We start from the raw sequence: 64,485 nt of genomic DNA, 5'->3' as shown, positions 1-64,485 counted from the left end.
ATGCTGAAGCACCTGTCCAAAGAACCGGAGGGGATTCTGGGCTCGCAGTCGCCTCCCGCCAAACGGCCGTGCCCCGATCTGCAGGTAAACCACACACCTGAAGGTTTTGTCTTCCTCACCTGAGTCACTGCGAGCGCCGCCACCATCAGGTCTGCCTGTAACTTCTGACCTGATGGAGGCAGTGTTTCCTGTTGCAGATGGAGGTAGCCACTGAGCCGTCTGATTGGACCTCCGTGGTAGTCGTTCAGAGTTTGAGTTTTGTGGAAATTCCTGGTTATAAATTGGCTCTGAAAATTTTATAAAGGGGAAACCAAACCAGGAAGTGAGTGGGAGTGACTCACTGCCTCTGCTGGACACTAGAGGAACTGCAGGATGCTGACTTTTCTTTCTTTTTCTGTTTTGTTCTGTTAAATCTGAAATTTCAAACTTCATCACTGTCACGATTTGATTTTGGGGATCCTGATTTTTATCTTTGTGTTCTTCCTTTTCAATAATCCTTCTCCCTCATTACTTCTCCTTCCTCTTCCTCCTCCTCCTCCATCTTCCCCCCATCCAGCAGGAAAAACAGGCGGGCAGAGTAAAGAAAACGCGTCCCGTACCAAAGGTATTTTCACAGCTGACCCTCGATAACATCTTTGCTTCGACTCTTTGTTTTAGAGGGAGTTTCACTCTGAGAAGAATTTGCAGAATCTGCTGCGGAGCGGAAACAATAAACGTGATAAGAGCGAAAGCTTCAAGTCTCACTGAGCGTTTGGAAGCTTTCAGTCATTTTTGGCATCGTCCTTTCAAAAGCTCTGATAAGATTTAAAAGCTCTCGTTGCTGATTTATTGTTTTACCTGCAGCAGCAGTTTGTTCCTCTGATTTTTGACAGTTCAGATTAAACCAATAAAAACAGATTTTCTTTAGATCTGAAATGAGTTTTAAATATTTGGAGAACATTAAATAATGACATCATTCAGCGCTGCGTTTAGAGGAAACCTTCAAAGATGGAAGTGCTGCTGCTTTCTGTCGCATCTTTGTCTGAACTGTTGAAACTCGCTGGAATAAAAAGTGAATTCTGAGTGTGGATTAACACTAACACTTTCTCTTTGTTGTGCAAACACTCCTCGTGTTGTGCACTTTCACCTGTGAGTCCTGACGGAGGCGAGCGCTCGCCTGTGGGCGTTGTCCACGCCCTGAGACGACTCGGTGTCTGATAAACCTGCTGTAACGCTTCTCTCCTCTAAACGCTGCCAGTCGGGAAGAATCAGAGCTCCGTTTGTCCGGAAAATAAAATCCGGAGACACGGATGAAGACTAATCGATGACTCAGCCATCCCTCAGTGAGAGTGCACGCTGAACGAGGCGCTCGCTACGATGAAGTGACAGACGGAGGACTTTGGTTTTTACTCGGTTCAGGTGAGCCCACCAAGCTGTTCGCACCGCTCGATTGATGACTCGAGTCAGCAGTGCCTGACGGTGGTAAGCTATGGGTGGTGTCGCCGACACATACATGAACCACAGGTAGATGTCAGAGGACTCCGCCCCTTGTTGTTTCCCAGGGTAATCAGGTGGGCTGGGTTATAAACCGCATCGCTGCTCTGATGTCATCACACATCTGGTGCAGATGTTTCGCACTTTGACACACGTGACGTTGAAACGGTGACGGTCGGGTTGATTTGTATAGCACATCACCAACAGCTCATGCTGCACTAAGTGCTTAACAGTGTAAAGTCAATAAGATGCACAACAATGATGCAGTAAAATATAGGAAAACAAGTCAATAAAAACAACAACAAATAAGGCTGTTAAAACCAAAATGTGTCTCTAGTGATGATTTAAAGTGTTAGTGTTTGTGCAGGTCTAATATTAAGAGGAAGACTGTTGCAGAGTCTGGGTCCTGCCACAGAGAAGCCTCTGTCACCGCCACACTTCAGTCCAGGAGTAGTTAAGCTTAGTTCTGACCTGGACCTCGCGGTTCTTCCTGGAGCATAAACCAACAGGAGCTCAGACGGGTGAGAAGGGGCTCGCCCGGTTTGTGATTTAAAAACAAAAAGTAAGATTTGGACCCTGTGAGGAACCGGGAGCCAGTGAGAGGCCGACACTGGGTTCAGTTTAGTGCCAGTCAGCAGACGAGCAGCTGCATTGTGGAGCAGCTGGAGACGATGAAGAGAGGCCTGGTCCAGTTACCAATAATGACAACTTCTGTTTTGTTTCATTTAAAAACTGAAGCCATCCACTGTTTGACATCAGCTGCATAACAGCTGCAGTGAGTCTGTCCCTGCTTTCAAAGGCAGATCGATGCAAGTCCTCTGCAACCTGAAATGAGAGGTTGTAGCGTGAGAACATGGAGCCAGTGGCAACATGTAGACTGCAACCAAGGCAGGACCCAAACTAGAGCCTTGAGGTGCACCAGGTCCAGTTCTGGATACAAACAGAGCTCTGATTCTTCCTCGCTAACCAAGATGCGGGCGGGGCCTCGTGTTTTCACGCTACGTACCTGCCCACCAGAGCTTACCTGTGCGACAGCCAGGTAAGATTCAGGTCCCAGGGTGGTAATTGCTCTTCTTTCCTCTGCATGTAAACCTGAGCAGATTTATTTTAGCTGGAACCCACCCGAGGCCCCGCCCACTCGACGTTCACCCGTCAGCTCTGTATCTTCCTGTTCGACCGCGAGCATCGTGGGAGCCGCAACTCTGTGACATCAGACCCGGGTCGATTTCCTGTGTGAACGCGGCTCGTCAGCGGATTGTTTTTGGCTCAAAAAGGCAAACGAGATGGAGCCAAGCGGCCACGCAGCCAACGCACTGGGAGTAATGGGAGATTGTTGCCGACTCGTCCTTCACGTCCGCTTTAAAGCATTTACATAGTCCAGATGTTTTTGCAGTCACATCTGGACCTTTAACACAGGTCAGTGTTTGGTGCTGGAATAGAAGACGTCACCTGAAGGTGGTGTTGGCTCCGTCAGGTGTGCTGTCAGTGAGCTGGGTTTTTACTGAGTTTACGGAACGTACACAATAAAATTTATATTTATTTATTTTGTAAATGTAACTTTGAGAATCAAACATTGGTACGTATGTAAAATCCACCCGCTCGGTGTTCACGGCTTTCTTCTTCGGCATTCCCAGATGGAGACCCTGTAGTTTGAACCGCCGCGTGTGCCCGGGTGGAGCGCGCCCCTGCCCCAGACAGCTGCAGCCTTTGCTCCTCCGTGGGAGGAGCGTTTTATTCCGGATCCTCGTTAGTTATCGGATAATCTCCCAGCTGATTCGTCTGAAACGTGCCGCTGACATTAAATTCATCGTTGGACATATTTTAATATCTCGGCTTCAGGTTCCTTTGTGTGGTTTTTAAAAACGCTGGCGTCGCCCGGGGACGCAGGAAACCAGTGGGCGTGGCCTCTCTAACTCTCTGTGGCTCTGTTCTCTCAGATTCACAGCTGCTGCTTCTTCTTCACTGTCTTCAGTAGTTTGAAGGTGTGAGTGTCAGACTAACTGTTTGGTGTCTTAGATTTTACAGGTCTGAATGTTTACAGGCCGATCGACCGGGTTTCAGGCACGACTTTGGCAGTTTCACGTGTGTGTGTGTGTGTGTGTGTGTGTGTGTGTGTGTGTGTGCGCGTGCATGCGCGTGTTCAGGTGCCGTGGAACCCCGAGGTGGACCTGTGTTGGCACGCTCTGCTGCGTGGCGTCTCAGACGAGTGTGAACCAGAGTGGTGCGACTCTGAAGACCCACTCTTCATCCTCTACACCAGCGGCTCGACCGGCAAGCCGAAGGTGAGGAAACACACCTGTGGGTCACCTGCGTCTCACTTAATGAGGCGTCCTGCTCAGATACTCTGTGTCTGAGGAAAGCCCACCTTCATCATCACCTGCTCACCGCAGCAGGCGGAGCTTCAGTAACTCGTTCAGGGTGTCTGTGAGCCGGAGAGTGAGACATGAATGTTATAACTGTCACGGCCTTTATTTTCCAAACGTGGGTGGTGACAGGTTTGTTTTAGAACTTCTGACTTCATCGTTTAAAACTAAATGATGTTTATTTCGTGGAAAATTATGAACAGAAATCAACCAAATAACTTCTTACAGCTTAAAATGAAACGAAAGTTAATCTGCTTTAACAAGTTCAAAAAGTGGTCAAAAAATCATTGTTTGCCAAATCATCTGACAAACAAACATCTTTACCACACGCCTCCAGGGTGCTCGCAAGCCCTTGATTAATGGGAGGGTCCATAAGCTAATAAACCAATCACTTTCCAAAAATAAAATAAATTACAAATTTACATAACAAACCAGGTCAGCATATTGTTACAACTTTAAAGAAAAAACAGAAATGAATACAAAATGTATAAACAAAATCAAAAATGGCCACAACAATAAACAGTGGAGATGTTTGGGTTTGTGCTAGAAGGGATCGACAGCAGGGGAAGTCCCAGCTCATCGACTCATCCAGATCAGGGGCGCCGGAGACGCTCCCGGCTGTCACAGCGAGGGGCGGGGCACACCTGGTCCATTTGCAGCATCCTGCCATGCGATTGCATTTGTCCCTAACTTTCATCGAGCGTCACCTCCACCCACCTCCACCAGCTGCTTCTTCCACACATTTAACTACTAAGATCTGCTGGAAACGGGTGGTACCCACACTGCAGCTCATGTTTGGAGTAACAGGAAGTGGAATAACTGTGGGGTCATTTGATGACTTCCTGTTTTGATCACGTTGAGCCTGCTCACATTTCTGCATATGAACGCTCTTCTTAAGCTCCTCCTCGCTCCTCTCGTCTCGCCTGCAGGGAGTTCTCCACACCGTCAGCGGCTACATGCTCTACACCGCCACCACCTTCAAAGTGGTGTTCGACCACCAGCCCGACGACGTGTACTGGTGCACGGCGGACATCGGGTGGATCACCGGGCACTCTTACATCACTTACGGCCCGCTGGCCAACGGGGCCACCAGCGTCCTGGTGAGTGTGCGAGCGCGCTCAGACTTCCTGTTTACAGGTGTGGGCTGACGTGTGATGTAACACTGATGTGTCTGCGACGGTTTAACCCGGATAGATGAGTCCAAAGCTGTCTGATGATCAGAGGCTGGAACTTCCTCCAAACTTCCTGCAGTTATTTTTGTACATGAATCTTTTGTGTGCGTCAGTTCGAGGGTCTGCCCACCTACCCCGACGTGAGCCGTATGTGGGAGATCGTGGACAAATATAAGGTCACCAAGTTCTACACGGCTCCCACCGCCATCAGGCTGCTGATGAAGTTTGGAAACGAGCCGGTGCAGAGGTGAGCCGAGGCCCCTCCTCCCTCCACGAGGAGCCTGCGGGGTAACTCACCTGTGCCTTTGTGTGCAGGTACAAGCGAAGCTCTCTGAAGGTTCTGGGGACGGTCGGAGAGCCCATCAACCCCGAGGCCTGGCAGTGGTACTACAACGTGGTCGGCGAGAAGAGGTGCCCGATAGTCGACACCTTCTGGCAGACGGAAACGGTGAGTGATGGTTTCCTGCAGCTTCAGCACCGCCGCTTCCAAACGTCTTTATGTAGAACAGATCGGTCTCCATTTCCAACCTGCCTTTCTGCTTCTTTGTGCACCTGCTGTTTCTCTGCTGAGCTTTTACCTCAGACTGTGGGCTGTGCTGCCCCCTGCTGGGCGGCTGCCTGAGATTAAAGTTGCTTTCTGTTTTCAGGGAGGACATGTCCTGACTCCTCTGCCCGCGGCCACGCCCATGAAGCCTGGATCTGCTGTGAGTAAGGCTGAACATGACGTTTAGGTTCAAACGTGTGTTTGGGAGAAACGTTAAAAGGTTAAATGAAGACAATAAGATAAAACAGTGATCGAGGCTTTTAACCCTTTTAAGCCCTTTGCAGCTGTGCACAACTGTTTTTAAATTCCAGTAGAATTACACCCACGTAGGCTAGCACAATCATTTTCTTTGCATGTGAAACTGGACGAGTCGTACTTGCTTATATCTAGTCTCCGCTCACAGTTTCCTTCCACAAACGGCTTCTTGCAAAAATGCTGTAAAAGCACTGACAACAACAAAATCATCATAATCCAGACACGAGCGTTGCTGATCTGTGACGTCATTTTTGGTGGAAACGTAGTTTTTTCCCTGCAGGGCCTTTCAGAGGTTTCCTGCTGTGTTTGAACGTCACGTTTGACTCCTGTGTGGTTCCTGAGAGGCTCGAAAGAAAACAGGTTTATGCTGTTTTCTTTGAAAACTGTGCACAATGATATTTATTTTGTTTTTCCTGCAGTTTATAAAAATTATTGCATCTCAAAAATGAAACTATGAAGATGCTCAAAAATTTCCCGTGCTTGGATATTTGCAATTTTTTTTTTTTGCATTTACAGTTTTGAGGGATAAACCTCTGAAATGTGTTTGAAAACAAACAAAAACAGAATCACAAATGATTTTCTATTGTTTGTAGTTTATTCCACAGCTTGTGTAGTTACTATGGGCATGAAGAGGAGCTCTGGCAGACTTTGGGTTTAAAAGGTTCAAAACTTTACATCTAAGAAAGTGCTGACGATGCGTTTGGGTCCAGGTGAGACCCGCCTTTATGCTTCTGTCACCACAAACAAGACAAAGGAAACCTGTAAATCTGAAAACAAAAACATTTAAAGATAAATTCATGAAGGAAAAAGGGAAGCGAGGAAAGCTGGTGATAGAAGTGAAGTAAAAAGACATTAAACGCAGAAACAAGTCAATCAGGTTTTCTCACCATTTATCGTCTTTTTAAAAATGTTTTCTTTTTCATTTCGTTGCTTTCGGTTCCCCCCTCCCCCGCGTGTCCCCACAGACGCTCCCGTTCTTCGGCGTGGTGCCGGCCATCCTGAACGAGTCTGGGGAGGAGCTGGAGGGGCCCAGCGAAGGATACCTGGTCAGCCTTGAGTAAATGAGCCTTTATTTGTCTTCGTGCTTCATGCGCGTCTGCGAGCGCGTCACACCTGCCGTTTGTCTCCGCCCTCTCACACAGGTGTTCAAGCAGCCGTGGCCCGGCGTGATGCGCACCGTTTACGGAAGCCACGAGAGGTTTGAAAGCACCTACTTCAAGAAGTTTCCAGGATACTACGTCACAGGAGACGGTGAGCAGCGCGTCATGTTTGACTCGACTCTGCAAGCGTCAAAGAGACGAACTCGGCGACTTTTACACAAACTTTTCACGTGTTCGCTCGTATTTGCGTCAGACTGAGGCCTCTGCAGCGACCGTTTGAAACCTTAGCACATCAGAAGTTTCTCATTTATGAAGTAACCTGTAATATTTATTATTAACCAGGCGTTTCTAAAGGGGCGTGGCCACAGGTCTGTGTGGCTTTCACAGCTGCTGTGGATCTAAAACACGACTCGGCGTCTCGGCTGCACTAAACTTTTTAATCCCGCCCCTTCATTTTCTCGCAGGTTGCCGTAGAGACAAGGACGGGTACTTCTGGGTCACAGGAAGGATAGACGACATGTTGAACGTCTCAGGTAAGACGCGACCACCCAGTGACTGCCTGTGAAACCCAGCTGTTAAACACCTGTCTGACCAGCAGAGGGAGCTGTTGCTCTGTAAACTTGTTTCATACGCAGCCGCAGGGATTCTGATCTGTAAGTGTATAAAATCCAAAACGAATTCTTATTTGATTTTATTAAGTTTCTTTTATTAAATGATCATTTTTAAAAACTTTTAATAGATTTTATTTTGCACCTTCTCGTCTGTTCTGAGCTTTTTTACGTCTCAGCGCGTTCCTGCTTGTTTTATGCGCTCGTCTTCGTGTCTGACACCCGAGGGTGATTTCTGGTGTAACGGTGACCCGTCTGCCCTCCAGGTCACTTGTTGAGCACAGCTGAGGTGGAGTCGTCTCTGGTGGAGCACGAGGCCGTCGCCGAGGCCGCCGTGGTGGGCAGACCTCATCCAGTCAAAGGAGAGAGCCTCTACTGCTTCGTAACGCTCAATGATGGCGTGATGTACAACAGCGAGCTGGAGGCGGAGCTAAAAAAGCAAGGTGGGTGAAGGGACTGTAAGTCTCCTCCGAAGCTTCGTTCCTGTCAGGCTTGTTGATCTGTGAGCTCTCATCATCTGACGCGAGTTATACTTCGTGTTCACAGTGAGGGAGAAGATCGGCGCCATCGCCACACCCGACTACATCCAGAACGCGCCCGGACTGCCCAAAACCAGATCTGGTAACGAAGCTAGCTGCTCTGTTTCACGTTAGAGACGTGTGAGGGTTCCTCCTCGACGCTCAGGTGTGTCGTTTTTACCTGCGGCTGACGCGGTCGCACCTGTAGTCGCTCTGCTGAAGCCGAGCTCTGCCTTCTCTCCGTCTGCAGGGAAGATCATGAGGCGGCTGCTCCGTAAGATCGCCTGTGACGAGCGGGAGCTGGGCGACGTCTCCACGCTGGCGGACTCCACGGTGGTCGAGCAGCTCTTCCAGAACAGATGCTGCACGGCGGTGTGACGCCTCCGGGATCCTCGGAGGGAGACGCCGACTGCAGCCACACGCAGGAACAGCTGCTGCGAACCAGCCGAGGAGGAGGAGGAGGAGGAGGAAGGAGCCCATAAACTTGTACAGCAAACAACCTTTAGCTCCTGATGGTGATGATGTGAGAAGGCTTGGCTGCAGGTAGATCGTAGGCGTGTCCACATGTGCAGTAACTCCTCAAACCGTCACATCTGTCTGCACGTCCACCTGCAGATGTTTCCAGATGTTGACGCCGCTGCTCTAACCGCCCTGCAGTCGAGCTGAGCGGTTGAGGATCAGGGTAACACTTCATGTTGGTCTTCTCCCAGTTTTTTAGCCAAAGATGAGCTAAGAGGCACCTGACCGATGTCGGGTGTCGGTCTCCTGGTTTAAGGCCGATGTGAAGCGCTACCCCTCTCCCACGCTGACTCCTCCCCTCCCGTCGTGCCACAGTACCGTTTTGTATGCTGACGATTAGCTAACCATGAAAACGCTCGGCTTTACTTTTAACGTAGTCCCTTTTTTATGTAGGAATCTTTTAGGTTTGTGTGTCTGCATGCTTCTGATTTATGATCAAAGCTTCCAGGAATCTGCATCCACCAATGATCCGGGATTGAGCGTTCGATCTCCCCTTCAGTCCATCTCCTCGGGTACCTCCGGACCTCTCAGCGCTGCTGCAGAAAGTCAACACGACGGAGAGCGGGACTTCCTGAGGAGCGGTCTATAAACCAGAGCGATGCTGGAAGAGGCGCACGGGGACGAGCCGCCTCTGAACATGATTTCTTCTCAGACTTTTGCGATCGCACCTCGGGTCTTCTGTCCTGCTGTTTTTGTTTTGTTTGTAACAGCTGAGCAGCGATCGGCTCGTGTGTCAGTCTGGAGGAACCAGAGAAAACCTTCAGTGACTCATAACTCATCGACCTGCTGACTTTACTCTATAAAAAGACCGAACCAGCAGAGTTTGTGCTCTGTTTGGGGTTCAGACTAAAAACCTGAATTGTGAACGATGTGGTTTAATTTGAGGTGGGAGTGAAAACATGAACACTAGGTCTGTGGATTAAAGTGAGAACACTTTGAAGCAGGTTGTTGGAGCCCTGAAAGCTTTCTCTGTGTGCTCGACAGACGTCTGATTGTGATTTAAAGGCCGGTTCGATTTCAGCTTTTATTGTCCTTTATTTTTTAATTCTGTTGTTTGTATCAGTGTGCCAACCACATGTGCAGCAGTGAGCTGGGTTACAAACTCGAGAAGCTCTTCCTGTCTGTCTGACTCGGGTGGAGGAAAGAACGCAGCTGATTTGCAGTTTGGCGTTTTGTTTGTTTCCCTGTTTGTGTCAAAGTGTTTGCAATGACAGTAAATGAACATGACTACTGCCTCTGCTCCTCTCACCTCTTTGTTCCTGCACAAATGTTTCATACTGCAAAATCAAGGATAACTCTGATGACACCAGTTAAAGTTCAGACTCAACAACAACAAATCGTTGATGCACCATTTTAGCCCATAAGGACCAATCAAAGCTGCTGTTTATCAGCTGATTCTGTGCAGTTTCCACGTGATGCCGTTTATCTTCAGCCACATCACTCCTTCATTCGATAAATTATTTGTCTTTATAATTTTTAAGTTGGTAGTAAAGTCAGCTTCAAGTATTATTGCTTCTGTTATTCCAGGTGTCGCGTGTTTAAACATCCATGATATTTTCATCAGACGACACATGAGCCAAGAGGACAAAACATTGTGCGCTGACCTCATCGTACAGAAGGGAATGTATTTGGCACAAAATGCACACAAATGAAAAGTTCTTCTTCTTCGCCTTCGCCACTGTTGCAGGCAGAGTTATTGTCCAGTGGATTTATTTTTCCAAGTGGATCATTATTGGTCCACTTGATTGATCTTTACTATTATTAATTAAGATCAAATAAATTATTAAGATTTATTTTTATTTTATTCATTTATTTTTTAACTTTCAAGTTATTACAAACAGAACAGACATGACTGGGGGATAGGAGAGGAAAAGATGTTCAAGAAAAAGACATTAAAGTCTTCTGGAAGGAAAACAAGCAAGAACAGACCACAGCAGGTAAGTAACAGTAAACGATATCGAGTGTTGCTGAGCAGCATGCAAGCCCGACAACGCACAGTATGCTTTGAGGTAGCAGCTAAGGAAGACACAGGTGCGCACACACTGTACCTGTGTGTGTGTGTGTGTGTGTGTGTGCGCGTACACACACCTGTGTGGATCAGCACGGTTTCTCCATGTAGCTTTCTGAGAGGGTGTGGGGAGCCATAGCCCCGCCCCCAGAGCATGAAGCAGCCATGGAGGAGATTCAGGCCCCAGAGCTCCAGAGGCTGAGTGCGAGAGCCCGAGGAGGACCACCGGAGGGGCAACCACACCACCCTGCTGAGGAGAGCCCCAGACAGGGGGTCACCCAGCAGCCAGAGGGGGCTGTGGCGACAGCCAACCGCGTCAGAGCGGACCGAGCCACGGGCGCCAGGCCCTGCCAAGCCAGTACACACCTGAGCGCCCAGCCTGGGATGCCTGAGAGCATCAGCCACTGGCAGGCGGGGGCACCCGCCCTCTCACATCATCTATAATTGACTGAGACAGGACTCTTCCAGACACTAAACCAAGGCACAATGTACATTTCAATTCCTTTAATTTTCATATATATATATATATATGTGTGTGTGTATATGTATGTTCTTCCTCTACACCCCCCCCCCCCCCCCCCCCGCCTCCCCCCCATTTTTGCACATGTCGAGGAGCGTGTCAGGCTACATTTCACTGTGTGTTATACTTGTATAACTATGCATGTGACAAATAATAAAGAACCTTGAAGATGTTACCTTTTCCCCCAGGGTGGAGACAAGCAGACCGCCCTCAGTCCTGCAGCACAAGGGAGGCCCAGGGTTTGTATTTTTCTAAAATATGACATTTAAAAACACTCACGTTTTTGGGGAGAAGGTGGGCGGAGCTTCAAGGCCTGAAAACAGACTGCTTTCTTAGCCCTCTGCCTTTGTTCAAAAACACTATCCACTCACCCAACAGCTTGCGCCTGTGACTTCTTTGTGCTATTACTGCATGTTGTTTTTAATAACACCAGTTACTGGTTATTTTAAGTGTTTAACCCTTAAAGCAGCAGTTTGTTTGTACAGTGCACTCTGCTCTACTCACAGTGCTGCTGGGTCTTCTTGTGGTGTTAAAAGTACAGACTGTGATCAGTTAACAACAACAACATTGTTATTATTATTTTTGTGCAGGGAAAGCAAAGTAGGTAAAACTCCCACTCGGTGTGTTCGTGGACAAAAGTGGCCTCTGCCTGTTTGAGTTTGCAAAATGCTATAAAATTAATACCGTACTTTTCCACACATGATTGTTGAGTTTTTCTGTATTATTACAATATAAAGCACTTTGAGGTAATTCTGTTGCCCCATTTAAATATAACTGAGTTGATCGGTTGGTGAACGATACAGCTGTATGTGTGCGAGCGCCACTCATGTTTGTTGGACTACTGCACAAACCAGTTAGTGACAAACAGAATATTTTTTAGGTTTTTGAAACCATCACTAACTGAATCCTGATAATCGTGTCTCACTTACAGGCTGGATTATGGCTCTGTGCATACAGACTCGGGGATTATGATGCCCCCTACCTCTGTGCTGTTGGGGAATCTCTCATGGTGATATTTTTACTGGAGTAGCAGCTGGAAGTTTGAGCTGGATATGAGATTTCCTCACTGATCAGGCTTCAGCTTATGATAATGGTATTTTGTTGGTCCTCCTTTGCTTGCCAAAACAGTGATGTGCTGTGGTACCAGCACGTTACCAACAGTGGGATGTGCTGGACACACCGTCCGTTTGAAAAATACTGACCCCTGCAGACCAGGAAGGAGAGCTGCAGCTTTGGAGATGACCTGGTCCTCTTGCCCGTTTTTTTTTCTGCTTCTAACATCAACTTTGAGGACAAAAGATTCACTCGCTCCGACTACCATCTGCCACGATGAAGAGGTGATCGATGTCATTCACTTCATCATCAGAGCTCAGGACTTGGGGCCTGAACGTGGCGCCAGTGTCCGGCAGCCTCGCCTCTGTCAGTGCGCCCCAGGGTGGCTGTGGCTACAATGTAGCTGCCATCACCAGTGTGTGAATGGGTGGATGACTGGATATGTAAAGCGCTTTGGGGTCCTTAGGGACTAGTAAGGCGCTGTATAAATACAGGCCATTTACCATTTGAACAAGGTAGTTTTGAACAGGTTCAGAGAAAATTGTTAGGATCATGTTTCCTTTCACCCACTAAGCCAGATGCACACCTATGTGCGGATATAACCTCATAGGTGTGAGCACACATGAGGCAGTTTAGAAACGTCACTAAATACTGAGGAGAGGTTTCTGCTGGATTATCTTCTCAGCCATTTATGGTACTGTCTCCTCACTGCATGCTTCATTTAACGTTTCACAACACACAATGTTGTGTCAGTGCAGGTAAGTAAAAACAAATAGATTCGAATGCTTTCACCCTACTATTAAACCCGATTCTTTGATCCCCACGATAGAAAACCCGACTCCGAGTGCTCAGAACATTTATTTATTTTTATTTATTTATTTTATTTTATTTTATTTATTTATTTTTTGGTCAGGACATTTATATATTTGTTCAATCCTCTTGCGGAAGAGAGAGAGCCCTGCACGGCCCAAAGCCAGTTGCAGAATCGCTAACATTCGAAGCTCAACATGAGTCTCATATATGTGTTATTTTAGTACTTCAGACGTCACACAGTTTCAATACAACCAACTCCTACTACTCGGTTCCTCTTTTCTTTGTGTCTCACTTCCTGTGCAGCTTGCAAAAGCTTCCCCTTTCTGAGGTCTGTTGCCAGGGCAACCTGTCGCCCTTCGTCTGAACTTAGTTTCACTCTCTGCTCCTCATATGCTGCAAAAACATGCAGTTTCCTGTCAGCCTGTGACTTAGTCTGGGCCTCTCATAAAACAATCTAATCAGCAAATAAGCATTAAGATTATATATTTATTTCTTAACAGTTTCCCCCTTTTTAACTAATTCTATTAGTTAACTTAATTAACCCCCTCAATAACTCCTGTTAACTAAGAACAGATTTAATTGGCTTTTCCTGGTAAAAGGTTCTACATTACTTTTGTCACTCTTTGGAAACAGCCTCTATAGAGTTAACCTTTAAAGATTTACTCCTGATTTTTCACCCCCTCCAGGGGTAACATATATCTGGTCTTAACACTATTTTTGGGCAATTTACATCACATAGAAATCCTGCAAACTATTACTAAAGTCGCTCTCATTGCTCTTCATTACTTTTATGCTCTCATTTAACCTTAACAAGCTTTTAGCCTCCTAAACAACACATTTTCTGGAGCTGTGGTGCTCTGTGCTTCTGATCTAATTATTCAAACTTGGTTCAACCTATCGTGTTCGGGACGCTCTAATCAAAAGGATCAGCCTGATTATGTGTGTAAGCATGTTGGCATTTACCCATCGGCACTCAAGGTCATCCCTACAATATATCAGTTCAGTCAGTCACGCTGAACGACGTTTTTGACCTTCACTTGACCGAGTGACAATTCCTATGAGCACAATTGCAATGTGTGTGCAAAAATCACTTATACATACATAATCTTCAATGTTATTTGGGGCGACCGTGGCTCAGGGGGTTGGGAAGCGTATCTGTAACCGGAAGGTCGCCGGTTCGATCCCCGGGCTCTCTGTCCTGGTCGTTGTGTCCTTGGGCAAGACACTTCACCTACTGGTGTTGGCCAGAGGGGCCGATGGCGCGATATGGCAGCCTCGCTTCTGCCAGTCTGCCCCAGGGCAGCTGTGGCTACAGCTGTAGCTGCCTCCACCAGTGTGTGAATGTGAGAGTGAATGAATAGTGGAATTGTAAAGCGCTTTGGGTGCCTTGAAAAGCGCTATATAAATGCAATCTATTATTATTCATTTGGGTAAGCGACACTTTTCAGAAGCTCTCTTCTTCTCTCATCTGATCATGAGCATCCTGTACAAAAAAATTTCTCACCGCCTCAGCGACCCGATCAATGCACGTAGACGGTCTCCAGTCATTTGTTCAATCATTTTGTGGAGGTTTTCATAAAAAGTGTGGTCGAGGACAGATTCCCACCAATGGAAATGCAGAAATGCTTAAAAACAGTCAAGAAAACCGATGATCGTTCATTTATTTCTACGATGTGCAAACATATAAACCAGAGCATGGTGCCCGGACCTGGGGAGACTCCGCCTCTCTCAGAACATCTCAGGGCCCCCCAGGTGTGGTCCTCGGAGGCGCGGCTGTGGAGCCCTACGCCTCACATTCATGAGGCGTATGTTGAAATCCCGTCTCTTTGCCTGGGCTGTTGACATCTGGCTGATTTAAATCCTTTCATCATGTTTTGTTGTATGGCTGTTGACCTTCTAGTTTCAGGCTGTTTTAATTTCTGTGTGTATTTTATGCCTGTTTTTATTTTTATTTTTTACTTATTTATTCTTCTGTGCCTGTTTTACTGTCCTTTACAAATGCTGTGGCTACAGTGTAGCTGCCATCACCAGTGTGTGAATGTGTGGATGCCTGAAAGCGCTTTGAGGTCCTTAGGGACCAAGTAAGAGTTTTCTTTGTTCTCGAGTAAATCGGTTTGGCTGAGATTAAAGTTCAGCTTCATAACATATTAATCACAGTTAAATTAGGAGGGGACCTGTGACATCATCAAGTACGCGGTGTTCCAATTGTACAAATTGCGAGTCCGTGCTCGGACCTGCCGAGAACGCGAGCACGGACTCGCGTACTTGAGAATTGAGAAAGGGCTTTGAGACAAGGGAAGCAAAGCTGAACACAATGCAAACAGGACGAGACTCAAAATAAGACAGGACACACAGAGACTCATACTCAAGAGACATGAGCTTGACACAAAGACTGAGGAGAACACATAGATGAGACCAAGATGACCAGGACAAGAACACTAAACACAGAGACATGAGTTGGTTGACAACGAGACCGACACACATGGAACGTGCAACCCCGGGGAGGCCGAACCTAAAGACCAGAACCTACAAATATATCATAAAACAGAGTATTACTTAAACCAGAATCCAACGAAACAAATATATTAGGACTGGATCACAGACCCAGAACCATGACAGAACCCCCTGCCCCCTTAAGGGTTGACCTCCAGTTGTCCCAAACTAAACAAATACAGGAAAACCTGACCAGGGTGGGTGGAGCAATCTGGATGGAGGGCTGGGAATATTAGGATAAATATTCCAAAACAAAGAAGCAACAGTTCAGCAGGCTGGTCATGAGGCCAGTGGCAGAGACCAATCAGTTTAGGAGACTGTGTGGAGACCTCTGGTGAACTCTGGTGGAGATGGATTTAGCAGGAACCGTCTAGTTCGTGTTGGTGTGACCCAGGTTAAGGCAGCGGTGTGGCATATGCTGCTTGCTGGGTCGGTTCAGCTGAGCTCCCAGCAGACGCAGGGAGACATTTCCAGGGGTCCAGACTTGGCTGAGGCCTTGAACTCAGGCTCTGGGTGGGCCCCAGGGACAGTTTCAGTCTCTGGGAGAATCAGTCTTGCAGCATCACAAACATCTTGAAACACACAGTCTCTGAATTAAAAAGTCCAGGTACAAATCAGAGAGAGCTGCCTGAGCAACATCACAAATTGTCTTTAAAACATCAGGTTGGGGAAAGAAAACACAGTTTCTGAGAGCTGGGAAACACACAGTTCAGGTTTTTCCAACTCCGGCAAAAAAGAAATTGTCCTCTTGTCTGAGGGCCCAGAAACCTCAGACATGTTCTTGTCAGGTCACGGAAACAAAATGTACGACTCTATAACTGTGCTGCTCAGAAGCAGAGTTATCAGGAGCACAACTGATGGATTTTAAGCTTTCAAAACAAGAGCCTGCAATCTGTGACCTTATATAAGAAACACAGTTGTCATTAATTTACAATTTACACATTTAGTTTTTAATACAGGCTTTATCAGAGCTGAACTTTCTCTCCTCCCACAGGGTCCCGCATATCCACAGGGAGAGTGGTCACCTCTAATGGCCTCAGTGTCCAACACCTGAGCTGCGGTAAGCTGGACAACCGTGTCCAACAATTCACTGCAGTGAGTTCTCTTTCAAACATTCGCTTTGGTGTCTCTGCGTTGTCCACAGAAGCCTTTGTGTCATTTATGTGGAAATAAAAATCCTGTCTTTGACCACATTGCTCCTGGCTCTCGCATCGTCAGTGATTCTTGAGATAAGGGACAAAACACGTCCGCCGATAAAACCCGATTTTGGGGTTAAAAATATGCACACAAGTGTTAACCCAGCTGACTAAGAGACAAACCAAGGCAATGTTTACACAACAAAAGTATGATTTTGTGTTTTGTTATGCATATATATTTACTTTAAATGGTACAATACATTACCAGTACCCTAAAAATCCACTGTCCACAAGCAGGTGTGATGATATTAAAACAGAGAGAAAAATGAACAGTAATGTAAAATTAAACATCAAGTCACTAAGTATTTAAGTCAATACCTTATTTAATATCAAAATGTACACCTGAAATTTATTTTTGCATATTTTAAGTGATTAAAATCGTGTCCAGAGTTTTTGTCAACACCATCAGATTTTTAAAAAAGTACAAAAAAATCAGGAATGATTGTGGGCAGCTTACACTCTGAGGACCCCTTTACCACTTCCTGTTCGATACACATGCCATGGTGAGTTTTTTTGTTTTAATTTCATTTATGGCACAACTTTGTGATAAAACTGCGTCACAGCCACCAAAGTCGATGAAATGCAAGATTTAATTATTTTGTAAAAAGCTTCATTTAGGTAGATTGTTGAGGCCATAAGCAGCTGTTGAAAAACAAGCTTCTGTCAGAAAAACACGTGTTATGAGAGAAAGTCGGTATTTTGTCAGCACCATCAGATTTTTGTCTGACGGTGTTGACAAACGCCACAAAAGTGTCCTATTCACTAATTATGTTAAGTTTTTTTTATTAATATTTCAGTCATATTACTTCCTGTGTATTTTACTGATATTTCTGCTTTATAGGTGTGTCGAATATTATCGAATTTGCCGTATCTTGAATCTCATTGTTAATGTATACTTTATTAATCCTGTAGGAACATGCTTAGTCCTCTGCGTTGAACCCTTTCACAAGCGGTGGGCAGCTACAAATCCATCGCCCGGGGAGCAGTGTGTAGAGACGGTACCTTGCTCAAGGGTACCTCAGGAAAGCCGCTGTTCGGTAGATTTGAACCCCCAAGAGATCAGGGGGCAAACACTCTATCTACTGAGCTATCTCTGCCCCGAGAGCTGGTCTTTTAAGTGATGATGTATGAAGCCTGCATTGGAGTCCAAACTACCTGCGTTTATTAAGGCTGTTGTGTTTTAACATGTTTCAGTGCTTTTTATCTTGTTCTTTTACATCTGAACAAGCCCCTAAAAACAGCCAGTGATCACTGTCAGGAACCCTCACGTTAACGTTTATCAAGTGGAAACGAGTTAGCATTCATCCTCCAGCTTCACTGTGTTTATGCTAACATAGCTGTGTCGCTAGCGATCACGTAGCACATCATTATATACCAGCTAGCCCAACTTCAGTAACCCTACAAACGTCACTGCTGTTTAGTTTCCTGTCTTCATTTATGTTGGAGGTGACAGCAGAGCTGGTGTATCATGTTTAGGAGGAATCCAGCAAGCTAACTTCTAACTCTGTTAAATTTCACATGTTCTTTTTTTATGGATGCCTGGATGTTACACCTGGTAGAGCCACACTGATCATTTTATTAAAGATATAAGAGTTGAGACAGTTTGTAACTGTCTAAATTAACGGCTAATGACATCTTACTTAAAGATAGCATCTCTATTGCTTAATACATAGTTGTGTTTTGAATATCCATCCTTAATCTGTGTAAATGCTTCAGAAAAATTCTAAGAATTACTTAATGGTACATTTCAGGCTAGAATGGCAAAGGGGAAGCTGTCATAGACGAACGAAAGAGAAGGAGCAGGGAGGATCGAAAAGAAGTAGAGAAAAATTTACAGCCAGCCTGAGTTGAAGAAAGAGTTTCTCAGAAAGGAAAAGATGGAGAAATAGAGTGAAAGAGGGAAAATAAAGAACATCAGTGATCTGAGAGAAAGAAAAAAGGCAGAAGAGAAGGTTTTGGAAACAAGCACAGAGACGAAATCTTATTCATAGCCTTTTCCTTTTTTGTTTTCTTTAGGTCACGAGCAGTTGTCCAAGCATTTCACTACATATCGTACTGTGTATGACTGTGTACGTGACAAATAAAATTTGAATTTGAATTTGAATTTGAAAGGAGAGAAAGTCCAGCAGCGTCTAAACACACAACCACAGAGAACTTTAGACATAACTTCTGAGGAATCAAGAAAGAATAGCTACTAGCCAGCTACTTGCTGGTGAACTATCGAGATGTAGAATCGGACATGTGCAAAAATGAAATTGTTATGAAGTGTCTTGTGATATTACATACGTTTTTAAACTTTAATGGTGATTTTTAAAAGAAATAATTGTCACCATCGTCAACACCTTGTCAGCTCAATAATATGTATTTTTGTTTATTGTTCTCTTTTGAAGAATAAAAAAATAAAAAAAGTTAATTTTCTCAATAAATGTGTAATTTTCATGCTGCTAAATATGATTGTTTCTTATAGAGATTAAATACAAGCTTCTGAAAATATGTACGACTGTAACTCTAATAACAAAAAGCCAAACAATCTTACTTTTAAATGTGGTATAATTAGTTTGAAAGCATAAACAGTAGAACAGAGAAGCTGCTAAAAGTCAAACTAGCTGAAACACTTTATTTAAAATATATATTTTGCATTTCTTTGTGTCTGATGGTGTTGACAAAAACGTTGCACTTCTCCAGCAAAAACATAAATTATTAAAAAATGTTACACCTGGGAGACCAAAACATGGTGAGACGGCCAAAACTTATAGTGTAACAATTATATGTAAATATGATTCCCCTAATCTCAGGCATCACTGCTGAGCATGTCAGCGATATTCATGCACTGTCAATACACAAACACTGCACCCAATTCACGTGGGCCAATCTACAGTAACACTCGGGCCAAGTCCGGCCTTTGTGGCCAAAAATCTTCATCTCCAGTGCACTCCATGGGAGCTAGAGGCTTTTTGCCCCCCTGCTTTTTTCTTCCCTGAACAGGAGCGCCTACATGCTGTCCCTCCGGTTAGGGTTTTATGTACCTATATAGAGAGAACAAAAGCTTTCAGGAGGTCTAATTAGGTGTTTATTTCCATGTTGAAAAGCCTGTTAGCAAACAACACATTTCCTTTCGCCAGCATAGGTCTGCCCCAACCCTGCGCTTCATGCTTTTTCTACAAGAGGGATGGTAACCTCTTTGGCCTTTTTTAAGGGGTGTCTCTATATAGGAGATATGTGCAACAGCAAGCTGGGCTTCAACTTGAATGACAGGTGTCGCTGCGTCACACCCTTTTATAGGGAGGAGGGTGGCCCCTCCCTGACACAGGCGTCATGACTGCCACCCAATGCTGGCTGGAGTAATGACATAGAGACTTCTGATGATGACGCAGAGAGAGCGTTCCCCATAGTGAGACACCTCACTGATGTTATCAGAGAACAGGAGTTACGGAACAGAGCAACCTGATGATTCTGTTCATCTGGACGTAGCGTTTTGTGGGAGAAACGTTTCGTCATCATCCAGGTGACGAAACTTAGCCTATGCGACCAAGGAGGAGGGGCCTAAGGGTACATCTGTCACCATCTTACATGCTGTGATTACAGCCATTCCCCAACTCTCTGTGAATGGGACTCATGGCCATTGATCAATGGGCTTTGGTCAGTGGTTGTTGATCAATGGTCATGAGAACTTGCATAATTAAGATTAAGGAAGTATGTCTGTGAAGGTTCTCAGTCATCCAGGTCATCGTAGTCAAAGGAGCTTGCAAAGAAAAGCGTCTGGACTTCTTTAAGTTGCTTGAAGACGTTTCACCTCTCATCCGAGAAGCTTCTTCAGTTCTAAGGTCAAATGGTGGAGAGTCCCAGATATAAACCTAGTGGGAGTTTCCCCCCACAGAGGGACAAAAGGACCCCCTGATGATCCTCTAATCACATGAGCTAAGGTGTGAAACTGGGTGTGGGTCCCAATCAGCCAGAGTTTCGGGTGTGTTCATTGTGAAACCTGGTCCCACCTTATCATGTGAATTCCTGAGGTCAGATGGCCCAGGATGTGAGTGGGCGTTAAGGCGTCTGGGAAGGATCTCAAAACTGGATTATAGATGGCAGAGAGTTGGTGTCGTAAGCCCCGCCTCTGTTCAAAGATGGTCGCTCACAGTGGACATAGATGCTTCTTTCACTCCTCTTTCAAACCATCTGTCCTCTCTGTCCAAAATGTGAACATTGGCATCCTCGAAAGAGTGACCTTTATCCTTAAAGTGTCTTTATCCTTTAAGTAACAAAAAAAAAATTCTCCAAACCAAATTCTTCCAAAGAGTGGAAAATAAATTTATGTTCAATTGTATCAAAAGCCTTTAAAAAAATCCAGGAAGAGAATGAAGCTATAGTCAGGTACCAGATCAGATTAATCAGTGTAATGTTATTAGAAAGGTGTCTGTTTCTCATAAAGTCTGACTGTGTCTCATCGATAATTGTGTCCGGGACCTCTTTAGTTCTGTTAGCAAATATTAAAGCCATAATCTTATAGTCATTATTGAGCAGACAGATGGGTCTCCAATTATCACAAAAGTAAGTCTTTGGTTGGTTTTGGAATAAGTGTTATGAGACCTTGAGTAAGAGCAGGATGGAGGGTGTTATTCTCGATACTCTCTATGAAAGCAAGCAGTAAAAACGGAGGCAGGAGATTTGAGCAGCTGTGCTCCCGCGGACGGTGATCACGATCTCTGTCTGGCACAACAGCTGGAGCTCAGGGGGCAAAACAATTGCACGAGTGCTGCTGTTTGACTGAGGAAGAGTAAAGTAGTCGTGGTCAATCACATGACCACTTACAGACAAAGCAACAAGGTGACATATACCAGTTTATAAACTGATAGGCCAGTAAAACCAGAGTGATGATAAACAAGATATACGCGTGTTCTTCCTCAATAGTTTCGTCACGTCTGTCTAAGGACAGCAGCGACGCTCTCTGCTTATGAGCAAAAACAACAACACAGCTCCTAAAACAGTGGAAGTTTCAGGAGCTGTGGAGTTTTGAGATGTGAGAGATTTGTGACGTTCAGTGTGTTTGGAGTGTGTAGTTAATGTGTTGTGTAGTTAGTGTGTAGTGTTGTGGATAGTGTTGTGTTGTGTGTCAGAACAATGAGGCGACTGCTGTCTCCAGGTAGAAACAGGAGTGACACACCTGCTGCTGTCAGACCTGCAGGTATCAGGCTGTGATGTTTCCTTTATAGTGGACAGAAATATTTGCAGTGGCACAAATAATTTGTGGCATCTTATTGAAGAACAGCTGATTGTTGTGTAAACAGTTTGAAATGGTTATTTAAAAGATCAAGGTCAAAGGTAAATGGCTGCAAATAACTTGTTGTTTGCAAAACTTGTGCATAGGATTTTAAAATTGACAATTTATATTTACATTTAAGGTTATGACATATGATTCAATAAACATGTTTGTGGTTGTTACAGTAAAAATATAACATTATCTACTCTGATTTTATGTTTTTTGTCTGATTTTAGATCAGTTGTGTTACTACAGTAGTCAAAATGAAAGCATGACTGCAGATTCAGACACGTGAGGTTGTGCTGATGAGACCAAACAAGACAAAGTAAATCGTTTTTAAAGGTGAAATGTGGAGGAAACATCAGAAGTAGTTAAAAATGGCGATTACACCCTGGACCCCAGAGGGTTAAAATGTTTTTTAAAGTAACGCAATAGTTACTTTTCAAGTAATTAATTACTTTTAGAATATTGTAACTCAGTTACTAACTCAGTTACTTTTTTGAAGAAGTAACTAGTAACTATAATTAATTACTTTTTCAAAGTAACTTGCCCAACACTGCTTATTACCCACCAGTCCACATTGTTGGCTGCTGTTTTTTTTGTTTTTTACTTACTTCCGACAGAAAGCCTCATTTCTGCTGTTCGATACTGAACAAATTGAAACTTTCTAAATTTTGCAAAACTGCAAAACGCTGAGCTTTGTCTCTAATCAAACCTCTGTAACTTTGCTCTGCTTCACTTCGTTTTTGACAATATTTTTAAGGTCATCTGCTATAAAAACACAGACCAGGAAAATCACCTTCATGTTTTTCTGTTTTATCCTCAGTTACTTTGACACAAAGGCGTCTGCTGTGCTGCTCACACCTTTGATTAAGTCTGGCAAGTGTCAGCTTTCTTTTTATAGATATAAAAATATAGATATGTACTGATAAGTGATCAAAGTTATAATATTTCTGACTGTCTGAGGCAAAATTTCCCCGATTCAAATCGAAACGAATCGTGGATCGAATCGATTCTAGAAATCAGTGACGATACCCGGCCCTAGTTCGTACATCACCTTCTTCGGAGCTGGTGATTTAAAAGGTGTAACAGGGAGAGGCGTGAGCTCATCCATTTCCTCTACAGCTAATGTGAGTGTCACCGCAGTAACTGCGTAGTTATGGCGGGTATCCATTAGCATGTACACCACCAACCTGTTCATGTGTCTAACTGTTTTCCCCAAACTCTGGTAATTGGTGATTCTGTTCTCAGACATGTGAAGCTAGAGACACCGGCAAGCATAGTCAAGTGTCTTCCAGGGGCCAGAGCAGGCGACACTGAGGGAAATTTAAAACTGCTGGCTAAGGGTAAACGTAAATACAGTAAAATCATAATTCACGTCGGCAGTAATGACACCCGGTTACAGGTCACTAAATCAAACTCGTTAAATCAACCTCAAGGTTTTAATCAGACAGTGATGATGTGATTACAGTTCTCAGGTTGAATTCAACAAACGTAACAAAAGTTTTGGATTAACTGTTTATAAATATGTGTCATTTTTGTACAGAATTACTCATTTTAGAAGTAAAAAACTGCACTTTAACTTTTTTGTTTGATGTCACATTTACTGTGGTGGTGTACAGAGGTAAAACTACAACAACTGTCATCGTCTAATTTTAATGGATCTGACTGCAGCATCTGAGTCTGAAATTGAATCCTTAGACCTGGATTATTGCAATTATTGTGTTGAATTGTACCTTTTCTTTCATACTGTGTGTGTATAACAGTGCGTGGAATGATCATTGTGCAGTCAGCTGGGTACAGATGTGGAGATAAAGCAATCTGCCCTCAGAGTGACACTCTGGACAACGTCAGGAACAGGTGAGCACTGTTGGAGAACAAACAAACAAAAACCTGTCAACATCTTTAATGAAACTATCAGGAATTAAATGATTACCTGAAAGTAATTTGTTTCAGAATCAGAAATACTTTATTAATTCCAAAGGAAATTATGGGTTACAGCAGACAGCATGCTGGTTGGTGCATGCACACTCATATCTGTCTGATATGAGTGTGCATGCACCAACTGATCTGATTTGTCTCATCCTGACACCTCCCATACGAACGCGAAAGGTAACCTTCCATGTCCTTATGATATGTGCCGGATTGTGGCTTCCAATGGAATGACGCTCCCGGCGGTAACACACGTTCCAGCCGTGTATTCCAGCCCTAACCATAACCACACTTTTAATCGTATTGAATAGTATTTTTTCAAAGCGATTAATGATGAGAAATTAAAGAAATGTACATTTGTAGATTGATTCCAAACGGTTTCCGAATGCATAACATACAGACTGGTTGGGTGGCTTACGCTTTGGGATGAGAACGTGTTGGAAATGATCAGCTGAAAACCAGCTGTTTCCCCTACGGTGGCCCTGAGGGGCAAAACAGACTGCACCTTAAGAAAACATGAGCAGCAGAAAAACACAACGGAAATAGAAAACAAAAACTGGATTGTTTCTGGGGGATATAATGACTTGAAGAACTAGATCCGGATGTGACAAGCTAATACTAAACAGCTGATAGCAAGCATCTATTATATGTGATTAAAATACACATTGAATCGATTTCCCTCACAACAGTAATGAACCCTGTCTGTGAAGGTTCTCAGTCATCCAGGTCATCGTAGTCTAAGGAGCTTGGAAAGAAAAGCGTCTGGACTTCTTTAAGTTGCTTTTCAAGCAGCTTAAAAAAGTACACATAGGTGTGCCGTGAGAGATCGTCAGGTGTGCCGTGGGAAATTATTTTATCTTCATTCATTGGTCCAAAAAAATACAATTTAATAATTATAATAATAAAAGTAATAAAATCATTGTTGAGCATCTGTGCTTTCAATGCAGTGACTGGTAGAGTCATTACTCTTTCATGTCAGTGGGTAGCGCAATATCACCTTGTTAAGTTAAGACATTAGCGTTAGTGATGCGCGCGGTACGTGGCAGCTGCAAGTCGTACAACAAAGATGGATAAATATTTGAAAAGAAAAACTGCGGCCTCCGAACTGGGCCCTGGACAAAATTCTAATCCAGAAGAGCCCTTTACGAGTGGTGGTCAAAAGAAATCAAAAACGGTGAGCTTTACTTTCACTGCACCGACTCTGTTATGTTTGGTGTGTGGAGAAAAATTCTCAAACAGTGCCATGGTCCCAAGCAAGCTTAAACGCCATCTCCACACAAACGTCCCTCACTTCAAAACAAGAACACAGACTATTTTGTTCGCCTGCGTGAACACGCTGAGAAACAGGTAACGTTAATGAGAAAAAACACAAAGGTGTCTAAAAGAGCTCTCAAAGCTAACTACTTAGTGGCTGAACTTATAGCCAAATCCAACAAAACCACACACTGTAGCAGAGACATTAATACTACCTGCCTGCAAAGCCGTTGTGAATAAGATGCTGGGCCCTGGCACGGTTAAAGAAACAGCCAAAGTCCTGCTCTGGTTTTGGAGAAGATTGCTTCAGTGGGAAGTTTGCATTGCAACTTGATGAGTCTACAGACATTAGTGGACATTCCCAACTCTTGGCCAATGAGCGTTTTGTGGATGGAGACTCCATCAGAGAAAACTTTCTATTTTGCAAGGCACTGCCAGAAAAAACAACAGGAGAGGAAATTTTTCGGGTTACATCCAAATATCTTGAACAAGGGCGACTTAAGTGGGAAAACTGCACACGTGTCTGCAGTGACGGAGCAGCAGCCATGGTCGGGCGCACCAAAGGTTTCGTTAGCAGAGTGAAAGCGATACACCCCGATGATATTCTTACTCACTGTTTTCTGCACCATGAGGTGCTCGTTGCCAAGACTTTACCAGCAGACCTAGCTCCTGTGTTGGATGATGTCGTGCGCGTGGTGAACTTTGTCAAGTCAAGACCTCTGAAAAGGCGCATATTTGCATCTCTGTGCGAGGAAATGGGAGCGGAGCATACAGCCTTATTGCTTCACACAGAGGTCCAATGGTCTGTGTATGAGCTGCGAGAAGAGCTAAAAGTGTTTTTGAGTGAGGGGAGGTACAATGATGCAAAGCTGTTTGCAAGTGATGAGTGGTGTCTAAGGCTGGCTTACATGGCAGATATATTTCTGCATTTGAATGAACTGAACACACGAATACAAGGCTGAGATGAACACCTGCTCACAAGCACAGATAAAATAAATGGATTCCGTTCAAAGGTGCATCTCTGGCAACAACATCTGGAAAATGCCAACCTTGACACGTTCCCACTTGCTCAGAAATGGCAAGGCGATATCAAAGCTGCCACACTGTGTGAAATAATAGGTAAACATTTGAAAATGCTTGAGGAGAAGTTGTAAATTTATTTCCCCTCAGTCTCCACTGAATGCCTTGACTGGGTAAGGGACAGGACATTGGAAAGGATATGACTTTGCAGGAGCAGGAGGAACTAACTGAACTGAGACAAGACTGTGGTTTAAAGCTGAGCTTTGCTGATCTATCGTTCCCCACTCTGGCAAACAGAGCCATTTTGACATTGCTCCCATTTTCAAAAACATATCTATGTGAGCAAAGCTTTTTGAGCATGGCTGCTATAAAAACTAGAAACAGAGAGAGATTAAGAGCTATTGAGGAAGAGCTTTGTGTATGCCTTTCTTCAATTCCTGCCAGAATATCATCTTTGTGTTCATCTAGACAGGCCCAGGTTTCACACTGAGTGAGTATAAACAAACTGAGAGACTAACTTGCCATTATATGTACTGTATTAGGCTACAATGTGTCATTTTGGAACATGTTTGGTTGGTGGTGTGCCACAGGATATTTGTAATCTATAAAATGTGCCGCGACTCAAAAAAGGTTGAAAAACACTGATCTAGCCCTCAATGCGCCTGGTCCAGCCCTAACTATATGCTTTAGCAAAAAGGAAAGTTTGAATCCAAACTGGCAGCTGGTTCCACAGAAGAGGGGCCTGAAAACTGAAGGCTCTGCCTCCCATTCTACTTTTAGAATAGAACAGAATAAACCTTTATTATGCCATGGATGAGAAATTTCGGTGTTACAGAGCTCTTACAGCAAAGGAAAATAAAATATAAAAGGAAGACACAGGGTGGTCCTATAAACATAAGCAACCAAAGTTCGTATATACCAGAGATGGCACGATACCACTTTTTAATGTCCGATTCCGATATCATAAATTTGGATATCTACGATACCGATATGAATCCAATATAGCGTATTTTGTAATCAATAAAACTGTTTTTTATAAATATCTTGCTGCATTTTGTATAAGTTCACACTTAAGTTTAAAAAAAACAAGAGACTGAAGCTATTCTGTTGTACCTGTATGCAAAAAATACACTGCACCCAAAACATCTTATAGTTCAGCAACACTGATCAATCTAATAAATTTAAACCTACACCATCCTCCCTATTCTGGTATTTTAAAGAGTACTTACCTACCTAACTAATAAGGTTGCCAACTCCCAGCAAAAATATTAGGGAACCACCCCCACCCGTAATCGATGTAATCAACTTTAATTTAATGCAAGTGTAAAACAAATGAACAGAAATCAATTATTTTTCTACAATATTTAAATAGATTCAACATCTTTCTTCAACAGAATTGCAGACTGCACAGATGGTACTATAGCTTACTAGGGTATATATTAGACTTATTAGTTACTATATACAGTAATGGATTTCTATACATTTCATCAGGTGACCACTTTTGTTGTAAGATTCAGATAATTATTTATTCAACGTTTTTAAATGACATAACAAAGAAAAGTATTTCTTTGTGCCCCCCTCTCCCTGTTAATGCCCTACCTGCCCCCTGGCAACACTTTGGTAGACCCGCCCCTGCACAGTTACCAGCTGTCAGCTACCTAAAAAAGGATCCTGGTGTTATTTGTCTCTCAGAAACAGTTCATAACTTCCCTTCAACTCATTCATGTCACCTAAAAGGTAAACCTGTTTCTCCATCACCTGTTCAGCTCTGATGGTTCAGTAAGGACATCTCCTGGTTTCATCTTCATGTTTCCCTCTCACCACATAACCAAACCGACATCATGACCAGCAGCTTTACAGCTGTGGCTCCAGCAAACATCAGCTGATACTAGAAATTAATATTAAATAAATCCTAACAACAGCTGATCAAGCTGAAACGTGCTGCTGTTGTTTATCTGCTGGTCTCCTCTTTCTAGCGCAAAGTGGGCGATAAACAAACAAGAAATATGGACTTGTGGCAGAAAAGCCGATCAGCTGATCACTGATCAGTTTCATGTTTGAAGTAATGCTGGGCTCACACTGTGCAATTTTTGGCCCATTTTGAGCCGATTTTTGAGTCGTGCGACCGTTTTGGCGATCGGCCCGATTTTGGCCTTCATCGTGCGTCGTGCATCGTGTAGTATACGTGGGGTAACGAGAAGCGATTAACACCTCACGACCAGCTCCCAATCATCAATCGCTTGGTCGTGAGGATTTCAAACAGGTTTGAAATCCTCACGACCGTCGTGAGGGTGTCACCGCAGTTTGTCACACTGCGCACGCGCAAACACAAATGTCAGTGAAAAAGATGGAGCAGCACGGCAGTGCAGTGTGTGATCTGGACACAAGCGATGGAGGCACAACCTGTAGAACTTTGGCTCATCCGAGCCTTTTCGATGTGGACTCACAAAATTATCACGACCACAACAACCGTGAAAACAGTTGGATCGACACTGCTGCTCAATCACAGCTGCCTGATCAATGTTTTTCATTAGCAATTTAGCAAAGTTGATGGTGGTGGTGTGTCTGTGTGAGTGAAAGACGGAGAGAGCGAGCGACAGATTTTCTGTTATAACCTTAATTTTATGGACGCACAGTGTGAGCACTCAGGTCGCATCAGAGCATCGGGTGGTATAGTGTGAGACCTGCATCGTGACCTATGAACTTCTAACCCCTGCGAGTCAATCGTACAGTTTGAGCAGGAGCTGAATAACGTGACTGAAAAAAATCGCACAGTGTAAGCCCAGCATAATAAGAGGAGAGGGAGGGGGAGAGAATGAGAGAAGTAGATGCAACTGTGCAGCAAAGACAGAATAACTCCAGCTTTGTGTCTATTTTTTTAACTCTAGCTGAAGTCCGGGACAAATCGCTTCCTTTTCACCTCAGTATGGAGTTCCAATGGCCAGTCCAGCTGTGGCTCAATATATCAGTTGTTAAGCTTAACGTGGAAATACTCTGCAAACATTCAGGGATGAACTTACACACTTGCTTTACTTCTCTGGGATAGTTTTCGCCGAGATGAAATGTCGCGGTTTGGAAGCATGTAGCGAGGCTCCAAATGCTCCGACAGACGCCGACAGGTCTCTCAGACAACAGCCGCTCTATCACGTGACACACACTGCGCCGAGCTGGGTTACGCCAAGTAGCGTTTTGAGAGGTGATTTTGTGATACTTCGGATTACATTTTTTATTTCTCTCCGATATCCGATCCAGTAATTTAGGTCAGTATCGGACCGATGCCGATACGTAACATCGGATCGGTCCATCTCTAGTTTCTAATAACATGATCAGACCGACTCTGTGGAAGAGTTAAAGATCTACGACATCAGTATGTGAAGTAAGTGTGACCTACACACACTTTCAGCAGCGAGCTTCCAGTACAAGTCTACGCTCAGAGGCCTGCTGTTACTGTAGGTTAGTACTTGCAGTTACTGCTCTTGCAGTACTGTACACTATACTATAACATTGCATAAATCTGGAGTGCATATGCTGTAAATACACTACTGGACATTGTGGACGTCCACAGTCACACTTCATGCATAATGCACTTTTTATATGTACGGACGTGTGCAGGTATATGTGTGTGTATATGTATAACAATGTATATTTAGTGTGTACGTGTGTGTGTACATGTCTGTACTTATAGATACTTGCAGATATTTGTTACTTACTTACTAATAGTGATGGTAGAATAGTTACATTTACGTCTTGCATATTTCCAAAACCCTCTGTCATAGTCACATGTGTGCTACTGTTGTAAAAGTGTATTACTTATTTGGTATTTGTTTGTATTTTTCTTCTGCTATCTGTTCCTGAGCTGAGGTAACGCACAGATTTCCCCGCCGTAGGATCAATACAGTCTTATCTTAATCTTACTTCATAAGTCTGTCTTTCTGAAAGACGCTGTGCAAAGTCCTACTGTTCTGTTGTAATGTGTTGTGGGGTCTTTCCCTCACAAAGCGCCTTGAGGCCATTGTTGTGTTTGCTGCTGTATAAATACAATTGAACTGAACAGAACTTCAAATTTCATGCAATGGGTGTTTTGGCAGCTGTGGCTACAACTGCAGCTGCCTCCACCAGTGTGTGAATGTGAGAGTGAATGAATAGTGGAATTGTACAGCGCTTTGAGGGCCCCGAAAAGCGCTGTACAAATGCAATCCATTATCATTATTATTATTTGTACTATCAAACTATGAGTACTGTTAGAGAAGTACCACAAGTCAATGACCTTGGTGTCCTTAATGATAAAAAGCTCCTCTTCACATCCGACCGTTTCAACAGAGTCACATCAGAAATTAGTCAGATCCCTGTCACATTTAACTCACACCATCCAGTTGATACGTTTCATTATTTTAATATTGAAGGCAAATTTAAGAGTGAAGCAGGCGTAAGAATACAAGGGAAAAAGAAGAAAACATTTAAGACAATCAGTGTTAAATCAGTTTTACATTTAGAATCATTTATTTTCTGAAACGTCTTAAAGGCCAAGTGTATATGGACACCACAGACCACAACTTAACAGGTCTGGAAAGAATCTGATATAAAATCAGTATCTTCGTATTTTTGACCAGACGTTGCACAGGATGTTGAATGATTCATAATTGATTCATCGCACATTTTCTTCAGAGAACATAGACGCTGATGCTATTTGGATGTCAGCGATTTCCTCCATTCAGTGATCTGGAAAACCAACTGAAAGAAAATTTATGTCAGAGAGTTTCATTACTGAACCCCAACGTCTTAGGAAACAGGATCAGTGCTGAACCACCTAAAAGCACAGTGTGTAAGGGCAGATTCACATTTCTCTCTAACTGTTACATGAGCTAAATTTTTTGTTGTTATAAATGCTCTAATTAAAGAGAAGTCTGAGGCACTTACAGTGACAGCTATAAGCCATCTCCAGGTACTTGTAGGTGCCAAAACACGGGTCTCCAAACACAGAGCTGCTCACTTTGACAGTACAGTTGCTTTTCCCGTTACAGCTGCAGATTCAGGTAAAGGTGAGTTGAAATATGTTGTGTGAGAAGACAAAAGGCTGAAGGAAGAGAGTCTGCATCTTTACCTGTCAGCTAAATTGCTTATGGGCTTTGAGCATTGGACATTTTGGAGCTGAGAGGCTGGAAGATTCAAAGAGCATGTGGTCGAGTCACGGCGCCCGTAATCAGCTCTGTGGATGAGTAAAACCTGTCCTTCACCTGAAGAAGAGCAAACGTTAACCTCATTTGTATTTTTACCGCATGAATCCAAAGACTCACAAAGAAGGAGGAACTGTGCTCTCACCGCACTGAAGGTTTGCCAGCGAATCGTCACAAGTTACACTGTGGACTGACAGAGAAATAAAGCACATTAGAGACATGCACATTCACAAATTTGAATACACTGAATATTAGTTTCTAATCACAGTTGTAATGTACTTGCTGGGAAGCAGGTGTAGGTGGTGTCCAAGTATTTGTAAATGCCGGAGCACGGATCAGAAGTACGGAAGGAGTTTGTACTTATTTCACACACCTTCTTGCCATCACACCTGCAGGGAGACAAAGAGGAGCTCTCGTCTTTTCAGGTGAGTTAAAGTGATCGATTCATCCATGATTCCTCAGACTTGTTTACCTGCTCTTGACGTCTTTCAGAGTGTCTATCTGGAAACACTGTGTATTTGCAAGCTGATCTGCAGGAATGCCATCACTGCAGATTTCTGCATCTGTCCGCCCGTACATAGCTGCCTGCACGATGATCACTCCATTATCTGTTACACAGAGAACGATGACGTTCAAACGGAGGGAATCACAAGGAATGCATAAGGTGTGCAGCACAAGAGAAACAAACTGAGGCTTTTTATGTTTTCAATAATCAGAAAATGTCCTCCTGTAGTTCTGTGGTGTTACAGGAAGTCTGAAAGGTCACATCAGTCACAAGCATAAACTGTAGTTTCACTGAATAAAGCACAAAAAGAACCTAAACCTTAACAGGTTTTTTTGCTCCTCGGGTGAGACTGAGCTCAGTTTCTCATAAACACAGAGTCAGACTTCTATTTACAACCTGAGGAGTCGCCCCCTGCAGGACATTAGAAAGAATGCACATTACATCAGAACTTCACTTTTGAGTGAGAGCTAGGAGCTATAAAAAACATTTTTATGTTACCACAGCTCAGGCGTTGCACATTGTCAAGGCTGTCACAGGTGATCACCCTCGCTGTGGACATGAAGGTCGGCGGGAATGGGCCCATAGGTCCACTCTGGCCCAGAGGTCCACCTGGGGCCATAGGTCCACCTGGGGCCATAGGTCCACCTGGGCCCATAGGTCCACCTGGGCCCGTAGGTCCACCTGGGGCCAAAAAGCCTGAAATGAAAAATGTAAAAAGTCCATAATTAGTGAGTCTTGGATAAATTTATTATGCTACAGCAGGGTCATCATAAACAAACATGAATGGATTTGAAATATAGAAAACACAGGACAAGTGGGAAATAATCCCAGTCGACTTAATGTCACCTTCATTATATGTATTTGTATTTTGTAACACTCCTCTGAACCGGCTGAGGAAGGATTTCCTCCACATCAGTCGCTGATGGTCTGTCACCCAGCAATTTTGTGTTATTTTGTGTTGTAGCTATGCCCGTGCTTTCGTCTCCCCTCTCTGTTCCCACGTGTCTGTCCTTGCGTTCTGTCTCTCCCCAGTCTGGCATGTGTCTCATGTCTGTGTGCACACGTTGTCAAGTCTGTGTTGTCATGTCTACGTTCCATTATGCTTCCTGTTTTACTTTGAAGGGTTCGATGTTTCCATGTTCAGTTTTACTTCCCCTGTGGCGTCATGTTCATTTGTGTCAGCTGTGTCTCTCCAGGTGTTTCCACTTCCTTCATTGCCCTTCGGTCTTCTTCGGTTCAGTGTCGGATCATCTGTTTACCTTGTGTCACGTCGCATCATAGAGTTTTTCTTCAACTGCTCAGGTTCATGTTTGGTTTATTTCATGGGTGCGTTTTGCATGTCCCCGTTCAGCGTTATGTTCTGGTTTTGTATCGTTGTTGTCATAGTTTAGTTTTTCCCAGCTTAGGTTAGTCCCACCCTTGTTTCACTTTGCTTTGTTTTTCTGTCGTGTCTGCTTTTGGGTCCACACCGCAAACACACCGGTCTCTCTGCCGCGACAGGTCTGACTGGTTTTCAGTCACTGAAGCCTCCTGCTGGGTGACTCATGCACAATAATGAAGTGATGCTATTCAGATAATGTAAGAATGTTGAACAGTGTCGTTCCTGGGGTCCGATATGTAACCTGACTGGCTGAGCATGATGGAAGCGAATCAGCCGTAAGTTCTGGTAGGGACAACGAAGGCCAGTCCCCATAATTCCAATTATCTAAAAGTGTTCCCACCACTAGTTTAACATCAGTTTCACAGGACACTGTTCTCTGTTACTGAACTGCTTTCAGTCAGTGCTTCAATGAGTCCGAGTTTCCAGAGTTTACCTGAGGGATTTTTCCTTAGTGGTGGTGGGACTGAAAACTTATCGGAGGCTCTTGTAGTGAGTGGTGTAGTAAAATCAAATAGCACTATAGTGTACAGGCATGAAGCAAAACTGCTATGCAAATCTAGGCTATCTCTTTGAGTATGAAGGCGTGTTAGAGCCAGAAAAATATTGTTTATTCTGAGAGAAAAGAAGAAACTGGATAGGCCGACGTAAGGAAGGCGATGGTTACAGGCTCGTGCAGTAAAGAGGACGGATGTCGTATCACAGACACAATCGGAGCCGATCGGGTTTCACTAACTCATCTACGTGCTAGAGTAAGAGGTTAAAAGGACGTTAGCATAAAACGTATCAAACATTCAGTGATTACCTGAAGTCATGAGTACACACGTTGCTGCGAGCACTGAAACATAAAAAGAGAAACCTGGGTGTTAGCCGGCGTGCGACCTACAGCTGATTTACTCGTTTGTCTTCTGTGTTACTGTAAGTTAACAGTGTTCCACATGGACTTTAACACATGAAATGAAAATGAATAACAAACAGAGAAAAACTGGATACACAACTTACTGGTAAAAGACAACAAAGTCATGTAAATGACACATTAAAGGAGCAACTTTTAGTGTGCAAAGCCTTTCCTGTACTCACACAGTGTGCTGCTGAGTCTGGAGCACTGCATGCTGTTAGAGCAGAGCTGATGGTGGAGCACAGGAACCTGGTCTATTTGTACTGTTTCTCTAAGAATCTATCTGCACACCAGGCAAGCAGCCAATCAGAAACCTTCCCTCATGATGTGCAACAAACTGAAACAGACAATAGAATTTGACCTTAGATAAAGCCCGCAGGGCACACACACACAGACACACACCGAGAGAAACATATCTGATGGAAAGGTGTGTATCCTCGAGAGAAACCAGAAGATAAAAACAGACATGCAACTTGACCTGCTTGGAAGGTTTTGGATGTATGCTCAGCTTGATGTGGGGAATGTGTCACCTTGCTGGCTCCATGCAGGCACCAACCACGCTGCAGCTGCAGCTCAGTGCTGGAGGTGCAGAGCATAGTCCAGCCTCTGAGTGGTGAAGCTCTGCTGGAGGTGGGAGATGAAGACCTCACAGACCGAAGCCTCTGTCAGGTCCTCACGCCACATTTAGGTGTGCCAGCTCTGCCTATCATCATCCTCTCTTCACCCTAATGCCGACTGTAGGATAACGTTTTTAGTTTAAAATGATCATTTATCATATGTGAATGTTGCTGTTTTGCACAGTCCAGACAAGATTTGTCTTTGATGCCATGATCTGAAGGAACATCCTTTATTCAGTGATAATAAAACAGATGTTTGACACCAGGACGGAGCTTTAATGTCGTGGTCACATCAGCCAAAGCCAGACACTGGCAGGCAGGTTTATTTCCATTTCACATTACAAATACAGAGACCAATGTTGTTTTTTATAAATAAAAAAGAAAAAACATATAATTATTTGATAGATGTTTATTTTTGTAATTTTTAAAACAGTCAGATAATCTCCATCTAATCCTGGACAGGAAAAAAACAATCACAGGTGTTTGAAACTGACTCAGCTTCACTGATTTACTGCATCATAGGAAAAGTCATCAAAAGCACTGAAGCTACTGAGAGACCCATGAAATGGTTTTGCTGATCAACTCCCAATAAATTGTCATAAAACTGCATTTTAATCCGTTCATGTTAGATCTGCAAAAGAACAGACAACATCTCCACGTCAGATCATGTCAGTCTTTGTAGTGTGAGAACATCAACGTGATCATTTAGGCTGCTTACACTGGCAGATGTAAGCCACCTCGAGGTATTTGTATGTGCCAACACAGGGGTCTCCAAACACCGAGTTACTCGCTCTGATGGTGCAGCTGCTCTTCCCGTCGCAGCTGGAGATGCAGAGCAATGTGAGTGAGCGCAGGCATTGATGTGCACTGAGAAATATGAAAGTAATACCTGCAGCCACAGTTTAAAGCAGTAACAGGAGGAAAACGGTACCTCTCAGCGACTTTGCTGGTGGGACGGGAGCAGTAAACATTTTGGACCTCAGAGGCCAGAATTCTGTAGGAGCATGTGGTCTGATCGTGGCGTCCATAGTGAGCCCCGTACACGAGGATAGCCTGCCCTTCATCTGACGAGAGAAGACGAGCAGAAAACAACCCAGCAACGTTTTTTCAGTTTAATCAAATTTAAATTTGATTCAAGTCATATAAATCATTTAACACGGGTCGAATTCATGAACATAACAAAATAACACATTGACAGTAACAGATGGATTGACTTAATAAACACTAATAAGAAATTAAAATGTAAATAAAATAAAAACAAAAAGAACTGCAATAAAAGTAGAAAATCTTCACCTGAAAATGATCAGAGCTGAGACACAACAGAGATAATGACTCTTACCACAGTGCAGGTGTGCAAACGAGTGCTCGCATGTGACCAGGTGACCTGTGGAAGCAGGTCAGATTAGATATGAAAGCACTGAAGAACATTGGCTCTCAGCGACATGTTGAAGCTGCTGTTTGGCAGCCTCAATGTAAATGAAGCTGGAAGTTTAGAGATTCCTTGCTTTCCACCGTCCCTTCTTAACCCTCAGGGGGAAAATATCTTGGTGTCATGTTTGTACCTCTCTTCAGTCTGACTCACAGATCAAAGCAGTTGTTACCCACTTTTCTTCAGAAAGATGAACTCTTTCTTTCTGTTAATAACCTAAATGTTTGCTGCATGAATGAAAGGATCCTGAACGTCTGCGTGCACAGAAGTGTAATCATATTTGTGAAGTACCGGATCAGAAATATTGTTGCTCACATATACCCGCCTACATGAACTTCATGTTCTCTAGCAGATGTTCCACATGCTCTGTCTCCTGCTGCTCACTTGGGTTTGTTAATCAGGGTCTTCTCATGATTCATCTGATTGGTGCGTTCTCACTCACTGGCTCCCTCCTCAGATGACATCATCTACCTCAGGAACAGTGTTCACATCCCAGCTCAAAATGTTTTCATGAGCTTTCACATAATGTCATCAAAGCAGATTTTATGTTTTACTAAATTATAATGAAAAAGTCATTATTATCAACGTATTACTTGGTTTTGATGATTTGTTGAACATCTGCTGTGTTTAAATGTGTTGACTGACTTGACTTAGCGTTAGCATGCTCACATAAATCAGTCACAAACTCTCTGACCTTCTTTCTGAGCTCTGCTTCCTTCATAGTTTCATGGTCATGTGATACTGACTTGCAGGTAAGCAGGTGTAGCTGGTCTCCAGATATTTGTAGGTGTCGACACAAGGGTCAGGACTTTCGACGTCAGTCACGCTCAGTTCACACACTTTCTTCCCATCACACCTGAAGGAAACACATACATAAAAAAGCAGTGCTGGATGTTGGTTATTGTTTAACTGTGCTGCTTTTTCCAAAACATATTTACACATATTTCTTTACTTTCTTTGCTCATGTAGCGGCTGTAATTGAAAGATGAACAGCAAAGGCTCGGTTAGCCCATAGAGAATAATTATAGCTAGCTAATTATAGCTAGCTAATTATAGCTAGCTATAATTAGCTCAACCTCATGGACGCTCACATGTAGCTGACTGTAAGCTGCCACATTCACAACAGAAGTTTAGGATCCTTTCTCTTGTACCTCCTCCTGAGGACGTCCACGGTTCCCTGCTGAGAGCACTCAGTGTTGTTAAGCTGTTGTTGAGGTCTGCCCTCACTGCAGGTCTCTCTGTCTGCACGTCCGTACAGAGCTGCTACCACACTGATCACTCCATTTTCTGTCACATCGAGTGGATCAGAAACGAGAGCATTTCATTTAAAAGCAGCGTAAAAATCAGAGTTCACTGCGATTTTTATTCCTGCATCGTTGTCTCAAGGCGCTTTATTTTGTAAGTTAAAGACCCTACAGTAACACATCACTGCAAGCAGCTGAGAGGTTAGAACTTGAATAACAATAATAACAATAATAATCGTAGGTATTTTATTTTGCACTACATTTTCATTAACTGTAAAAGGTTTACTAAAATAATTACTACACTGTTATTTCATTTATGAGATACATCTAAGTATATTTATTGACTGAGTTGATGATGTAGTTTATACATGATCATATATAAACGAATGAATAAATTAAATTAAAGGAAAATTACAAAACTGTTTCTAACAAATACAGTGACGAACATTAAACCTGCATGAATTATGACTACCTCAATCCGGAGTTTCTTTCTTAAGTATTTTTATTCGTCTTTGGGCAGTAAAAGATGAATAAAAACACTTATACTCATAATTCATGGATGACAGGATTAAATAACAATAATTACAATGAAACATGTCATACATCTACAGTGACATTACACGACCTTTGGGTGGCAGGGTGTGGAGTGACACCAATGTAGTGGTTTATGTGCAAGTATACCATCAACACTGACACAAATACAAGAAAACAACCTATGAATAGCTGTAGTGACCACTGTGCATGAAAGAGTTCAAATACACTGTCAGTTACAGTCACTGTAACCCACTGTAACAGCAGTATGGCGAGGAAGGAGCGGCTAGCAGGTCGAGCGAGCGTGTGGTGTGGGGGTTAAAAACCCGAAGCCAGTCGGTTAAATCCAATAACAGACCTTTATTCACTGTCAGCAACATTACACCTTCTGAGCCAGGTCTCCACGGCTGTACTCGTCCATGCATACATGCGCACAGATTGGTAACGCCGGCGCCAGGCCGTCACAACGGTAAGGTTGGAACACGAGCTAACAACACACCCCCACTAGGAGACTCCCACAGCTATTACAATAGTAGGGCAACCCCCCCTAGTGGTGCTATAACCCAAAAGGGTTGTTACACCCAGAGGTGGGTCCCGGGCTTGGACCGGCAAAAGTGACCCGAAATTGGCACTCTGGTGGATTTACTTTGTGTGTGTTTGGACGCATAGGTAGGTAGGAACGTCTCCTGCCCTTATAGCAGCCGGGGGAGGACTATCCTCCGCCTGTGAGCACTTTGGCACGGGTGAGGTGCCCACGGCAGCACCGCTGCTTGTTGAGAGTGATATGCGTTTTCATTTCATAAATAAGTCTCCAATAATACCAGAAAAAGGTGCCAGATTTGTCGCTAGTCGCTTTTTAGAAAAAAGTCGCTAAGGGGGTCAGTTTCAAACTGGTCATGTGACTGCATGGCCATATCTGATTGGTAAAAAAGTCACTGGAAACTCCACTGGTGGCATGTTATCTAATGTGTTAAACTAATTTTTTTTTTTAAAGTAACGAGTCTAATTTTGCAAATGTAGCGGAGTAAAAGTACAGTTTTTCTTCACAAATGTACTCAAATAAAAGTAAAAAGGTACTTTAAAAGTACATTTTTTTCATTAAATGTAACGGAGTAAATGTAACTCGTTACTACCCACCTCTGGTTACACCACACACAGATTAGCTGCTCTGTCCTGCCTACTGAGAAACAGTGTTGCCAACTCCTCAGTAAGAAAAATCACTATTGGCTGTCCTAAAAGTAGTGAGAAGTTGCTACTTTTAGAAGTTGTTTTAGATAAAAAGTAGTTAAGGGCGTCGGACAGCTTGCTAAATATAGCAACAAAGTCGCTAAATTGGCAACACTGCTGAGAAACCTGACACCGGATCATTTGCATACTTAAAGTGATTGGATGTTTAGCTGGGGGGAGGGTGAGTGTGTGAGCCTGCACACAAAGAGAACACAGAGGGAAAGCAAACAAGACTTAAACCCTATCATCTCATTTGTACATTTTCCAGCAGATCTTTTCAGCTACTGCAGTAAATCTTGTCCAAAATCAGTTTGTGGAGAATCTGTTTTTTTTTCTCAACTTCCAAAAGTTTGACTTAAGGGGGCAGGAAGTTTGTTTAAGGGGGCATTGCCCCCTCTTGCCCCAGTGTAGAACAGGCCCAATTTATGTATTTGTTTAAAAAATGTCTCCAATTTAGGACGATGAACCTTCAGATGAAAAAATGTAAAAATCAAACCAAAATATTTTTTCTCAATTCATGAATTCCAAGAGTTTCATTGGCTGAGTGAAATGTACAAGCCGATTTTTCACATCCCCGCCGAGTCGCTTTGGTTGTGCAGATGTAAACATGCATCGTACCACAGCTCAGCCTCTGGACACCGCCCATGTGACAGCTGACGGCTTTCTCCATGGAAGCATCTGAAGAACAGATATGAAAATGTGACATGAGGTGAGCTGTGTAATGATAAACTGGATCTTGCACTAGATGCTGTTTACCTGCTCCGCTGAGCAAACAGGTCGCTGCCAGCACTGAAAACAAACATCAGTGTTTTATTCATTGAGCAAGAGAAAAGATTTAAACGAAAATGATTTGCTCATCTTTTTGAAAAAGCAGAACTTCTCAAACATGCGTGGTGTATATTAATATTAAGGCTTTGATGTTTTACCTATTTTCCTGCGTCTGTAACTGAAATAAAATTATTTTCACAATAATGTTGCTTCACCCTCACATTGTTATCTACTACCAGCTTTGAACATACTTTTCTGTGAGGTATCTAAGTCACACCTTTAGCAGCGAGTGTCACATGTGTCATAAAATCACAGCCTCATCCAAGTGTCTGTCGCCTTTCATGTTAACCACAAAATGTGCTCAGCATTTACATTCAGCTCAGAGATCGCTGCTTACAGCCTCGCAGAGCTGTCAACAAGTGATACATCTGGACTCATCCAACAGAAAACCCACATACATATAAAATAATATTCAGACGGAAACAAACATTTTAGAATTCAGTCATTAAACATAAATATAGAAAATCATTCGTGTACTCACACAGTGTGCAGCTGAGCCTTACACAGAGCATGGTGCCAGTGCTGGTGAGTACTGGTACTGTTGGTACCTGACTCAAACACACCTCTATTTATTCAGTTTGATAAGGAACTTTATTTTAAACAGTAGTTTGACCCTGTTGGATCCTACCCAGACGCATTAACTGGAAACTCAATTTAAAGCAAGAATCTTTAATTAGTGGGTGCAAAAGATGATAAAACAGAAGAACGTCCAGTGTGTGCTCCAACGCTCTCCAAAGGAAGGAGACCAGAATTCATCATACACTTAAAAGTTGTTTTCAAAGAATGTCGGTGTTCATGTGAGTGAGCTTTAAACGTGCTTGTAGACGGACTTTAGGACTTTGAGGACGCGCAGGAACAGACGCTATGCCAGTAAATGTTTACTTGGCAAACCGTCACATGCGGCCGCCCGTCCCTGAGCCTGGTTCTGCCAGAGATTTGTTTTTATTTCCAAACGTCTTAGGGCAGGGCTGTCAAACTCAAATACACAGTGGGCCAAAATTCAAAACTGGATCAAAGTCGCGGGCTAACATTAATATTCATTGAAAAAACATCTTCCTCCAAATATAACAAGGAATCTTTTCTTATGGACTCAAACAAGTTTTGCTGAAATCAAATAATTAATTAAATAACACATCAGTGGAATTCATTTCTTAAATAAAAAATGTATTTGCAGCCTTCTGAATTAAATTTGATCATTTATCAAATTTCCATCATATTCTCCCACCTGTCCAGAAAGCTCCTGTTTTCTGCATTTCTTTTTTCCATTTTGGGATCGGTAGCATGGCAGTATTTGCGTGGTTGCTATGACTATGGTCAACAGAGGAGAGGGTGCTAATGGTCCTGTCATGACTGACGTGCCAAAACACCAACAGAGCATTCTGGGAATTGTAGTATTAGCAGTACATGCACTGTATGATACTGGCAGGCCAGCTCTAATAGTAATTTTGTATGGCTTTGCGGGCCAAATGTAATTAGGCTGCGAGCCAAATTTGGCCCGTGGGCCAGAGTTTGACACCTATGTCTTAGGGGGTTAGTGTTGTGAAGTTTAGGATGTGATTAGGTTAGGGGTGGAGTTGGGGGTTAGGGTTTGGTGTGTTGTGTGATGATCAGATCATGCTGGTCTACATCCCTTACATTGTTGCAGGAGAAACCTCCTGCTACACAGCATGCCAACAGCAGTCCAGGCTCCACACGGACAGAACAGGTTTATATAGACCGGTCCTGCATATATTTACGCTCTCTGTGCCTGCATTCACTTCAGCAAATGTAAAAATGTTGCAGCTTTTTAGTCTAGAAACATTTTCTTTCATGTGCAGGTTTCCTTCAAACGCCTTCCTACAGGCAGTATGTGTGTTACATTTCATGTTCATTTGCTTTCCTCACTATCCTCAGGCGGCACCACATTTTTGCTCTGTCTTTCTTTCTTTGATCGGTGACCTGTTGTTGGAGGCAGGCAATCTTTTACGTATTCTTGTCCTGTTACTGTCATGTTTCGGCTGTGTGCAGGCAGGAAGAGGACCCAAAGTGCAGAACTCACAACACACGGGAATAACTCAAAATGCAGCTTCATTGCTGACACACGGAAATGATACAGAACTAAAGTAAACTGGAAAATATAAACTAACCTTAACAAAGAAACACACAGCATGAGGGACGATGTGACATGGAGCAGAGGGAGACTCTGACATAAATACACAGCAGGTAATGAGGAAGTTGAAGCACACAAGGAACACAGCTGAGGACAATTACACTTGACAGCACGGGGAGGACACACAACTGCAGGAAGTGCAGTGAGACAGCCTGGAGAGAGAGAGGGAGAACATGAAGGGAAGAGGAAATCATGGAACACAAGGAGTGGGAGCAAAGCACAGTAACTCACATCACTATATAGACAGCCACACAGTGGGAGACACAGAAGGCAACAACACAGGGAGAACATCTAATAAACAACACTGTACAGAACAACCTAGGAAACCTGGAGTCCTCAACATAATGCAAAATATGACAGAAAACACAGGGAACTTAAACGACCCAGGACCATGACAGTTACCCTTTGTAGGCTTCAATGATAAAACAATATTGGTCATTGTAAAAGTACAATTTCAAAAAACAAAAAACAAAAGATCAGTAAATAAAATGAGGCCACTTGGCTTCAGTTCTCTGACAGAAACAAAGCAGGATAGTCGGCAAACTGTGAACAAGATGTGTGCAACACCACAAAGTGTTGTGTTCTTTTTTTGATCATTTTATTTTAGATTATCAAAATATAAAACAAAAACAAACCCCCTCAATAAACAAAAACAAACAGGCTCAGATGCATTACAGGAAAAACAATTCATTCAAATAAACATTGTCACGGCCCAGCGGCACGAGGGAACAGAGATGGACACAGGTGCAGAAACCAACCCGGAAGCGAGACGATAAGGGAACAAAGGATTTATTTCCGCCCACAGGCAAACACAAGCAAAAAAACAAAACGACGCCACCGCACTAGTGCCGCGTAGGATAATCTAAGATAACGGAGGGTGACCTAGACACCTCTAGGAGACGGCTGAACAGCAGAGGCAGCGGGGAGGTGGAAACAGGACTAGGTAGGGGCCGGGTCACTGGAATAAGAGGAGATCACGGTCAGTGGGATCCAGCAGACAATCAACGATCCTCCACAGTTGATTTGAGTTGCCTTACTGGGTTTCAGGTGGAGGGGACAGGTGGGGCGGAAGGCCCGGAAGCGGTCGAGACGTGGGGAGGCAGGCAAGTGAGTGGTGGGCCGGCAGGCCACGTCGTATCAGCAGCAAGCGGCCCAGGTCCAGGAAGGCGGGAGTGAGGGAGACAAGACCTCCACTCCAGGTGCTACCTCTGAGAACAAGAAGAACAAGTAAGTAAATCCACGGATTCTGGACAGAGTTATGATGCTCCACTTGACTAACATGGAGATAGCAGATACTCAGGCGATGAATGGTTGAGAGCGCAGGTCTGATATACTGCCGGAATAATTGCTCACAGGTGGTCAGCCAGGGAGGAGCAACCGAACTCCGCCTAAGGAGGAGGGGCCGCTGTTGGAGACCTGCAGGTACCCACCCAGACCCTGACAAACATGCACTTCACAAAACACCACAGGGTAGAATACCAAATGCTGGAGTCGATGAGAGTTTACAAATCTGGCCTTCGCAAATTGTTCCAAGAAGAGGTTCCACACATTCAGAGGAGAATCCTTTGAGTCTTTGCTGAACTTTTCCATTTGTATTATGGACATCATATCTTTTACCCTTAACTGAAAGGAAGGAGGAGTGGGCGACTTCCATCCCCTCAGGATTAGCCTGTTGGCGGCAATCAAACCTAATTCTAACGGCCACTGCACTGTAACCGGGAGTAGCTCTGATGTCTGAGAACATCCAAAAATTACAAGTTCAGGTTCACGCTGTAGGGGCTTCATTTATCCCTCAGAAGACCAGTCAAATATCTTAGACCAACGTCTGTTAATGAGGGACAAGACCAAAAGGCATGGAACAACGTAGCTTCTGCCAATCTGCACCTGTCACACATTGGGAAGATAAAGGATAAATCTTGTGCAGTCTGACCTTAGAATAGTGTAACCGGTGGAGGGTTTTAAATTGAATTAACTGCTGTTTATAGAGCAAGAATGGATTTTAGACAGACACTTACTCCACATACATTCAGGCACCTTCCTCCCCAACTCTTTCTCCCAAGCCTGCCTAATCCCAGCAGTATACACCACCATAGAATCACCAAGAAAGTGTACAGTTTTTACATGGAATCAGATTGGCTCTTGAGTATTTCATAGAGGCCATGCTCCGACAGAAGAGTTGCAAGTCTTTAAACTGTGATTGGATGCAATGCCTGACCTGCAGATATCGATAAAAATGTGGATGCGCACTCCAAAAACTAAAACTGACATTTACTTAAAATGTTTGAGGCAACACTTTTACACTTAAAAATATTGAGTAGATTGGAAACCAGTCAAATCTGTTCAATATACTTAATCAATTGAATAACTAAAGCTTAAACATATTAAGCTGAAATAAATAACTGTAGTTTTACACAAACGTGAAAAAATTGAGTAAGTAACACTGACATGCTTGGTCATGTAACTGAAATATAGACGGTCAGGTAATCCAAAATGTTGTTCCATTTACTTAATATTGTAAACGGAACGCAATCAAAATTGTACTTAACATTATAAATGGCCTGTATTTATATAGCACTTTACTCGTCCCTGAGGACCCCAAAGCGCTTTACATATCCAGTCATCCACCCATCCACACACTGGTGATGCTACATTGTAGCCACAGCCACCCTGGGGCGCACTGACAGAGGCGAGGCTGCCGGACACTGGCGCCACCTCTGACCACCACCAGTAGGCAACCGAGACTGTCGGTGCCGGGGCTCGAACCGGCAACCTTCCGATTACAATACAAACTGCCAACTCTTGAGCCACTGGTAGTCTAAGTCTAAAAAAACAAACAAACTAGTATGTAGTTGTTGCGTATTTCATAATACATGTGAAGGAAATTGCCATCCCGGGTTTCCTCCGTGGCGTGAGCGATAAGCAGAGTTTTGTCCTTTCCTTCTAAGATTCCTAATTATTTAAAGTAACACTCAGGTATGCCATTCAGCGTGTTAGTACGAGCTCGGGAGCAGCTTGGGAGAACAAGAAAACAGAGACTGCTTTAGGTTGCCTTCCCAATCGACTCAAAGGTTTATTTGATACACAGCAGTTTATATAGATGAAAAAAGGTTCGTGTGTCAGCAAGTTCTCAGTTCAAACCAGTACAGACCAAATAAGGAAACGTCTTCCTGCCTTGTGAGCAAAGAAGTATCCTGTGTGTAGTTTATCAGTTCAGCTACAATTTATGATCATCCCAGCAAAATACACTCCTAGACATAAAATACAGAGTTCTTTCATTAGTGAATTCTGAAACAAACCACCTAGCCTTTAACGAGCCTTTTTCTAAGAGATAAGGAAGGGAGGATGGGAGTAAGGAAGTGGTCTCGTCTCTGTGGTGTTTTCGACCTTGGGGTACCAGCCTGTGAGTCTTACACCTTAATTCTTGGGTCAGAGAGAAAGAGAAAAACAACTAGTAGATGGGCCTTATTGAGTAACAGAGTTTTCCTGCATAATGTCACTATAAAACAATATCCAGTAAATGCTACCATGGTACTAAAATACCTAACAGTTCCCCTCTTTTATTATTTTTTAAAAATAATAACTCAAATAGAAAGGAAAAATCACAAATGTAATAACATAATATAAAAACAAATCATAAAATGTAATAGTTCACAACCTAATGTTCAATATACACATCAGGAACATCATTGGTAACATCTGGCACATCCTCAGGATCAATTTGTGCTAATTGCAAATACATTGAAGTGGCTGTACTGGTAGCTATATGGGTTATCATTGAAAATGTGGCTTGCAGAAATGTGAACAGGGTTGCACTTTACAATATGAAATAGTAAATAAAAATCCTAAGGTTAATGCAGTAGATATGATTAATAACCTAAATATATAAAAAAGACAGTTCTTCAGTCGTCTTCTGGCCTGGTCCCAGGTTCGAGAGACACAGAATAAGCCTTGTATGATGACAATGGGCATTTCATTTTCTCCATTATCAGGATGGAGTGAGTCTAGCTTTATCAGGTTAGACATCATGTGGTACTTTTGGCTTTCTGTTCCTGCTGGATGTTTGAGTACCTTGTTGTTGTTCTTTCAGGCGTTGTGTGTTAATCAGTGATTGTGTGTGTGTGTACATTGGATCCTGGCGCTGGCTCGCCTGAGATGTCATCTACCCGTGTGTGTTTATTTGCTCTAGTTCCGGGCGCTGGCTCGCCGGAGATGTCGTCTGCTTGATCCGACGCCTGAGATGGTCCGATTGGGCTGGTCTTAACCCTGCTGGCATGAATCCACTGAGGTTGTCCGTCTGTGAGGATGCTGGTTCTTCGTCACTGCCAGTACAGTCTGGGGCTGGAACACGCGCGGCCTCCCAGAGAGTCCTTGGTTTTAGTGGCTTCTCCAACATGCGTCTCCTTGTCTCCACTGGTGGAACTGTGGAGGGGAAAGGCTGAGAGAGACAAACTTTCTGATAGTTATTATTCAGTTTTTCTACCAGGTTGTGAACATCAGTGGACAATGCAATATACATCACCTTCTACTAGCGGTGCCCCTCTGGAAGCTGACCATGGTGTTGGAAATAGTCTTATTTCAAATGGAAATAATTTGGTTACTGTAGATTGAGTCATTCTAATCTCACACAGGACTTGAGGAAGTAATTTGACCCAGGTCATTAAAGTTTTAGCACACTTTTGAATTACTTCTAATGTGAATGAAGATCCTCTATCACTGTTAATCTGGTGAGGTATTCCGAATCTGGGTATTATTTCATTGCTCAACTTTTGACAGACTACTTCTGCAGTTTCTTTTGATGTTGGATAAGCTTCTACTCATTTACTAAATTGATCCACTATTACCAGTAAGTACTTGATGCTTCCTTGTGCTGGCATATGTGTAAAATCAATTTGTAATGTATGAAATTGAAAATCTGGTTGTGGTAAATGCTAATGTTTCGCTTTTGAGCTACCTACATTAGTTCGCGCACATGTTAGACAGGTTGCTAATATGCTTTTTACTGCATGCAATGTTTTCTCAATTACAAATCTTGATTTTATTGCCCCTATTACCCCTCTTTGTCCGACATGACTCACACAGTGAAAATGTCGGGCAAGGACTGGCATCAGGGAATATGGGAGGGCAATCAAACCCTTAAGATTTTGGATAAGCCATCTCTGTCATCTAAGGTACAGTCATTATTCTCACAATAGGTGTAATCACATGCAGAGGCTTGCTCTTGTATGAATTTCAAATCAACATTTGTGTCTAAATAGTCTGGGAGTGTAACAAGTGGCAGCTGTAGGGGCACAGATAATACTTCCTGCGGAGGTGGGAGCTGTGATGCAGCTGCAGCCTTGGCTGTCACGTCTGCTAAGGCATTACCTGTTGCTTCGTCTGTGTCAGCTGTACTGTGTCCTTTCGTTTTTACAACTGCAACGGCCGATGGTAGCTGTATAGCCTGAAAAAGTCTTTGAACAAAATCAGAATTTAGCAATTTATTTTCCATCAGCAGATCTAAATCCTCTTTGTCTCCACAATGTGCCAAAGTCATGCACAACGCCAAATGCATAGCGGCTGTCTGTGTAAATCGTCACATGCTTATCCAAATGTAGCTCACAGGCGCGTATTAAAGCCATGAGCTCTGCTTTTTGTGCTGAGTGAAATGGTAATGAGTGAGCCTCTAGTATGATGTCAGGCAATGTCACCACTGAATAGCCACAAAGAAATGAGTTGTCACTCGGCCTTGAACAGGACCCGTCCACATAAACCGTGGCTGAGTCTGGGATAGGTGTTTGCTCTAAATCTGGACGTGGTGCTGTCGATTCCTGTATACGTGTCATGCAGTCATCATCGTCAAGCCTGTCTGAGCCATCCTGTCGGTCAGAAGAACACAGCATAGGATCAATAAATGTGCTGGCGAATTGGGTGTGCTGCTCGCTTTTATAGTGAGATTTGCATATGTTGTTTAGTTATGTTTGCTACAATGGTCGTGACCTGGTGATTGGTGTGTAGAATAGTGTCATGTGAGAGTGTGAGCTTCTCGCAGTCCCTTATCATGATAGAGCAAGCTGCTACTGCCCTCAGGCAGGCCGGCATTCCTGAACAATTCAGGCAGCACCTTTGAGTGGCGGAGGTCAGCACTCCCTGTAATGCATTGAAAGAGGCAGTCATTTCTGTGGACCACAGTATTCGAGGAGGCTTGTCTTTTTTACAACAGTCACGCAGAATGTGGTCATGAAAAGAACAGTCTGGTATCCACTGTCTGCAATAGTTCACCATGCCCAGGAAGGACAACATGTCCTTCTGTGTAGTGGGACGAGGGACGGAGGTCACAGCTTTGACCCTGTCTGCAGTCATGGAACGTTTTCCGTGAGACAGTGTGAATCCCAAATATTGAACAGAAGTCTGACAGTACTGCATTTTCTTTGCAGATGCTTTGTGGCCAGTCTTTTGGAGGTGCTGGAGAAGCATGTGTGTAGCAGTTTGACATAGTTTTTCACTCGGAGCACAGAGGAGGAGGTCATCCACATGTGGATCAGGGTGCAGCCCTGGAGGAGTGAAGCACCATTGAGAAAGCAGCAGAGCTGTCTATCATGCCTTGGGGCAAACGAGTCCAAGTGTACTGCTTATTTCTATGTGTGAATGCAAATAACGGCTGTGTGTCTTACTGAGAAAAAGGAGCGGAGCATAAATCCACCACGGTAAAGTGTGTATGCAAAGCATGTCAATATGCTGTGAACATCTGAAACGAGAGGTGGCAGAGGAATGTTGACTGCATTAATTTGCCTTAAGTCTTGTATGAAACGCCATACGCCAGGTTTGTTAGGCTTTGGCACAGGATTGACAGGAGTATTATATGGAGATACTGTAGGCTTTATTACTCCTGTAGTCTCTAAATCTCCTATCATGACATCTAGGGCTGCGGCTTTTTCGGCAGAAATGGGATGTTGCTTGACATATACTGGCTTGTTGTGTTTTAATAGGTGTACGTGATAAAGTGTACAGTCAATAAATCCTATATCATTCTCACTTTTAGACCACAATGTCATATTCTGGTATTCAGCTGGCAACGTAAGTGCAGAAATAGTACAGTCGATAGGGTAGGTTAGATCTATGTGACGACATGGTGTAGTTATGTCATAACCTATGTCTGAGTTATGTGACAAAATCACTGTTTGACCTTCACTTGTGTGAGCAGTTATCATGTTGTTGAAAAGTGTGAGAGAAACAAAAGTGTGGCTCCCAGTCATGGGATTACCTGTTAGTGGCGTCTGTACACGTTTTTTTGGCACAGTGTGTGACATAGAGTACCGGACAAAAAGGATGTTGAGTTCATTCTCTGCTGAGGGTCCAGCTGACACAGAGGATGTTCCTTCTCCATCATGTCGGTACATAGGGCAGAGAAAACATAAGCTGTTATCAGTGTCAGCAAACATTTCACCCTTTGTGTTAAATTAAATACACAAATTCATTTTTGCTCTGGGTGTCTGCGGCTGCTGGAAAACTGAGCTAAATTTGCACCTCTAGCTTGTCCAACAGTGCATAAAGCGTTTTATGAATACTAGGATAGATTCATCAGGCTTCTGTTTACACATAGTTATTGCATTTAAGTCAATTTTGTCTCTGGACATTGTTAGCAGGAATTTCTTTAGATTCTTAAAGAAATTGGTGATTTTGTCATTATTTACCCACAAAAACTCTGCAGTTGTGGATGCTTTATCATGCTTTGGGTCTAATTCACCTATCTCTCTTATGAGTTGTGACTCGGTTACTCCAGGAATGCATTGCATGCAAGACTAGCTTTTCCCGCAGTAGATTTATTTTCTTTGCTAGAGCCTGCACTAGTTTTATTTGATGTTAAAGTATCTACGCCTGGTTCCGGTCCTTTTGTCCATAGCGGTAACATTTGATGCATCACGTCGCGGCATTCTATCATATTTTCTACAGGACTTTTTAAGCAGACTACTTTTCTTATCACAAATGATATTCAACATTTCTACTGACCTGGTTTCTGGCGATAATCGTTCGGGATAAGGCTCCGGAAATAAATTAGAATGCATTGAACTTCTTAAGTTGTAAACAAAGTCAGTCACATAAGCACTCCCGCATGTTCTGGATACGTGATCATGGACGTCTTCACCGATTCGCGGACGTAGGTTACACGTAACCGGAAATGGGAGGCGCACTGAGCCGTTATTTGAGACTTTATTTTGTATTTTATTAATTTTTGGTTTTACAGGTAATTTTGATTTTTTATCGGACCTGTCTGTGGTCTTTGAATTATTCTGACCCATGTTCAGTGATTTCCAGAGGGGTTTACACGCTTGAAGGATTTATGTTAGTATTTTCGCTGCGGCACAGCTGAGGTCACTTTAAATTTATTGCTAGCAATTTTTTGTTTGTGTGAGCAACTCTCACTTAGCGAGCAACTTCTCGCTTAACGAGCAACTTCTCGTAAAACAACAGGCAACTTCCTGTGTCTTTCTGCTTTTAATTTACTGCTTTTAACCCTTGTATGGTAATCGGGTCTGTGAGACCCGTTCAACTTCTCCCTGTGTCACTCTTTGGTGAGCAACTTCTCACTTAACGAGAAGTATTTAAGACAACAGGCAACTTCCTGTGTCACTCTTTGGTGAGCAACTTCTCACTTAACGAGAAGTATTTAAGACAACAGGCAACTTCCTGTGTCACTCTTTCTGAGTGAGCAACTTAAACAAAATTAAAATATTCAAGACAACAGGCAACTTCCTGTGTCCACCAACACCACACAAGGGTTAATTTACTTTATTCGGGGACTGAGGAAGTCAGTCAGTGTATCTCTCTGGATCACTAAGTGAAACTTCGTCAGCATATCCCGTTTTTTTTATGGATCGATCACTGAGAGAGGTATAATAGGTCTCTATATAAATATGAAAGACGCATATTTACCTTCTGTCAGTCATCCCACTTCTGACACCAAAATTGAAGGAAATTGCCATCCCGGGTTTCCTCCGTGGCGTGAGCGATAAGCAGAGTTTTGTCCTTTCCTTCTAAGATTCCTAATTATTTAAAGTAACACTCAGGTATGCCATTCAGCGTGTTAGTACGAGCTCGGGAGCAGCTTGGGAGAACAAGAAAACAGAGACTGCTTTAGGTTGCCTTCCCAATCGACTCAAAGGTTTATTTGATACACAGCAGTTTATATAGATGAAAAAAGGTTCGTGTGTCAGCAAGTTCTCAGTTCAAACCAGTACAGACCAAATAAGGAAACGTCTTCCTGCCTTGTGAGCAAAGAAGTATCCTGTGTGTAGTTTATCAGTTCAGCTACAATTTATGATCATCCCAGCAAAATACACTCCTAGACATAAAATACAGAGTTCTTTCATTAGTGAATTCTGAAACAAACCACCTAGCCTTTAACGAGCCTTTTTCTAAGAGATAAGGAAGGGAGGATGGGAGTAAGGAAGTGGTCTCGTCTCTGTGGTGTTTTCGACCTTGGGGTACCAGCCTGTGAGTCTTACACCTTAATTCTTGGGTCAGAGAGAAAGAGAAAAACAACTAGTAGATGGGCCTTATTGAGTAACAGAGTTTTCCTGCATAATGTCACTATAAAACAATATCCAGTAAATGCTACCATGGTACTAAAATACCTAACAACATGTATGAAAAATGACCACATGTTAAACATTTTTCCAAATGAAAATGTAATTTTTATAAACATGGCAATAACTCAAAATAAACGAGCACTAAAAAGACAAGAGGGGAGCAAACCAGGAACCGCGACTAGAAAATGGCTGGAAACACAGAGGGTGTAAGACAACAACAGACAGAGGAAAACACAGGGCTTAAATACACCAGGGAGTAACGAGGCATTAGCATGATTAGCATGATGGAAGTATAAAGTTAACAGCAAGGCTGAGAAATATAAGAAGCAGTAAAACAGCATTTATCTGAAGTGATGAGTGAACAGGTTGCTGCCAGCACTGAAAGAGACAGAAAGAAAGCTCAGTGTCAGACTGTGTGTTTGATATCAAGTTGAATTCACCTCAAAACATGAAACAGAAATGAAAAGCAAACAGGAGAAAGCTGCTGCTTTCATTCACACCTGGATTCTTTGGAAACTCTAAACAGCAGATTTCAATGACACATTTATTCTCTTCATCTTTCCAACTTTTGTCAATAAACTTATTTGTGTTGACAGTTTGACTTCAACTCTTCAACCCCCCAGGGTGTGGGTGTGCATGACCAACATGACATTGATTATAAAACTCTGAGCATATATGAGAAGATATTTCTAAGCATAAATGACAATCCACTATATAAACCTGACATCAAGCTTCTTTCATCTGTGACAGCCAAAATAAAGCCCATCTTATCAAAGCAACTTTTTGAGACTGTAATCCTGCCTTTGTTACATCTAGGCTGGATTACTGTAACGCACTTTACTGTGGGGTTAGTGATGCATCCTTTAGATGTCTGCAGGTGGTGCAAACTGCTGCAGCGCGTCTTTTAACTGGAACAAAATAATCACATTACACCACTGGCTATGATGTTCACATCCTGGACAGGGAGGAACGCTGGTTTGAGGGCGGAGTCAAGGAGGCCATTTACGTGAAAAGGGAAAGACCATCTCTGAATGGAGGAGGGGCCTAAGGGTACATCTGTCACCATCTTACATGCTGTGATTGCAGCCATTCCCCAGCTCTCTGTGAATGGGACTCATGGTTATTGATCAGTGGTCATGAGAATTTGCATAATTAAGATTAAGGAACTGACCCCCCAGCCCATTGTTCCTCAGTGGGCTGGTTTCAGTCAGTAGATGCAGACGTGAGCGTGCATGTAAGACAGGCCTCTTCTCTTTCTGAGTTTAAAACTCTTCTTAAGACACATTTATTTGCTCTTGTAAGGGGCTGACTCAATATGACTTTTTAACATGTTGTATTATTTTATTTAATCATTTCATTTGTTGTTGTTGTTTGTATATGTGCAGCACTTTGTGATCTCTGGTTTTGTGTTAAAGTGCTTTATAAGTAAAGCTGGTAAAGTTGCAAAAAAAGATAAATATATAATTTTACACAAATATGATTAAGCTTATTCTTTTCTTCAGATGTAAACATAACTGCGTTATCAGCATCAGGTGATGAGATCCCAGCATCAGAAGTACTGATTGTCACGGTCCTGGGTCTTATGACCCAGTGTTTTGAGTTTTAGTTCATTTTGATGTTTATAGTATGTTTAAGCTCATTAGGTCTCCTATGTTCATTTGCTTATTAGTTACCCCTTGTGTTTCCAACCCATGTTAAGTCTCCCCTGCTCTTCATGTGTTTCATGTCTGCGTCTCATTATGTTTCCTATTTTATTTTGAAGAGATCTCGTGTTTTTATATTATGGTTTATGTTTTGAGTCCTTTGTTGTACTGTTTCTTGTTTCCCTAGGTCTGAGTTATGGTTATCATAGGTTTAGCTCTTTGGCTTTGTAATATGGCTTCCCTGTGTTCCATGTTATGTCTACTGTGACGTTTTTGTACCATGTTTCAGGTTCCTATGTTCTGTCTCCCCAGTTGCTGTTAAGTTTACATGTCTAGAGTTCAGTCAGTGTGTTTCCTGTTTTACTTTGAAGGTCCGTGTCTCATGTCAGTGTTTCTAGTTTTGCTTCCCTTGTCTCGTCCAGCCTGATTACTCCCAGCTGTGCTCTCCTTCTGTGTCTCGTTCCCTCGTTATCCCTTTGTGTATTTGAGCTCTGTGTTTCTCTTTGTCAGTGTTGTAGTCTCCCTCATGGCTGTGTTTCCTTGCGTTTCAGTTTAGTTTTCCACGCCATTCTGCAATAAAGCAGCTTTTTGAGTTTCATTTCGTTGTCGTGAGTTTTGCGTTTGGGTCTTTCTCCTGCCTGTACACAGCCGAAACATGACACTGATGGTGTATTTATGTCACACCTATTTTTCCATCACAGCTGCAGGGAGACAGAAAGCATTTTGAGGTTTATTAAAATGATCAGATGATGATTTGAAGCATGAATGACTCACTTTCAGGTCAACATTTCAGTTCCTTTAAATTTTATTGAATTTATTTTCCTGTTTATTGTGATATGAAATCATATTTATCAACAGAATCCAGCAGTGATGTCATCGAGGCTTGACATCCTGCTGGAAGTGACATCAGCAGTGAGGCTGTGACATCATCATGTCAGACATGTCAGGACACGAAGGAGCAGTTATGGACCTCTGACACAAACAAACCCTCTCTGTGAGTTACATCCTGAGTCATTGACATAATCTCCTGTAAAGAATCAAAACAAAGAAATAAAATCAGAGGTCTGTGCTGTAAATGTTTTCTTCTTCTCTAATGTAAAAAGAACAAACACAGTTCTTATAAAGACCTAAGATCACATGACTTCAGTCAATATAAAAACCAAACACATTTCATCAACAGGCCCACTTTCAGTTTGTACCATTAAAGTTTATCTCCATACAATCTTCTCCTCCTCCATAGTTGTCAGGTTGTCCATTACCCCAGTTTGTGAAGTCAAACTGGGAACCATCACTCCACTTCCACACAGTTTCCTGGAAGAATAAAGTTCAGTTTGTTCTGATGTACTTTGATGCATCTATGCTGAGAGTGCAGACATGAGACCTCTTACACCACTCGAACACAACGAAGGTTCATTTTGTTTGTGCAGGTAAAAAATGAAAAGAAAAGTCAAGTCAACAGCAACATCTGTCTCCAGGAACAAAGTCCTGATTAATCAGTCTGTCACATGTTGACCTTTGAATCAAACTGATGAATATGAAGAGAAACATATGAAATATCAGAAACAGCTGCAGCTCATCCTCTTTATCTGTGAAACACTTACAGTCTCTCTGTCGTTGCCTCCAACCCAAGCTGTTGGATACGACCCTGCTGCTGTGCGAGTGAGCTCTCTGATGAAGGTGTACTCAGCTGTGCTGTGGAATGAGGCCAGATTTCCACCGAGTGTCTGACAGGAACTCTGAGGAGGAAGATGAGGTGCACAGAAGATGAAAAGTGTGAGAATGCATTTAAAATCAAAGATAAAGTGAGTTTGATGAAGGCAGCAAAGAGAGAGCTGATGAATAGAAGAGACACGAGGAGGGAATGTTTGCTCTGAATTCTGAACATCACTGCATGAACATTACTGCACTGCATGTATCAGCATGAAGCTGTTAGTGCAGGGCTGTGACGCCGCAGCAATAATCAGCTAAGAACAGAAGTCCTGTGTATTTACTCATGCACTTCCAACTGTGTGTGAATATGAATATAAAGCAAGTCTTCTTTCACTGAATGATTCTCACAGCAGGAAGCTTTTTATATGTCCCACATATAACATGTACACATACAGCTGCTGTTATTTCTGATGTACCTCAGCATCAGTCCAGTTCTTCTGACTGCTATCAAAGATGAAACAGCGACCTCCAAACCAAGTCCAACCAGCAGGGCAGGAAGGAGCTGCAAAATAATTGTAAAGGTAGAAGGTCGATAATCAGATTAATAATTCCTCAAAAGACAAAGAAAATACCTAGCCGTGTTCCACTACTGAGTCTATTTGAATTTAAGCTGATGAGGTTCATTTGACATTATTCCTTCTGCGATACCTGGTTACAGACTCAGCACTCTATGCCTTCATAGCCACCTTGGATGACTTCCACTACATCACTTTGAATGCTATACTTCCAACTTTCACACAGTATGTCGTCTGTTTTACCAGCTGAGAGAGAACTTGTTATGAGGCAACAGGCAGATACGTTACGAGCCCCACAGGACACTGAGTGTATCAGTGATTACATAACCATCTGCTCAGACTCCATTATCTCAGCTCGGACTATACATTGTTATTCGGATAACAAGCCGTGGGTGAAAGAACATCACAGCTCTCCTCAACGATAAAAAGAGGGCCACAGAGAGGAGGTGGAAAGGGTTTCGTTTTTATTGAAGGGCACGATCAGAGAGGCTATGGACAGTTGCAGGAGAAAGCTGGAGTGGGAACTCCAGCAGAACAACATGAGAAAGCTCTGGAGTGGCATGAAGATATGTCTTTGTAGGTTCTCAGTCACCCAGGTCATGGTAGTCTAAGGAGCTTGAAAAGTCCTGAAAAGCGTCACTGGACTCACGCCATTCAAAAGCAGAGCTGAGGGCCAACAGGTTGAATTTGTTCTTCTACAGATTTGACACTGCAGCTAACGCTCACCCCCCGACTGACTTAACTGTAGTCAGCCTACAGTCCAAAGCCACACCACTCTCTCTCCCTCTTTCTCCTCATTGCACCTGAGCATACTGTGAAAGTCCTGACACTCCTGCTCCACCTGTAACTTTTACCTAGGACCAGGTTCAGAGACAAATGAACGACTCCACTAAAAAAGCCTGAAAGACCAGACAGGGTGAGTCCCGGTGTCCTCGAGGCCTGTGCACCAGTGCTGTGGAAGACGTCATCCCTCTTTCCTGTACCAAACACGCTCAGTCGTGTCTACGCCCACCTGGACCAACCGGTGAGCACTGGGAGGGTCGTGTTTTTTGACTATCCAGTGCATTCAACACCATCAGGCCGACCCTCCTGGGTGATAAACTGATAGTGATGCAGGTAGATGCCTCTGCGGTGTCCTGGATTGTTGATTACCTGACAGGAAGACCACAATATGTGCGTCTTCAACACTTTGTGTCTGACAATGTGATCAGGAACACAGAGGCAACACAAGGGACCATGCTCTCCCCTCTTCACTTTCTACGCCACAGACTTCAGCCACTGCACAGAGACCTCCATCTTCAGAAGGTTGCTGATGACTCTGCAGCGGTTGGATGCATCAGTGAGAGTGATGAGATGGAGTACCAGGCTGTGGTCGACTCCTCTGTCACATGGTGCGAGCAGAATCATCTGCAGCTCAGTGTGACAAAAGCCCTGATTGTGGACTTTAGGAGGACCAGGAAAGCTGCGACCTGTGTTTCAAACCAGGGGGTCAACGTGGACACGGTGAAGGACTATAAATACCTCAGAGTACACATTAAATAAAGTAGACTGGGTACTCTACAGTAAGGCCAGAGATATCTGTATTTTCTGCGTCTTTTAGTGTGTTTTGGACAGTGCTCAGGATTTTCTATCAGTCTGTTGTGGCCAGTCCTGTCCTCTATGCTCTTGGGAAACCGACTGGATGATGAGGATGATTAGAAACCGGTAAGAACACAGCTGAACTAACTAATGAGAAACTGGGAAGTAGAAATGAACAAAGTACACACAGACAAAAGGCTAACACAATAAAACAGGAAACCAACATGAAAACTAAACACTGACAGAAGACCAAACTGAAAACGCTGGGTCAGCGGCCCAGGAACCCTGACAGTGGCGCTGTAACATAGTAACTGGATGGCTCTGTTTTTTAATCAGCTTATAACAACACATTATAAATAAACTGTGACAACATTCCTCATAACACACCTGGTTATGAGGAATCCATAATCCAGTTATTTGAGCAGAACTTATTGAGATACGCCTGCACCAATCCATCGATGTGCGTCATTAAATGTAGAACATCCTGATGGTGTTACTTTACAGGGCGCACACAGCTGAAAACGTTAAACTGTGACTGTCACCAGTTAACATGGGCGTGTTTCTTAAATCAGCAGCAGGTGTTCAACAGCTGACGGAGTGAACATGTCACGTCCCCGTGTCTACCCAGCCGGCCCCGCAAGGCTACATGTGTATTGTTTCTCTCTCACTCTCTCCTCACCGCTCTGCCTGGGCGGAGCTCACTGTGGGCTCCCACCCTCCCACACACCTGTTCGCAATTAAGCTGCCATTATCTTCCCACCATTTAAGGCCGGGACGCTGTGCTTCTGGTCGCTGGACGGTTGTGCGAGACACGTTAGTGATTCTCTCAGCTCCGTGAATTTGTGCTTGTTTTTCAGACTGTGAGTAATTTTCCTCTCCTGTGTGACAGTTGTGTGACTTCCCCACTATATGAACGTGTGAGTTTCCCCTTGGACCCACGGATCCCCAGATTGTCCCCTGTCACCAGGCACGTGCAGAGGGGGGGCGGGAGGGGCTTGAGCACCCCCCCTTTCCTGATGGGTGCCCAAAGTGCCCTTGTGTTTGTAATGTTTGTGTGCGTGCGGAGTCCTGTCTGTGCCCCTCAACAATAATGTTTAACTATTAATCCCATTTTTACTAAATAAAAGGATCTGGCTTGCATCAGACCTGGGCGGTCCAGAGCTGTAGGAGAAACACAAATTAACTCAGAGAGGCAGACTGATGCAGCAAAACCATGAAGTATGGTGTACAGCGTACACTGTACTCTATAGCACCCAGGAGTATTAGCTTATTACGTACACATTGGTCAGTTGTCTTGTGGCAACTGACGAATTGAAACAAATGAGCATAACAATGCGACAAACATTACCTGTCCTCTTATTAACTGCACAAGTAGTGCTGGTCATAGCTGCTTGCTGACTGGGTAAGGCTGTCATGGGTCTGTAGCTCTGTCACCGATTTAGGGAACATATTTAGTTTTAAACACGGGCGTTTTTAGCTAATATAGCCCAAAGGAATCAAAGCACCCCCAAAGATGTCTTACTTTTTTTGACAATATTTGCTGTTTGTGTGACACACTACTAAAAATAGAAAAACCATACAGTACTTGGTTGAGACGTAATATTCTAAAGACAAACGTATAGATCCCCCCCCCCCCCAAAAGAAATGGTTTGTTCCAGCTCGCCTCTCCCCTGCTCTGCTCTAGCGCCCTTTCTGCCAGAGAGATGGTGGCTGAGACGCAGCAGAGCGGAGGTGTGAGCGCCTGGCTTAACCTTCAGTTACTCTTTATATAGTTAGATAGGAGTCAGACCATGTTTCAGTAAAGCATTACACCAGGTAACCTGCAGTGTTGAAAACGTGTTTTCCGACGATGTTTGCTACCCTACAATCAGAGCTGGGCTGGCCATCCGGTATGCCCGATGGGGATTTTTCGTTTTTATGGGCCGATGGGGTTTTTTTCTTTTTTTTTTTGTTGTTGTAACAGTATAAACAATGAAAGCTGGTGGATTGGCAGATTTGTAAAAATAACTCAGTTGTTTGGTGGTGGCTGTGGCAGAGCTTCCACCAGGTGGATGAGGGAAAGGTGAGGCAGGAGGAGCAGAGACCCGAGGAGGCCGCCGGTCCGAGTGTCAGGTGAACTGAACTTCAGGTAAGAAGTTATGACCTGCAGTCTATCTGGGTCAGATATAAACCAAGTTTAGGTGCAGTTTATTTTAGCTGTGCTGACTTTTTACAGTCAGTTACAATAACTCGTACTAGCTAGCATGACGGAGTTTCTATACAGCTGGGTGGGTGCTATGATGTTACTGATAGTGAACTTTATTTTATTCATAAGGTTAGTTAGTAGAGTTTCCAATCGTCTCGCATTCAGAGGAAATATTACGAAAGTACGAAGTACGAATAAAAGTACCTTTTGTTCGTTCAAATGACTTTGTAAACACTTTTTGAATTCTGTTTTTAAATGTCAGCTGATTTTAATTTTAAATGTCACTTTGATTGGTTTTATTTTTATTTTATCATTATTTTATAATATTTGTATTTATTTGATGATTAAATCACGAGGTGTTCACTCAGGATCTAAAACAAACTGACGAAATCTTCGTGACTGATGATTTTCTGATGATTCTTTTCAGCACAGAAAGGTTCATCTTTTAAAAATGATGAAGAATTTTCATTTTCATTCACTTCAAAAACAAGTCTGAATGTACCGACCCTAAAAGATTATCTTTAGAAGTTTATTATTTGAGTTACTTACCCTGACAAGTGTAAAACACCTCCAGGTACTTATAAGTGCCATAACACGGGTCTTCTTTGCTCTTTGCTTCAACAGTACAGTTGTTTGTCCCATTGCACCTGTGAACGCAGGTCAAAGGTGAATCAGCAAAAATTCACTTTGTCATCTGAGAGAAGATGGAGAGCTGAAGAAACAGAGTCAGCATCTGTACCTGTTAGTTACATAGTTCATGCTTCCTGACCAGAAGCAGTTAACATTTTGGAGCTGATAGTCAGGACGTCCATGAGAGCACGTGGTCTTGTCACGGCGACCATAATTCGCCCAGGAGACGACTATAACCTGTCCTTCATCTGAGGAAGAGTTCATAGAGTCAAACTGTAACCATGGTGATATTTTTACTGCAGGAAACGTACAAAGACATAGAAGCTGTGTTCTCACCACACTGAAGGTTTGACTGGAAGTTTTGACATGTTACATTGCGGCCTGAAACAGACACAGATCCCATAGAAACTGTAATCATTCATGTACAGATTGGGTTCATCAGTCATTTCTAATCACAGGTTTAACAGAGTCGTTACGTGTGAAGCAGGCGTAGGTGGTCTCCAGGTATTTGCAGACTCCAGGATCATAAGTAATGTTTGACTTTATGTCACACTCGGTTTTTCCATCACAGCTGCAGGGAGACAGAAACAGCTGGTTTTCAGCTCAAAGATATGAAACAAGTTACTTTCAGGTGATCATTTACTTCCTGTTAGTTTGAGTAAAGCTGTTCAACAGGTTTTAGTTTGTTTCTTCTTTTGAATCAAAGGCTCACTTCTACCATCCCACAGTGCTCACCTGTTCCTCACGTTGTTCACAGCGTCACCGTGAGAGCAGATTACTTCACCTCCACATCTGTACTCAGCTGACCTCACAATGATCATTCCACCCACTGTTATACAGACACAGTATGAGAGAAAAGGAACAACTCAACACAACATGCAATAATCCAGGTTTCAGGCTTCAGTTTCAGACTCAGATGCTGCAGATCCATAAATAATGAGGATTGTACCTCTGTACACCACCACAGTGGATATTACATTAACTCTGATCAAGGAGGAAACTTTAAGTCAGTGTTTTTGTTTCTAATCTACATCAAATGTTTCTGAACTTTTATACACAGTCCAACATCCTCAGAGCTTTTTTTAAAGAATAAATGCACTGTTGGTTTGTTGATCAGGAAAATACAATTTAAACTGAAAATAAGCAGCTGTGCATAAAAAGGCTGTAAACTATAAACAGTTCATCCAATACTTGTTAAGTTTGTTGAATTTAGCCTGAGAGTCTGAATTTGATCTGCAGTGAATTCTTGGACACTATTTTCCATCTTACCACAGCTCAGGCGATGAACACTGAGGCCGTTAGAGGTGACCACTCTCCCTGTGGATATGGGGGTCACAGGAGGAGAAACTTGAGCTCTGATAAAGCCTGAAATAAAAATAAATGTATAATAATGTAATAATGTAAATGTATAATGTAAAATAAATGCTAGGTTTAAGCCCGGGTCATCTTTTCAGAAGCCCGGGGTCTTTTGGAGTGTAATTTGTTTCATAGTTAGAGGCCTGACTGACAACTGTATAAAACAAAAACCACACACAATATTCGAAGCACATAGCGCACAGTCGTAAATTCCCCCTAATTTTGGTATCAATCAATCAATCAATCAAGGCTTTATTCGCCACGTGCAGGTTGCCCTTGTTAAGGTTCAAATATTGAGGAAGGAGAGTACAAACAACCATGGTCCAACAAGAGCTTGGTCAGACAATTGATTTTAATGAAATACACGCGTGGGAAGACCAGCTCCGTTCGCAGACAGGGCTGATCTCCGACTTAATCAAAGCATAAACAGATATTTCATACCATCAGGGCTTGTATCTCATGCGTCATCAGATACAATATATGCATACGTCAATTCAAAACCACAATGACTTTTAACACAGTTTAAAAAGGAACATTGTCTCTATCTTCATGGCAGCTGTTTCCTGTCAACCTGCACTTCGGTTTCAGTTCTGCAAAAGGCACACTCTGCAAACCTGCAACTTCCTGTCAGCCTGCCACTTAGTCTTTCTGAAAGACACACACTGTTTAAACCTCTGAATGCAATATCAATACTGTAGATTATATTATTAGTGCAATGGTAATGATGATGATTATTAACAATAGCAGTAAAATAATTTCCCTGATCTCCACACTTCCCCTTTTGACCCTCTTTTGTTAAAAAGAGGGTCACTACACTTTACTTGTTCCATTTCTTTGACACCCATCCTCTGGCTCAGCAAATCAGACAACAACCTCATGTCATCTAAGTGGTCCAATAATAAAATGCCAGCTCCCACTCGAGAACACTCCATGCGTAAGATTAGGTTTTTCTGGGTCCCTCTCTTGTGGTCCATCAGGCCTCAGGCCTCCATCATCCTCACCCCCCTGTGGTCGCCGAGATCTTCTGCAAAGGAAACAAAACACCTTTTCCTGCACCTCCCTAACTCATCATGTTTGGGACTCTTTAATCAAAAACATGATCCTAATTATGTCCTTGACTCATTGACTTGTATTTATATAAATTCTTCAACGTTACTCATCATTTTAAAACTCTTAAAGCGCTGCTTTCACGTCCCTGCATACGTTTCCTGTCGTCTTATCTGATCATCAACATCCTGTACACAAAACTGTCGCTGCTGCAAGTTCCTCCACTCTGATCTAAAGTCACCTTTCACAAGAAAATCATTATAAGAGCCTATTCTAATAAAAGATCCAAAAGAAAACAACCACTTTAATCAATTAAGTTTAAACATATAAGCAGTGAAATTTGAGCAGCTACCAAAGCAAATCATTGGCACTGTACAAATAATGTAAATATGACGGTGTATCACAAAAGATTGATATCAAACTGATCACTTGACCCATTTTGACTCTATCCAGTCCTTTAAATCCAGATTGAAAGCATATCTATTTGATTTGGCTTTCCTGACCAGTTAATACCCTTTTAAATCTTTTAAATTTTTAACTTTTAAATCTTTTATTAAATTTATGATTTTTTTTATTAATGTTCCTGCTGTTTTTGTCTTCTTAGTGGGTTTTGTATTTATCTAGTTCTTCTGGTCTGTTAGTGCCTGATTTGTACCCTGTTATTGACTTATGCTGACTCTCCATATTACTGTGAAGCACTTTGCTTTGGTTTTTAAATGTGCTATATAAATAAAACTGTACTATATTACGTTACTTGTTCTTCGAGTGAATCAACAAATGGCGAAATGAAAAGCCGAACAACAACAATGCTGTTTCTTTAGAGAGTCTCAGCTTACATGTGTTTATTTCATATTTGTGAGAACGCTCACAGGCATTCACACATTTCTGCTAAATCATAGTAATTCTGCTCAATGATAGAATTTCTGCTACGTTTGACTATTTTTGCTAGATTATAGTATTTCTGCTAAGTCAAAGGAGTTCATGTAAATCATAGTATCTCTACCAAGTCACAGCAAAGTATTTCTTGGTGTGGACGAGGGGTGCGTTTCCTTCTGAGGTTGGAACCCCCCCTCCAGACCTGCTCCTTAAAGAAGTGGAGCCCCCCCCCCAGTTTGCAATCCAAAGCCTCCATCCCTGATTTCCTCCCACATGTCAACAAGGAGCCCCACAACATCCAGAACCCACCCCACCCGCCCAGCAGCCACCAGACAGGTTTCATTTCATTTTCACTGGGAACAGAAATAAGATTTTAAAAAGGTGTGTGTGAAGGATAGAGTTTAGATTTTAGATCACACAAATACAATATTTAGTAGTTACAGACAGAAGAAGAAGAGGTGAGCTCTAATAATGAGAAAGTTCACAGAAAGGCTCTTTGTGACCAGAATATAAGAAGCAGTAAAACAGCATTTACCTGAAGTGATGAGTGAACAGGTTGCTGCCAGCACTGAAAGAGACAGAAAGAAAGCTCAGTGTCAGACTGTGTGTTTGATATCAAGTTGAATTCACCTCAAAACATGAAACAGAAATGAAAAGCAAACAGGAGAAAGCTGCTGCTTTCATTCACACCTGGATTCTTTGGAAACTCTAAACAGCAGATTTCAATGACACATTTATTCTCTTCATCTTTGTCAATAAACTTATTTGTGTTGACAGTTTGACTTCAACTCTTCAAAGTAAATGATCAGCCATGAATTGCTCTCAGGACTCTGTGAAGCCTAACTGTCCTGCTGAGGTGATGCAAACATGTATTTAGGATGTTAGATGAACTGATCCAATAAAGCAGAAAGAAAAGCATGTCACAGTACAGCACAGTGGAAAGCTAGAAAAGGATTAGACTGAACATGTGCAGCTGATTTCATGTATAAATAAAGGATGATCAGTGTGTTGTACTCACACAGTGTGCTGCTGAGTCCGGAGCAGAGCATCATGTTAGGAGATCTGGATTACAGTGAAGAGCTGATGGAGGATCAAACACAGAGCTGCTGGATTCACTCTGTTTCAGTAACACCTGTGATGTACATGCAAAGCACAGCCAATGGAAAAGCAGAGTATCCTCCTTCTCACGTGCAGGATGTTGGATGTTTGGAATGGAAAAAGTATGAGAAAAAGAAAAAACCAGGATGTGAATAAACAACATGTAAAACAGGGTGCAGCAGGAACACAGCAGGAATATATTTGTA

At 43.0% G+C, this 64,485-nt stretch overlaps 4 protein-coding genes and 1 long non-coding RNA gene across 10 annotated transcripts in view; 1 reads left to right on the top strand and 4 right to left on the bottom strand.

The window, feature by feature from the left end:
* The window catches only part of acss2 (acyl-CoA synthetase short chain family member 2), a 21,137-nt gene extending 11,352 nt beyond the window's left edge, over window positions 1–9,785 (top strand). The window contains exons 7-19 of one of the 2 annotated variants that reach the window (XM_080898421.1): window positions 1–84; window positions 557–604; window positions 3,618–3,755; window positions 4,766–4,936; window positions 5,122–5,255; window positions 5,324–5,456; window positions 5,656–5,712; window positions 6,773–6,853; window positions 6,950–7,058; window positions 7,372–7,440; window positions 7,782–7,958; window positions 8,062–8,136; window positions 8,284–9,785. The exon at window positions 1–84 is cut by the window's left edge and continues 25 nt beyond it. In XM_080898421.1, coding sequence (XP_080754547.1) covers window positions 1–84; window positions 557–604; window positions 3,618–3,755; window positions 4,766–4,936; window positions 5,122–5,255; window positions 5,324–5,456; window positions 5,656–5,712; window positions 6,773–6,853; window positions 6,950–7,058; window positions 7,372–7,440; window positions 7,782–7,958; window positions 8,062–8,136; window positions 8,284–8,411 — 1,404 coding nt within the window. In that variant the 3' untranslated portion in view covers window positions 8,412–9,785. The remainder of the gene's footprint in view (window positions 85–556; window positions 605–3,617; window positions 3,756–4,765; window positions 4,937–5,121; window positions 5,256–5,323; window positions 5,457–5,655; window positions 5,713–6,772; window positions 6,854–6,949; window positions 7,059–7,371; window positions 7,441–7,781; window positions 7,959–8,061; window positions 8,137–8,283) is intronic. The other variant, XM_080898422.1, reaches the window with a different exon arrangement.
* Window positions 9,786–30,478: 20,693 nt separating this feature from the next.
* LOC308407651 (L-rhamnose-binding lectin CSL2-like) lies at window positions 30,479–34,351 on the bottom strand. Of its 2 annotated transcripts, none has more exons than XM_080899438.1 (9): window positions 34,233–34,351; window positions 33,958–33,990; window positions 32,273–32,470; window positions 31,742–31,877; window positions 31,549–31,658; window positions 31,415–31,459; window positions 31,197–31,329; window positions 31,013–31,116; window positions 30,479–30,826 (listed from the first exon to the last, which is right to left on the bottom strand). In XM_080899438.1, exons 1-9 carry the CDS (start codon window positions 34,261–34,263, stop codon window positions 30,807–30,809), a joined length of 810 nt encoding a protein of 269 aa, XP_080755564.1. In that variant the 5' UTR covers window positions 34,264–34,351; the 3' UTR covers window positions 30,479–30,806. The 2 variants fall into 2 exon arrangements, with proteins under 2 accessions (XP_080755564.1, XP_080755565.1); XM_080899439.1 differs by having other exon boundaries at window positions 34,155–34,267.
* Window positions 34,352–35,035: 684 nt separating this feature from the next.
* On the bottom strand, window positions 35,036–41,216 carry LOC308407734 (L-rhamnose-binding lectin SML-like). Of its 4 annotated transcripts, XM_080899572.1 has the most exons (9): window positions 41,152–41,190; window positions 39,855–39,887; window positions 39,717–39,776; window positions 37,248–37,383; window positions 36,843–36,952; window positions 36,007–36,051; window positions 35,599–35,731; window positions 35,386–35,489; window positions 35,043–35,298 (listed from the first exon to the last, which is right to left on the bottom strand). In XM_080899572.1, the coding sequence occupies exons 1-9, from the start codon at window positions 41,177–41,179 to the stop codon at window positions 35,288–35,290; spliced, it is 660 nt and encodes a 219-aa protein (XP_080755698.1). In that variant the 5' UTR covers window positions 41,180–41,190; the 3' UTR covers window positions 35,043–35,287. The 4 variants fall into 4 exon arrangements, with proteins under 4 accessions (XP_080755701.1, XP_080755698.1, XP_080755699.1 ...); XM_080899575.1 differs by lacking the exon at window positions 37,248–37,383 and having other exon boundaries at window positions 35,036–35,298; window positions 41,152–41,216; XM_080899573.1 differs by lacking the exon at window positions 39,855–39,887 and having other exon boundaries at window positions 35,045–35,298; window positions 41,152–41,216.
* An 8,057-nt stretch (window positions 41,217–49,273) lies between these two features.
* On the bottom strand, window positions 49,274–50,180 carry LOC308408079. The gene is made up of 2 exons (XR_013973752.1): window positions 50,062–50,180; window positions 49,274–49,429 (listed from the first exon to the last, which is right to left on the bottom strand). It is a non-coding gene; the product is annotated as an uncharacterized lncRNA (long non-coding RNA).
* Window positions 50,181–54,191: 4,011 nt separating this feature from the next.
* LOC308407649 (L-rhamnose-binding lectin SML-like) lies at window positions 54,192–64,270 on the bottom strand. The gene is made up of 12 exons (XM_080899436.1): window positions 64,200–64,270; window positions 63,717–63,749; window positions 61,172–61,267; window positions 60,638–60,731; window positions 60,379–60,473; window positions 60,239–60,283; window positions 60,012–60,150; window positions 59,822–59,919; window positions 55,411–55,496; window positions 54,886–55,020; window positions 54,484–54,595; window positions 54,192–54,311 (listed from the first exon to the last, which is right to left on the bottom strand). Exons 1-12 carry the CDS (start codon window positions 64,231–64,233, stop codon window positions 54,247–54,249), a joined length of 1,032 nt encoding a protein of 343 aa, XP_080755562.1. The 5' UTR covers window positions 64,234–64,270; the 3' UTR covers window positions 54,192–54,246.
* Between the last annotated feature and the right edge of the window lie 215 nt (window positions 64,271–64,485).

Source organism: Rhamphochromis sp. 'chilingali' (genome assembly GCF_963969265.1).
Source record: "Rhamphochromis sp. 'chilingali' genome assembly, chromosome: 12".
In the NCBI taxonomy this organism is placed as follows: domain Eukaryota; kingdom Metazoa; phylum Chordata; class Actinopteri; order Cichliformes; family Cichlidae; genus Rhamphochromis; species Rhamphochromis sp. 'chilingali'.
This window is presented reverse-complemented; position numbering and strand designations above follow the sequence as displayed.

Excerpts from the sequence above, each read along its gene's own strand:
- LOC308407649 (XM_080899436.1), bottom strand. The coding sequence starts at position 64,233 with ATGATGCTCTGCTCCGGACTCAGCAGCACACTGT. Across the intron at positions 63,750-64,199 it reads CGGACTCAGCAGCACACTGT|TGCTGGCAGCAACCTGTTCA; the intron begins GTGAGTACAACA and ends TGTCTCTTTCAG. Across the intron at positions 54,596-54,885 it reads GAGGCAACGACAGAGAGACT|GAAACTGTGTGGAAGTGGAG; the intron begins GTAAGTGTTTCA and ends TTATTCTTCCAG.
- LOC308407734 (XM_080899572.1), bottom strand. The coding sequence starts at position 41,179 with ATGCAGAAAACAGGAGCTTTCTGGACAG. Across the intron at positions 36,052-36,842 it reads CTACACCTGCTTACCTGCAA|GTCACCTGGTCACATGCGAG; the intron begins GTCAGTATCACA and ends CTGCTTCCACAG. Across the intron at positions 35,490-35,598 it reads ACCAGCAAAGTCGCTGAGAG|CTGCGACGGGAAGAGCAGCT; the intron begins GTACCGTTTTCC and ends CTGCATCTCCAG.
- LOC308407651 (XM_080899438.1), bottom strand. The coding sequence starts at position 34,263 with ATGCAGTGCTCCAGACTCAGCAGCACACTGT. Across the intron at positions 31,460-31,548 it reads CTACACCTGCTTCCCAGCAA|TCCACAGTGTAACTTGTGAC; the intron begins GTACATTACAAC and ends TTTCTCTGTCAG. Across the intron at positions 31,117-31,196 it reads ATAAGCAATTTAGCTGACAG|CTGTAACGGGAAAAGCAACT; the intron begins GTAAAGATGCAG and ends CTGAATCTGCAG.